The sequence below is a fragment of the Tasmannia lanceolata genome, unplaced genomic scaffold, assembly GCF_043159265.1.
Source record: "Tasmannia lanceolata isolate RefF3 unplaced genomic scaffold, GAP_Taslan_0.1 ptg000005l, whole genome shotgun sequence".
Classification (NCBI taxonomy): Eukaryota; Viridiplantae; Streptophyta; class Magnoliopsida; order Canellales; family Winteraceae; genus Tasmannia; species Tasmannia lanceolata.
In genome coordinates, this window is record NW_027518682.1 from 2,962,723 (window position 1) to 3,013,892 (window position 51,170).

General features: G+C 37.4%; 1 protein-coding gene across 50 annotated transcripts; it reads right to left on the reverse strand.

The window, feature by feature from the left end:
* Positions 1 to 402: 402 nt before the first annotated feature.
* Positions 403 to 40,583, reverse strand: LOC143877099 (F-box/kelch-repeat protein At1g57790-like). 50 transcript variants are annotated; one of them, XM_077378881.1, is made up of 12 exons: positions 40,334 to 40,583; positions 39,700 to 39,808; positions 38,397 to 38,695; positions 34,934 to 35,252; positions 30,914 to 30,960; positions 30,378 to 30,442; positions 29,449 to 29,612; positions 29,253 to 29,350; positions 29,072 to 29,147; positions 22,959 to 23,045; positions 16,399 to 17,323; positions 15,154 to 16,118 (listed from the first exon to the last, which is right to left on the reverse strand). In XM_077378881.1, exons 11-12 carry the CDS (start codon positions 16,771 to 16,773, stop codon positions 15,285 to 15,287), a joined length of 1,209 nt encoding a protein of 402 aa, XP_077234996.1. In that variant the 5' UTR covers positions 16,774 to 17,323; positions 22,959 to 23,045; positions 29,072 to 29,147; positions 29,253 to 29,350; positions 29,449 to 29,612; positions 30,378 to 30,442; positions 30,914 to 30,960; positions 34,934 to 35,252; positions 38,397 to 38,695; positions 39,700 to 39,808; positions 40,334 to 40,583; the 3' UTR covers positions 15,154 to 15,284. The 50 variants fall into 50 exon arrangements, 38 of the variants coding, with proteins under 38 accessions (XP_077235003.1, XP_077235002.1, XP_077235017.1 ...); XR_013250546.1 differs by lacking the exons at positions 15,154 to 16,118; positions 16,399 to 17,323; positions 22,959 to 23,045; positions 29,253 to 29,350 and adding exons at positions 403 to 876; positions 3,849 to 4,012; positions 10,203 to 10,408; XR_013250545.1 differs by lacking the exons at positions 15,154 to 16,118; positions 16,399 to 17,323; positions 22,959 to 23,045; positions 29,253 to 29,350 and adding exons at positions 403 to 876; positions 3,849 to 4,012; positions 10,203 to 10,417.
* Between the last annotated feature and the right edge of the window lie 10,587 nt (positions 40,584 to 51,170).

Genomic DNA, 51,170 nt, shown 5'->3' on the forward strand with positions numbered 1-51,170 from the left:
TTTGGCTTCATAAGACCAATCAAGGTGTTCTATTTTGGCCGGGAAATTATGGATGCAATTGGATCAACGGATCAGATCACGTAGCTGGGGCGCAGGTGGCGCTTAACATAAACGGTCTAAACTATTAAATTACCTTCGGGATTGATGTAGCATTTACAAATATTCTGTCAACGTAGTGTTTGCTTTGCAAGGAAAGAAGTTAACATGGGAAAAAATAAGTTAACTTACCAACTTCTCCAAAAGCGTTGTTGGAGAAAGGCGTTATTTATCTTTTATACTTTAACACTCCCACGCACATGTGGCCCACTTGGCAAACACGTGGCACATGTGGTCCCACTTTGGGCCGACCATCGCATGTGGAATTTTGCTATCCTGGAGGTTTGAACTCGAGACATTTGGCTCTGATACCAAGTTAACTTACCAACTTCTCCAAAAGCTTAAGCTGTTGGAGAAAGGCGTTATTTATCTTTTATACTTTAAAAAGAAGCAACACACTTACATTCACATATTTCATATTTACATACACGAGGCAAGTAGATTACGCTCTGGATACTAGAAAAAAACTCATCCCCATACCAGCGCAGTAGAAACTGAGGACACAATGCCAAGACCCTTTCTCTACGAAAGGGCTACCTCTATGGTCTTGGGCTTAGAACTGTCCTGTTGAGGCTTCTTCTTGTCAACGGTGACCGTCAAAACTCCGTCCTTGTAAATGGCCTTCACATCATCTGGATTGGCATCCTTCGGGAGCGTGAATTTTCTCCAATAACGAACCCTTCTCCGCTCCACTCGTATTGGCTTCTCTTCTATTTTCTCACCTTGTTCGCTCTTCTTCTTCTTCCCAGCTATGAATAGAACCCCATTATCTATCTTTACCTGTTTTCACAAACCCCATTGAAACATAGGCATCAGGTAACTGAATACAAGAATTGAGCTGCTTTTAATTTAGGGAAATGATATCAGCCCCCATTTTAGAATAGAGATCTGCACAAGATGCAAACATAATGTGTATTTTTGCGGGCGAACGTGGGTTTATCTTTTCCCAAGGCAAAATAATGGCACTGTCTTGCCGCTCAGAATATTTTTATAATATAGGAGGGCCACCTCGTAAGCACATTGTGCTACCTAAATTGAGCTGAATCATAAAAATCCCCATCCTTAGTATCTAAATCCCCTTTTTAAGTTGGTGGTGTTGATATTCCAAATGGTGGATGTGTCAAGGCGAGGTATTCAACCCTCTCATGGGCGAGGCATACAAATTTTCTGATTTTTAAACTAGAAAATTATAAAATGAAAAATAAGAAAAATGGCAAAAAAATAAAAAATTCTATAACTGTGCTTCACTATCTAAGCATAATCATCATTCATTTAAGAAATAAAACATTTAAACCTCAAATATCTATAAAGATAATATAATTTAGATGGTTTCATCTGTGATGTGTTTCAGTAAAGTGATATTTGAGATGATTCATACCTCTAATATAAACATATCCCCAAGGTTGATCTCTAACTGCTTGCCATGTATATTTTCATGCAAAATCCTTCCTTTTGCATTATCAGGAGCACAATTCATTCCAATCCAAGTATTAGAGGGGTAGTCTAATGTTCCATGGAGAAAGAAAGGGAAAATCCTTTGGAACCTTTGTCTTTTAGCAACAATTTGGGTTATGTGGAAAGAACGAAATGCTCGCATCTTCAAAGGAAACACAAAGAGAGTGGACTTCATCTTTAATAAGATCATTGCCTTGACAATCTCTTGGGTGATATCTATCCCTTGCTTCAGATTTGTATCCGCCTATGATTTTTGGTATGGGTGGCAGGGAATTTGTAGAGAATCATAAGAACCCAAGTTCTCGCAAAATTGGGTCTCCCCATCATATGGCTTTCTAAAATTGAACTTTGATGGGTCTAGCATGGGGAACCCTGGGCCGTCAGGAATTGGAGGTGTTCAAGGGATGAGCATGGGTTTGTGAGGTGGGCATTCAGGGGTCCCATTGGTATAGCAGGCTCCAATGAAGCCAAAATGCGTGCTATTCATCAAGGTATAAAGTTCCTCAAGGATGTTGATTTAAATAAGGTGGTGGTGGAGGGGGACTCACTCAATTTTTATTTATTTTTTATAAGTAACTCACTCAATGTTATCCGGTGGCTTAAGGGATCCCACTCCCACCCTTTAGATTTGTGCCTTTCTTTGATGAAATACAAGTCAGGTTGGTGATGCTACTATATCCTATCTTCATGTTAAGTGATCAGCCAATGGAGTCGCCAATAGGCTTGCCAGGGAGGGTATCTCGAGGGGGGTGTGGAAATGTTTGATCTCCTTCCCCCGTAACTCTTTCTTCTTCGCCCCGTATGGTGGCATCTCGTTTGTGTTTATGTTCTGTTCATGTTGTACTCTATTTGCTCGGACTGCCTTGGTCCTTGCTTCTTTCTAATAAAAGCTTTACCATTCAAAAAAAAAAACCATTCCAATCCAAAAAAAAAACCCTTAATCTTCTATTTTTCTCATATAAGGTTGTTTTGATTTATGGAAGAGCCTATATACCCCAAAACGCCTCATATGCATGTGTGCCTTAAGGCATACACCTTTTAAAGTGCTTCAGGATACATTATATTAAGTTGTTCTCTATCTTGAGTTCTGTGTAGGTATTGGCACAAACAGTATGAAATAGGCGTGAAAGATCATAACGCACCATTTATCTTTTCAAATCTCAAATTCTCAATAAACGGGTTGTTTTGAAGATCGGAGAGTCTGGATCCATATTTACCTGTTGTTTAATAGCATCTTTAAAATTGGAATGGGGATCAGTATTCCCATATTTCCTTGCCTAGTCCCAAGAAACAAGCATAAGTGCAACTCGAACTCCTAAAAATAGGGTTTTGGTCCCAAAACCCTTATAATTTCCCTTCAGAAGCCTCTAAACTTACAATAAGACGTATGATTTGAACGGGAACTGTATGATACATCTTGATTTTTGATTCGTAACGCATGGATCAAATCCATTCTATTCAATTTGAACTACGATTTTGATAACATTGTCTGTGTGCATCGGATCGTATTGTTTGATACATTTTGTCTCTGACAAGACAGACTGCTTTTTTGTATATACAGTGTTTTGTATTGACTCCCAGGTCTACAAATCTTGACTCATGGAGTCCTAAACAGTTGAAGATGATATACAGTGCTTTTAGGAATTCGAGTTGCATTTATTTTGTACTTAGGCCAGTAAGATTTTTTTTATTTGACTCCCAGGTCTACAAATCTTGACTCATGGAGTCCTGAACAGTTGAAGATGATGAGTTTTGGAGGAAATAACCGTGCACAAGTTTTCTTTAAGCAGCATGGATGGAGTGATGGAGGCAAGATTGAGGCAAAATATACATCAAGGGCTGCCGAGTTATACAGGCAACTACTTTCAAAGGAAGTTGCTAAAAGCTTGGCCGAAGAGACCATTTCTCCCTCATCGCCTGCTTCTTCCCAGTCAACACCTACAGCCAATGGAGTTTCTAATGTGAAGGTTATAGATGCACCGAAAGAAAATCCCTTTGAGAGGCCTATAACACCTGAAATTGCCCCTTCTCCTAAAGCTCCAACACATTCAGTTGTTACTAGTTCTGTTAAAAAGCCCATTGGTGCAAAGAAGATTGGAAGTAAGACAGGAGGGCTTGGTGTTCGCAAACTTACTACGAAGGTAGATCCGTCCTTTTGAATATCTAATAAGATTTCTGTAATAAGAGAATATTATAAACAGACAGGCCTTCACAGTCTTTAGTTTAAATTGGGATTTCATGGTTAGATTTGTTTTGCACACAAAAAAGGTGATGCATTTTCGTTAACAGAAGAATACCTTCTCTATGCAGCCGAGTGAAAGCCTCTATGATCAGAAGCCTGACGAACCAGCACCTGCCGTGACCTCCTCAACTAATGCCACCACAACATTGAGTGCATCGGGCACATCTTTTCCTTCTCGCTTTGAATATGTAGAGAATGTCCAATCTGCTGAGAATGGTTCTGGAAGTGCACAAACAATTAGTTATGTTTTACTGCCCAAGTCGTCATCCTTCTTTGCAGATTTTGGAATGGATGGTGGATTTCAGAAGAAAACAAGCTCTGGTACATCTAAAGTGCAGGTATATATATAAATGTTTATATATATATGTGTGTGTGTGTGTGTGTGTGTGTGTGTGTTTTTACTTGTACCATTGAAATCCTGCATATCAGTCTGATCAAGAAGTGCAAACTATCCAATATTTTTTATTTTCTGAACAGTAAAAACCTACTGCTCTAACTGTTCACCGTCTACTAAATTTCTGTGATGTAGAGAAGCAACTAAATCTAACTATTGAGAGAGAGAGAGAGAGAGAGGGAGAGATTTTAGGATGCTTTGAGAAAAAGTCTCCTTCCCACGCGTTTAGAGATAGATTAGATAGAAAGTCCGATTTTATGGGTAATTAGTAAGAGAATACGTGATATGAAAGTGACATTTGAAATTCCCAGTAGCGAGTGATTTCCGAAATTCCGGATGTATAAACTATAAATATAGGAGAAACGTTATGCATTGGAAATAAGAAGAGCCAATCGGTATTTATGGAACGTTAGAAATGGATTACAATTGTCGAATAGCCACAACAGTTTGGGTTTTTTGCGTTAAAAAAAAAGAGGGCTGAATGCGGTTTGCAGAGGGGTGCCACGTGGCACCCTCAGCGTACCACATCCAGCTTTATATAGATAGTATAGATACGTGGAGGGTAGCAAGATGATTCCCTATGTTTTACTTTTTGTTTCCAATTTTTTTTTTTAGTTTAGAGTCATTTTGAGTATGATCTTTTCCCCTATGATTTACTTTTTCTTTCCAAAATCTTTTTAGTTTAGAGTCAATTTGATCACGTTCTTTTTCCCAAGTGTATTGTTCATCGAGTGGATTTATGGCATCATTTAAGAAGCTACCTTGTAATTAAATTGGAGACAGAATTAAGTTCTGGATTACTCAATTCAAGGCTTATTTATACACTTATTATCAATGATGCAACTGTTCTATGCAGCGCATGGTGGTACCAGGTGAGTCGTTGCTGGTAATTGTACTATATCGTTCTGTGATTGGGATGTAGCGTGTATATATTAAGATCCCTTGATAGAATTACAAATACATCTGGGTACCGCTGCTATTCCACAACCTTGCTTGCTGAATTACACAGGTGTCATACCAATTCAAGTGCTAATACATGGCATATAATGGAACATCACCAAAATGAGCTAGAAAGAGATCACCATATATTCAAAAGGTGCAAATGGAACCAGTCACATATCAATCAGTTGTACCCAAAGGTTTTATTCTATTGTCAACTACTTTGGAAACTCGGTATTAGAAAACCATTTGAATGTAAACTGTATAGGAGGAAAATGAAGAAAACAAACCTTCGTACAAATGTGTTTACTCTTATTATCAAATGAAAACAAACCTTCGTACAAAGAGCCTCCTCGAAAAATGAAAAGAAAATCCTCCGGTTCACGAGCTCTCCTCTTGGTTTTATATTCAGTTTTTCTTTTCTTTTTTAATCTAATCCCCACCCTCCATTTGGTATCTTATTCTTCTTGATTACCCCTAGCCCTTGATCCTTGTCTTTGCCCTAATGCAATCTTAGAAACCCTAAAGATCTAGAGTCTTCTACTCTAATCCAGCCCTACACCTCACCCTTTTGATCCAACAGCCCATGTTCATTACTTGTAGGGGAAGGAATACTCCTTTTACTAAAATATCCTTAGGGTAAGGTGATTTTACAACCTCCTACCATGAGGCTCTACTTGCCTTTTCTTCCTATCAATAGGCACCCATACTTGATTGTTTCACTCCTCTCTCTATCTCCTTCTCCTCTCTGTATTTTTTCCCTCTTTTTTTTTCTGCAAAAATGGTCGAGCCTCCTTGAAAAATGAAAAGAAAATCCTCCGGTCCATGAGCTCTCCTCTTAGTTTTATATTCAGTTTTTCTTTTCTTTTTTAATCTAATCCCCACCCTCCATTTGGTATCCTATTCTTCTTGATTACCCCTAGCCCTTGATCCTTGTCTTTGCCCTAACGCAATCTTATAAACCCTAAAGATCTAGAGTCTTCTACTCTAATCCAGCCCTACACCTCACCCTTTTGATCCAACAGCCCATGTTCATTACTTGTAGGGGAAGGAATACTCCTTTTACTAAAATATCCTTAGGGTAAGGTGATTTTACAACCTCCTACCATGAGGCTCTACTTGCCTTTTCTTCCTATCAATGGGCACCCATACTTGATTGTTTCACTCCCCTCTTCTAAAAAGGGAAAATATATATGCCTCCCCTTTCTTCCTCGGACAGCCCTTCTTAGCATATTTTGTTTGCGCTACAGGGGGGTCTAAGCAAGGAAGGGCAAAGGGCGAAATATTTTCCCCTAGATATTTTTCCAGGGAAATGATATTGACACGCCCCTATTTTGATAATTACACTCTCCTGGCTTGCCTTTTCTCACTTGTGGAGTATTATTTTATTTTTATTTTTTATTTTTTAAATGTAAAGACCATTTGATATTCCTTTAAATCCCAAAACCAGCCGGGTTAGTGAAAATATAAAAATATGAGTGTGCCAATATACATCAGAGCCCGAGGGCCAAACAGGGGGGTGCCAACACCAAAATTCTGGGATATTTCGTAAATTTCATAAGTTTCAGAGAATTTGGGCGATTAAACGGGGCATCAGGAGTTCTGGGGATCATCCAGGCTTCTAAGGGTTCCAACAATGATTTGTAGAGACATATTTTTCGGGTTCTTTTGCATTGAAGGCTCGGTTCTTCTGAAATTTCGGGAAGATGCTTCAGGCACTTGAAACTTGACATTTGAGACTCGAAAATTTGGTTTCGGGACTCAGATTTTTGGGATTTATTCAATTTTTGGGAAATTTGGGTCAGGTCAAAATGGGGGTCTACAGTCCCTTAATTGGGCGATCGTGAATTGATTGTTAGAATTGATCCGATTAAAATTCTAACAATCAATTTTTGGGTCCCACAAGGGGACGTGTATTTGAGACTGTTGATCTTGTAAGCCAGCACGAGTCAACCCATATGGTTCTAGTCTCATGCTGAACGCACATATCATTTGCAAATCAAGGCTTAGGAAAATCAATGGTTTTAGCTTTTCTTGGCTGAAGGAAAAACTAGGCTTGATGGATCAAATGGCTAGGATCAACCAATCAAGATGGGGTCAATAGAAATCGGCCGGATTTGGGGTCTCCGGTCAGATCAACAGACTCGATCATGCCAATGTGGCACATGTGCGGCCAAGAAAAGTGGGGCTACCACTTTTTAAACGCGAAACCTTGCGAACTGATTTCCTGCTTTTATTTATTTTGTATTTATATTTTTTACTAATATGATGTTTCAGAGGAATGATAGTAATTGCCTCTATCATTCCTCAAATTTTCCATAATAATTTTGCCTCGAAAAAAATGAAAGTTTTTATAAAAATGACGGTAACAAGAGGTCTATTGACGTTTGCACTGTCACATTTGGTAATTGCCCTAATTCACCATGTCTTTTATTATTTAACACCTTGTCTTTTTAGAAATAATATAGTTAATGGCTTCCAAGGAGAGGTGTTATTATCCCATTTGTAAATAAGATTAACTTAAAAAGGAATGCTAACTGCAAACTCAATTATTTAGGTACTATTTGTTTTGGGTTTTGAGAACTGATTGTGATTGCAATATGGAATTTATTGTTTGATGAATATAGTTTGTATTTTGTTTAGTGATTTATTGTATCATGAATATAGTTTGTGCTTTGCTTTACTAATCATAGAATTTTATATTTAGTTTAATGCTTTTGAATGGAAAACAGATAATTACTCAGTTTATTCTTGTTTCTGACCTTTTTATATTTTCAGTAGCTTTTCTTGTCTTTATATATAAATATGAAAAAAAAATCTTATGATTTACAATTCGAACCCTGTTACTATATACGATTCGATTCCAATTTTCAGAACCTTGGAGACATGTATGCGTGTTTGAGGTGCATAAGCAGACCTTGCTTCTGTAGATAGACCTTTCTCTATAGCCAGCATTCTACAAACTTTAGATAATTTTATTTGCAAATAAGGTCTCGTTTTGGTGACATCCAAAGCAGCCCTAAAACTATTATCTACTATTCAATACAATAATATAGATATCCAGTTCATACTAGGGGGTATCAAGAGGAACGTTGCACTTTTTTTTCTCGTTGTCCAACCACCTTGGATTGGTCCCATGCAATGAGGCACTCCTGAAAGCTCTGATTGGTCCCATACAACAGCTCAGATTCACTACAACCATTACATTATAAAGTTGTCATTTTTAAGCTAGATTGTAGGTGATTGTTACTCTCTTTAGTTAGGAAAGTCGTCTTTTTCTTGCATTTTGCAGTCTCTTATTAATCAATATTTTTATTTCTTTGTTGCAAGAAAAATAGAAGAAGAGAGAAGGAGCGAGAAGAACAAGAGAGTGACTAACTGACTATCAAAGCCTCATGTTTATTCAACTATCTCATAACTGCAATGAGATCGATAGAGTGACTAACAAAGAACCTCTCTTAGATGGCTATTCAATTATCTCATAACTGCAATGAAATGCCCCACAAATCAAGTGCACAAGTCTACTAACACAAAACTTTGGATGTCAATCTCATGCTGTCCACATTTGAGTGATGGCAATTTAATAAGGGATCGGGAGGGAAACAGACCAACAATACCTCTCTTAAACAAGGTTATTAAACTGACCCAAAAAGATAAAAAAAAAGAGAAAGGGTTCAGTAAAGGACGTATATGATAACTTATTACTCACTATATGATAACTTATTACTCACTGGCAGGGACCTATCAATGGCCAGACGATTAATGTAAATCATATCGAGAAATGAGCAACAAAAAATAGACGTCCCAAAGTCAATAAAGACAAAAAATATCAATTGATCATGTACATCAGAGGATTGCATGGGAAACTCTTCATCTTTGGAGGGATGCTGTGATACAACTTGGAAGAGACCCGTGACTCGAAGCTCTGGTACCACTTTATATGGGCCTAGGAATCTTTCATACCAATCTCAATAATCAACATGGGACACAGTTCCAACATCAACAAGCCCAAATATGGAATATCAACTACTTGAAAATATGAAGGAGCCAAGAACCAATAATATGTGATAATAACCCAGCAATATGTAAACTCATCTCCAAATAATTGCCAATGATCAAATCCAATGCTATACACAATCAAACCAAGCATCCCAAAAAGAATATGATTTTAACCAACCCCCCCCCCCCCCCCCCCCCACACACACACACACACACACACACGCACTGTCAATCAAGATTTTGGTTTCTTAATTTCCCTCAAATATCAACATCCTTGCTCCACAATCAGTCAAGAAACCGAAAACAAGATGAAGATAATCCCGTATCGATGCAAGATATCTCAATAAAAGTATCAATAGCAAGGAACCCAATTGAATAATCAACAAGCTGTCTGCAATAATCTTTAAAGAATCATGAATGTAATTAAGAAAGATAGTATGTAATCAAGAAAGACGGAGATATTTTGGAGAGCTTTGATCAGCCTAGTTTGCCAATTCCATCGTTTGAGTATAAGTGAAGGAGTGGAGGTTTGAGGGGATGGATCAATTATATCCGAGCCAGTTTCTGCGGCAGCTCTGGGTTGGTTGTAAGCACTGTGAGGATTTGGAAGGACGCACACAACTCTATTGACAAATGGTTAGTTGTGTATCTTCTTAATAATTCGAGTGATCATACTCTCATCTGGTATTGTTAAAAATTTACAAAATTTAAGAGACTTCATAAATTTTTGCAAATTGTGACACCATTGTTAGAATTTCACAAAGGGAAGTGATATATCTGCCCCTTTTGATTACTAGGGACACCTAGCGCCAAGCACAACAAAGCTTAGATTAGATTAGACTGCTCTAGCACAATGTCTATTAAATATAAAATTATCACAAGATCTCAAACAGCAGTGAGATGAAGTTTTCTATAATTTTTTTTTTTTTAAATGGTGATAGATAAATTTAAAGAAAAGGCAAATCCCTAGACCAAGGCGGTCAAGAGATGAGTACAACGGAAAAGAGATAATGTAGGAGAAGAAAAGAGCAAATCAAGAAGAAAATAAGTGCTAAGTTTTCATAAGTGTTGACTTACATAAACAAAAGAGATGGGTGGTAGTAGCCAAAATTGGGTGTCACAAACATTGTCACCGACTTCGCCACACATATTGACCTAGAGACTTCCATCTTCCAAGTCGAATGCGTAAAAGGTGTTATCTTCAGCCGCGCATTTGTCATGTAAGAAACACAACCACTGCCAATACCTAAGAAGAAGATACAATCGGCACCTATGCTTTCCACCTGCACCCACTTCATTATACAAAAATCCATCTTGAAAACAAAAAAACTGTGGAATGTCTTGGTGTGATGATAGTTGTGCTTATAAACAAGAAAGAGTTCTCCACGAGATTCCAATAGATATTTACAAATAAAAGGTCCGTATGTCAATTCTTTGATCGTGGGCTCTACTTCGAGGAAGGTAAATTGAGAATGGGGAAAATTTTCAACAACTGCAAGTCTATATCTATGTGATGGGAATAAAACTTTCCTTTGAGGCTGACAACATGCTGAATAAGAGGCCCTCTATAGGTAGATTCCCCGCATTCAGTATCACCTTGACGAAAAAAGAGAAAGATTTGGCAATCTTGATGCATAAAAAAGATGACCTAATTGGGATCGGTTGGGGGCAATGGCAAAAACATTTGCAACGACTATCGTGCATATTCAATTCTGGTCGAGGTATCTTAATCATCTCCATGCACATAGGTTGCAGAAGCAGTAAAGAGCGTTGCTCATCCTCAATCACTAACCACCCCTGAGAGGAAACCCACACTTTATTCCAAGGGCGTATATTTCTCACATCACATTTCCCTTTGGATATGCTCGAGAATAGTTGGCTTTCTTTCAAAAGAAGACAAGCCAAGGAGCTGTTTCAATAGATGGGAAGCAGCCTTCAGATTTCACCAATTCCATATTTTCCTTCCCGCAAAAAAAAAAAAAAAAAACAGAGACAAGAAGTGAGAGTAAATTAAATAATCAATTTGGCAATAACAACAGAAAGCAATACAAAACCCTGGATAAGCATAGAAATCCACACTCTAAAACAAAACAAAAAACCCTGTAAAACCAACTATCACCGAGAAAAAAATAAAAAGTTGCTGAAAGAACCCATAATCGTCCTTAAAATGTTAAGATAATATCATTGAAATCGTTTTTTGCAGGAAGAGAGATTTAATAGCAATAAAAATAACAAAATCAATTTTTTTTTCAAATCGTGGGCGATTGGCAAAAGAAAATTCAAAACCTTAGATAAGCATAAATCCATACGATAAAAAAAAGAAAAAACTGTAAAAGTAACTAAAAAAAGGAAAAGAAATTCACCATAGAGCAAATTAAATAATCAATTTGGCAATAACAACAGAAAGTAATACCAAACCCTAGATAAGCATAGAAATCCAAAAAAAAAAAAAAACTATCACTGAGAAAAAAAATAAAAAGTAAAAAGTCACTGAAAGAACCCATAATAGTCATTAAAATGATCGTTTCTTTTGCAGGAAGATAGATTTAATAGCAATAAAAATAACAAAATCGTTTTTTTTTTTAAAAGTCGAGATTGGCAAAAGAAAATTCAAAACCATAGAAAAGCATAAATCCATACGATAAAAAAATGTAAAAGTAACTAAACAAGAAAAAGAAACTCACCACAGAGGATGATTCGTTTTCGTTTCCGTTTTCAGGAGGGAGAGAGAGGTGATGAGAATGACAAGGGTTGAGAATCATCTACAAAAATCTCGTTCTGAGGGGGCGGGAGATGAAAATAAAAACTGCCCACAATATTTCCCATTATAAGGTAGGGCAGTGATAATGATCCAAACCGTTCATTTGATTGGCTAAACAGGGCTTGGATGTAGTCAGGTGCATGTTAGAATGTACCTGTTACATGCGTAACATATAAGTCTGGCATTTTGGGTATTTCATTTAGTTTTTAAATAAAACATGTGATTATCACATGCAATGCAGATAGAGTCCATCTTTATCTTCCTAGTTTGTAGGGATTTATGCTACGTATGGTGAGTGGGTAGAGTCAAGGTGTTAGTGGATCTATTTTGTTGGCTAAAAATCTTGTATTGAACGTTGGGGAAGCTATGTATAAATAATGAAACTACCTGAGAGGTTAGCCATGGAAATAAATTCAAGCAAACACTTTGTGTTTCAGAGGCAAGGTTTCCTCCGATAAACCTATCTCAACTTTTCTGTTTTTTATCTGTTTGATTCACTATAGGTATGTCAAAAAAGCAGAGGAATCATCCTCAGTACCTAGGAAGCACGGGTACTCTCCCGGGGCTCCCGCACCCGTACCCGACACGTATGGTGTGCGGGTACATCTGGATACGCCCCGAGTACATCCTGGGTACATACCCCATTTTAAAAAGAAAAAAATAATAATTTTGGTTGTTGGGTGCGTGTCGGGTGCGCACCCACGGGTAACCGACACGTCCTGCTTCTTCCTGCTGCTTAAGATTTACATGTAAATAACGGAATACCCCCCATTTGGATTTATTAAAAATAGTTTCAAGACCCAAATCTAAAAGGAAAAAAAGTCAACTCCCCTGTTCTAGTACAAAATTCAAAGAAAAATGGTCGGGTCAAAATTTTAACTTTCTTAACTTCCAAACGGTGGGGTATTTTTCAAATTTTAAAAATTCATAAAATCTATCGTGTCCAAACGTTATTAAATCTCAAAAGTCCGGTAAAAAAATCTCATAATTTGGTCTCTAAAAATTATTCATCTTGTCAGGCATTGGTCAACACACTGGCGACAGACTTTTTTTCTAATGAATGATGTATTGATGCATCATGTTATGAAATATAGAACTTAATCACTTATGAAATGAAGAGTAATATTAGAATTTTCCATTTTGGTGATGTTATTGTTATTTGATTGCTCTACAATTATTTTTGAAAATATTTATAAATATATAATAAAAATTTAAAATATATAATTATATTCGGCGTACCCGAGCGTACCTGCACCCGTTTTTTTTGGCAAATCAAGTACCCACATACCAGTGTCGTGTCGTACCCGCACCCCGTACCCGTACCCGTGCTTCATAGCTCAGTACGTACCAGTACCCCTAATAACATCTGCAAGAATGGGGAAATTGTCCTTTTTGTTGGGCGTTTTGTATGTTTTGAATATCTCTCCTTCCTTTTCCCCTGTCCTGCCAAACAAGAAACGCCTCACCCTCCCAAGTACGTTTTTCCCACCTAGGTTTTTTTTGAAGTAGATCGGGTATAGAAACTTAAGAGCATGTTAACAAATTCTAGGCTACTATTTGTTAATCTCACCCCTTAAGCACAAATGGTTCCATAGTCAAATTACGTGGTCATTGGGGGCCTACAGCATAGTAGGCACCCGCCTGTCAATAATCTGAACCGTCCATCCACTTGATAGGCCTTGCTTTAGATGTTCCTATGGCCTAAAAATTACGTCAATTACTTAATTTGAACATCCAATAATCTGTGCATTTTTGTGGGCAAAAAAAAAAAAATACATACAGGCCACAGTTCACATTCAACAATGAAAAACAAATTATTTAATGAAATTGTTGCATGATTTGATATATAAAGCTAAGGCCACGTTTGGTTTGGATTTTAGTCCACAACTGATTATTGGACTCAAAACTACTCCTATTAATTAGCTTTTTCTAGAAATAAGTTATAAAGCATTCTTTTGGTTCAAGTAACCTAATCGTCTCCTAGTAATTATGTTCATGTGAAACATGCCCCTATTAATTAGGTTATTAATTTTGACACTAAACAAATCTTCCAAGAGAGAAAATCACCCTCAAGGTTTTTTTAGAGACACCACTATTAATTAGCTTTTGAAATTCCTATTAATTCAGTGAAAACTGCTCCTACTAATTAGTTTTTTCTAAAAATAAGCTATATATAGCCCATAACTTTTCCTCCCTTTCCGATGTGGGACTATCAGAATCCACCCCCCTTAAAGGGCCCAACGTCCTCGTTGGCACCCTCAAGTTTTTTTTAGAGACACCACTATTAATTAGCTTTTGAAATTCCCATTAATTCAGTGAAAACTGCTCCTACTAATTAGCTTTTTCTAAAAATAAGCTATATATAGCCCAGCAACTTTGCCTCCCTTTCCGATGTGGGACTATCAGAATCCACCCCCCTTAAAGGGCCCAACGTCCTCGTTGGCACCCTCAAGTTTTTTTTAGAGACACCACTATTAATTAGCTTTTGAAATTCCTATTAATTCAGTGAAAACTGCTCCTACTAATTAGCTTTTTCTAAAAACAAGCTATATATAGCCCAGCAACTTTTCCTCCCTTTCCGATGTGGGACTGCCAGAATCCACCCCCCTTAAAGGGCCCAACGTCCTCGTTGGCACATCGTACTAGATGGAAGGTCCTGCTTTGATACCAACTGTAACGATCCGAATTTTTACTGCACGGATCGCTACGGACAACAAAACATATTTATTCATGCAATTACACAGCGGAGGGTTAAGATACCAGTCACTTTCATTGAGAAATATCTGAATAAAACAACATATAATCATATCCCTATCACTTTCATTGAGAAAAGATACCAGTCGAGTCTAGTTATCACCAGCCTTATCAAACCTGAGAAGTGGGAATTTGAAGATGGTTGACCTTGAAGATGACAACGATCAGGGAGAAGTGATTCTCCTAGCCTTTTCTTCTCCCTCTCTTCCTCCCTTTTCTTTCTCTTTCTTCATTTTCTCTTCCTGGCTGCTCTAAACTGAGGGGAATAGTAACATGTGAATAGTTTTTATGCAGAATAACTGTTATTTTTACCGGATATTACACAAACCCACCACCAAAGGCTCTCAGATCTGATATTTGAGTCTTCTTCGTCACTGCATCTCTCTGACGTGTCCCTCACCAAAGTTGGACAAGCAGCCGTCAGTAAAATCACAGTGATACATGGGAAAATATATCATGTTCTCCATCCCTCTTTTCGTTGCAGCTGCAGAAAGGGATCTTCTTTGACTCACAAATAGTGTTTGATTGCTCAAGTCTTTCGCTTCCACCAAACGCTTCTCACAACGGTCTAACTGAAAAACACGAACCGAACCTTTGATATAATCTGTGAACGCTAATAGCAGCTCTCCATTGGACTCTACCATCTAGTTCTCAGCTGTAAACGCCTGAGACCTCTCGAAGTTGACCCCTTTCGGCTTGTCAAGAACTGTCCAAGCGGACTTGCTAGGATAAAAAAACCCCAACCTCCCGTCCAGAGCCAAACAATAGAAAAGCCCATCATGATTAACAGGATTGTTATGACCAACCTGGAAATCCAGATGGCTTTTGTATTCGTTTTTAGTCCATGTTTTGCCATTGTGACGATAGATGTAGATAAAGACAGAATAATCACAGGCGCAAATGTAGAAAACAATGAAGTCTGACAACATGGGCTGAGATGAGAATGAAAAACCATAAGGCATAAAATGTGTAAAATATTTTTTAGATGCCCAAAAAAAAGGGAGAGAGACCTTTTCGTTCGTAAAGGGATTAAACAAGAACAAGGAAAAATTGGGGTGGGGTGGTCGTCGAGCTAGGAGCAACCAGCCGTCCTTGCAGAAATGGAAAACAGTATCCTTTAGGTGGGAGATGGCAAAGTCATAAATCTTGTTATATGAGGGGTCAAAGAACTTGCACAGACCGTCTCCTTTGTGGGTGAACAAGAGCAGTGGTCTCCTAGATAAATGTCCAAGAGGGTTGATCAATCTCCAACTCTTGAAGACCGAACTGAAATGGATGTGATCTCTACTTAGAAATAAACATGACTTGGTCAACTCTACAATGTTATCTGGAACCTCTAACCAATTTCTCTCTTCCACATCCATCTTGTCAAACTCGGTTCTGGTGATGGTGATGGTGGTGGAGGGTCCTTGTTCAGTCTCCATACTCTTTGCATTTCCTTCCTTTGTGCTTTCTAGCTCACTGTCGCTTGATGGGACCTTCAAGCACAACAAAGCTTAGATTAGATTAGACTGCTCTAGCACAATGTCTATTAAATATAAAATCCTCACAAGATCTCACACAGTAGTGAGATGAAGTTTTCTATAATTTTAATTGTTTTTTAAAAACATGGTGACAGATATATTTAAAGAAAAGTCAAATCCCTAGACCAAGGCGGTCAAGAGATGAGTACAACGGAAGTGAGATAATGCAGGAGAAGAAAAGAGCAAATCAAGGAGGAAGAAAATAAGTGCAAAGTTTTAATAAGTGTTGACTTACATAACCAAAAGAGATGGGGCGTTGTGGCCGAAATTGGGCGTCACAAACATTGTCACCAACTTGGTCACACAAATTGACCGAGATACTTCCATCTTCTAAGTCGAATGCGTAAAAGGCGTTATCCTCGGAGTTAAAGAAGTAGATAACGTCACCCTTTAGCCGCGTATTCGTCGTGTAAGAAACACAACCACTGCCAATACCTAAGAAGAAGATACAATCGGCACGTATGCTTTCCACCTTCACCCACATCATTTTACAAAAATCCATCTTGAAAACAAAAAAACTGTGGAATGTCTTGGTGTCGTAATAGTTGTGCCTAAACAAGAAAGAGCTCTCCATGAGATTCCAATAGATATTTACAAGTAAAAGGTCCATATATCAGTTCTCCATATATCAGTTCTTCGATCACGGGCTCTACTTCGAGCAAGGTAACTTGAGGATGGGGGAAATTTTCAACAACTGCAAGTCTATCTCTATGTGTATGGGCATAAAACTTTCCTTTGAGGCTGACAACATGCTGAATAACGGGCGCTCTATAGCGATACCTCCCATTTAGTATCACCTTGCCGAAAAAGGACGAGTGGGCAATCTTGATGCATAAAAAAGGTGAGCCAATTGGGATTGGTTGGGGGCAATGGCAGAAAGCATTTGTAACGACTATCTTGCATATTCAATTCTGGTGGAGGTATCTTGATCATCTCCATGGACATACGTTGCAGAAGCAGTAAAAAGTGTTGCTTATCCTCAATCACTAACCACCCATGAGAGGAAACCCACACTTTATTCCAAGAGCGTATATTTCTCACATCACATTCCCATTGGATATGCTCAAGAACAGTTGGCTTTTTTTCAAAGGAAAGACAAGCCAAGGAGCTGTTTCAGGAGATGCGAAGCAGCCCTCAAATTTCACCAATTCCATATTTTCCTTCCCGCAAAAAAAAAAAAAACAGAGACAAGAATAAACAATCAATTTGGCAATAACAACAGAAAGCAATACCAAACCCTAGATAAGCATAGAAATCCACACTCAAAAAAAAAAAGCACTGTAAAACCAACTATCACCGAGAAAAAAAATAAAAAGTAAATAACAAAACCAACTATCACAGACAAAATACCATATAAAACCCAAAACATTTGGGTTAGGATCTACTAATAATAAATAACAAAACCATCTCTGTTACATCTTTTCTTTGAAAAAGTGGAAGGAAACAAAAGGCCAAATGCAATGGTACACGATAATATTCTATTGTTTCCACAAAGTTTGAACTCAAGACTTCTCAAAAAACACCTGCAATAAACTTAACAACAAAACTAATCACATTAGTTTAATACCAATTCAACTTTTCCACTAGGAAAATCAATCTCTTGGGTTGTAAATCCAAATGCTATCAACATATCTCTTGGACTTGTGGAAATTTAATGCAGTAGGCTCTGACTTCATAAAGTAAGACAAGCAGCTGTCAGTAAAATCACAGTGAGACATGGGAAAATATATCCTATTCTCCATCCCTCTTTTCGTTGCAGCTACAGAAAGGGAACTTCCTTGACTGACAAATAGTGTTTGATTGCTTAAGTCTTTTGCTTCCACCAACCACTTCTCACAACAGTCTAACTGAAAAACACGAACTGATCCTTTGATATGATCTGCGAACGCTAATAGCAGCTCTCCATTGGACTCTACCATATAGTTCTCAGCTGTAAACGCCTTAGACCTCTCGAAGTTGACCCCTTTCGACTTGTCAAGAACTGTCCAAGTGGACTTGCTAGGATAAAAAAAACCCCAACCTCCCGTCGAGAGCCAAACAATAGAAAAGCCCATCAAGATAAACAGGATTGTTATGACCAACCTCGAAATGCAGAAGGCTTTTGTATTCCTTTTGAGTCCATGTATTGCCATTTTGACGATAGATGTAGATATAGACCGAATAACCATTTGCCCAAATGTAGAAAACAATGAAGTCTGGCAACATGGGCTGAGATGAGAATGAAAAGCCATAGGGCTTAAAATGTGTAGAATGATTTTTAGATGGCCAAAAAAGAGGGAGAGAAACATTTTCGTTCGTAAAGGGATTAAACAAGAAAAAGGAAAAATTGGGGAGGGGTGATCGAGATAGGAGCAACCAGCCGTCCTTGGAGAAATGGAATACAGTATCCTTTAGGTGGGAGATGGCAAAGTCATAAATCTTGTTATATGAGGGGTCAAAGAACTTCCACAGACCGTCTCTTTTGTGGGTGAACAAGAGCAGTGGTCTCCTAGGTAAATGTAAAAGAGGGTTGATCAATCTCCAACTCTTGAAGACGGAACTGAAATGGATGTGATCTCTACTTAGAAATAAACGTGATCTGGTCAACTCTACAATGTCATCTGGAAGCTCTAACCAATTTCTCTCTTTCACATCCATCTTGTCAAACTCGCTTATGATGATGGTGATGGTGGTGGAGGGTCCTTGCTTAGTCTCCTTACTCTTTGCATTTCCTTCCTTTGTGCTTTCTAGCTCACTGTCGCTTGATGGGACCTTCAAGCACAACAAAGCTTAGATTAGACTGCTCTAGCACAATGTCTATTAAATATAAAATCATCACAAGATCTCAAACAGCAGTGAGATGAAGTTTTCTATAATTTTAATATTTTGTTTTAAATGGTGATAGATATATTTAAAGAAAAGGCAAATCTAGCCCAAGGCGGTCAAGAGATGAATACAATGTAAAAGAGATAATGCAGGAGAAGATAAGAGCATATCAAGGAGGAAGAAAATAAGTGCTAAGTTTACATAAGTGTTGACTTACATAACCAAAAGAGATGTGGGGTAGTAGCCAAAATTGGGTGTCACAAACATTGTCACTGACTTCGCCACACAAATTGACCGAGAGACTTCCATCTTCTAAGTCGAATGCGTAAAAGGCGTTATCCTCGGAGTTCAATAAGTAGATAACGTCGCCCTTTAGCCGCGTATTCGTCGTGGAAGAAACACAACCACTGCCAATACCTAAGAAGAAGATACAATTGGCACCTATGCTTTCCACCTTCACCCACTTCATTTTACAAAAATCCAATTTGAAAATAAAAAAACAGAGGAATGTCTTGGTGTAGACATAGTTGTGCTTATAAACAAGAAAGAGCTCTCCACGAGATTCCAATAGATATTTACAAGTAAAATATGTATCATATGTCAGTTCTTCGATCACGGACTCTACTTCGAGGAAGAGTCAGAGGGTTTCTGCCATTGCCCCCAACTGATCCCAATTAGATGATCCTTTTTATTACAGAAGAAGATGCTTCATTCTTTCTCTTTTTTCGGCGAGGTGATATTAAATGGAAGAGATATGCCTATAGATTCCATGACCCTAGTTTGTCCTATATTGAGCAGTTTGTGAGCTGCAAAGGAAAGTTGTATGGCCTTACACATGTAAATAGTTTGTAACTGTTGAAGTTTCTCCCCCCCCCCCCCCCCCCCCGTGCTAAAGTTACCTTGAAAGTAGAGGAGCCCATGATGAAAGGACTCACATTTGATCCTTTTGCTTGTAAATATTTATTGGAATCTCGTGGAGAGCTCTTTCTTGTTTATAAGCACAACCATTTCCTCTAAAAAGTAGGAGTGGTCTAAATGAAACTTAGAGATTTTTTTGTTTTAATCTCGCTTCACTTTATAGAAGTATAGTAATCGAGAATATATTAAGTCTAGTTTTAGCTCTTTCTCACACACAATGTATTGGTACAAATATTTGGTGGGAATTCAGAAGAAAATAGTTGTATTGATCGAGGTTTGAAGGGAAGTGACACTTTGGGGATGAAGGAACTCGAATGGAAGGTTGTTTACCCGTGGAAGAACCCTGATTTGGGTTCCTTTTCTTGGGCTGAGGGGACGCCACAGCCCCCATAGTCCCAAAGCAACCAAACTAGTTATTTTGCGTACGTGGAACCCCATGGTCTCCGAAGTTCCCCAAGAATTGCCCGGTTTTGATCATCCAATAGGCTCTGTTCACTTGCGTTCCCGGGAAAGCAAATCCCTGGAAAACAGCCTCTTTTTTCCTTGACAAGACCATGACAAGACAGAATTATGGTGTTCACTTGCTTTCCTGAGAAAGTAACAAGCCTAGGTGGAAAATGTCAAATAATGACATGGAAATTGCCAAAAATGATGTGGAAATGTCTCTTTTCTCACAAGTGTGGGAAACCAAATCCCACTATTTGGTCGGATTTGCTTTCCCGGGAAAACTAGTGAAAAAAGGTGGGCAGGCAGTTTCTTGGGAATCCTTTTCCTGCACAGTTCCTGCGCACGTGAGCAGGCGTGGGAAACCTTTTCCTACACAGTTTCCATGGATTTCTTTTCCTAATGCCATGTCAGATTCTCGGGAAACCTTTTCTTTTCCTTTCCCGGGAAAACAAGTGAACAGAGCCTATAGGGAATTTTGCTTTTGTGCAACCAAGCTCTAGTCAATGTGGGGTTAGTTATAGGCAAGGTTTTAAATTTCGACTGAAATCCGAAATTTTGGATTTTGGCCAATAGCGAAATCGAAAACGATTAACATCGAAACCATAAATTATTTCGATCGAAATTTCGGTCAGGGATTTTGCCAAAAAATCTGGAATTTAGTTGTTATTTAATATCTTCCCGAAATTTCAGCCAAAATTACCAAAATTTCAGGCGGTATAAAATAATACTTTTTTTTATTTCGTGAAATTTCGGCAAACAGAACCAAGACATTCCAAAGTTTATTTGTTTATAGGATAGATTTTTCTATGATGAACTGGGTGAAAGTGGAAAGTATAGGTGCTGGTCGGATCTTTTTCTTAGGTATTAGCAAGAGGTTGTGTTTCTTACACAACGAATACACGGCTAAAGGGAAAGGTTATCTACCTCTTCAATTCCAAGGATAAAACCTCTTATACATTCGACCTAGAAGACGGAAGTGTCTCAGTCACTTTGTGTGATGAAGTCGGCGACGATTTTTGTGACACCCAATTTTGGCTACTGCCGACCATCTCTTTTGGATATGTAAGTCATTACTTATACATCTTACTGCTGTTTGAGATCTTTTGCTAATTTTATAGTTAATAGAGATTGTGCCAACCTTGAGGAATTGATAAAGCAGTCCAATCTAATCTAAGCTTTGTTGTGCTTGAAGGTGAGCTAGAAAGAACAAAGGAAGGAAATGCAAATGGTAAAGAGACTAAGCGAGGAACCTCCACCACCATCGCCATCAGGCCTTCCAGATGACATTATAGAGCTGATCAGATCACATTTATTTCTAAGTAGAGATCATATCCATTTCAGTGAGGTCTCCTAGAGTTGGAGATTGATCAACCCTCTACTACATTTATCTGGGAGGCGACTGCTCTTGTTCGCCCACAAAGGAGACGGTCTGTGCAAGTTCTTTGACCCTTAGTATAACAGGATTTATGACTTTGCCATCTCCCAACTAACGGATACTATATTCCATTTCCCCAAGGATGGCTGGTTGCTCCTAGCTCGATGATCACCCCTCCCCAATTTTTCCCTTTTCTTGTTTAATCCCTTTACGAATGAAAAGGTCGATCTCCCAGTTTTCTGGACAACTGAACACCCTTTTACACTTTTGGACCCTTATGGCTTTTCATTCTCATCTCAGCCCATGTCGCCTGACTTCATTGTTTTCTACATTTACGTTACCTTCGATTATTCTCCTGTCTGTACCCGCATCTATCGTCACAGTGACAAAACATGGACTTGTAAAGGGTTTGGAAACCATCAACGTTTCCTGGTTGGTCATAGCAATTCTGTTTATAACGATGGGTTTTTCTATTGTTTGGCTTTGGACGGGAAGTTCAGGGTTTTTTATCCTAGCAAGTTCACTTGGAAAGTTCTTTACAAGCCGAAAGAGGTCAAATCCGAGAGCTGAGAACTATATGGTAGAGTCCAACGAAGAGCTGTTATTAGTGTTCACAGATCATATCAAAGGTTCAGTTCAAGCTTTTCAGTTAGACCGTTGTGAGATGCGTTTGGTGGCAACAAAAGACTTGAGCAATCAAATGCTCTTTGTCAGTCAAGGAAGATCCCTTTCTGCAGCTGCAACGAGAAGAGGGATGGAGAACATGATATATTTTCCAATGTATCACCGTGATTTACTGACGGTTGCTTGACCTACTTTATGAAGTCAGAGTCCGTTGCATTAAATTTCCACAAGTCCAAGAGATTTGTTGATAGCATCTGGATTTATAACCTGAGAGATTGATTTTCTTAGTGGAAAGTTGAACTGATATTAAACTAATGTGATTAGTTTTGTTGGTATGTTTATTGAGAAGTCCTGAGTTAAAACTGGGTGGAAACATTAGAATATGATCACTTACAAAATTTTATTTATTGTTATTTTTTCTTTTGAATAAAAAGTTCTCTTTCAATTTTTATAACTTTTGCATTTGGCCTTTTGTTTCCTTCCACTTTTCAAAGACAAGACATAACAGAGATGGTTTTGTTCTTTATTATTAGTGGATCCTAACCCAAATATTTGGGGTGGTGTTATATGGTAATTTGTTGGCTCACTTTTATTGTCAATGGTATAAGGCAAGTTTTGTGTCTTACAAGGAGACATATGGCATCATGTATCGAGATCGAGCATGTCGATTTTGTAGAATTTCATGAGGCAGCACATATGGTCTTGGTCTCATCCTGATGAAATAGAAGTCATAAAGTGGCAATGTGATTAATCATTAATCTACTCCAACACATAAAGGAAAGATAACACCATTTTTATGGCATTTTGTTTTGAAAGATGATATTTTTCATTGATATTGGAAAAGCATTGGGGACCAGGGGTCCCGTCCTGCGTTACAAACTACCAATGACACTGGACTGGGCATACCAAGAACCAGACAAGTGAATCCTAGAAAAAACCATTTCAAAAATAAAGACATTATACATTCCGTCCTTCTTTTTAAGCAGTAAAATTCCCTAACTGTATCATCCCTAACAACCTATTATCTACAATTCATTCTATTTCTCTTTCCTCTTTACTTCCTCTAGCATTCATGCGCCCAAACCCAAAAAAACACCGAAATCTCCATTAGGGAAACAACATGTCTGATCCTAAACTGAAGACTGTTATGTGCAATCATTTAGTTGCACCATTAGAACCCCAACGTCCAACTCGAGTTCCATATCCTCTAGCCAAAACTCCGAGGCGAATTCTGGGAAAGGAACCTCTTCCACTGGATTCTTCCGGATGGCTATAATCTCTGCTATCTTCTGAATACAAAGGGTTCGCTTTTCCTCCCATTCCAATCGCCTTAGATTATCAGTATATTCCAACCAGCGTCGGAAAAAGGGGGTTTGTACACCGATGTACAAGTCTCCTTTAGGTTGGGTGTACCTGTTAGGGGGAAGAACTCTTTAGAAATGAGTTTGTAGTCTTCCTGAAACTGTTTCCATTGACGCCTGATGATCCCTTTGATTTGTTCTGGGATAGTAGGGGCTTTCACTGAAGCTTTGGCACAATTGTACCGCAGACTACGGACCCAACGGCGATGTTGGAACCATTCCGTATACTCTGGAATCTCTTTCCGTAGTCTCTTATAGGTACGAGGACCAGAGGAAGAAGAAGAAGGTTTAGTCATTTTCTTCACCACAAAGCTTACCTAAGAAAGTGACCTATTCTCTCATTAACAAGTATATTAAATAAGACCCATATCCTCGTGGCCAAGGGCCCATATCCTCATCCCGATAGATATTATAATTTATGTTCCTTCCCGAGCAAGGCAAATCCATCATTGCCAAAAAAACGGCTACCGCCAGAAAAACACTTACCATACCAACTAGCCACATATAGGTCTTAACCCTTTTCGTGTTTCAACGAATAGCCACAATTCATAAAGGGGTCCTCAAGTAACAAGGATATTTTGATGCACGGCTGTCTTACCCGATGATGCCAAAGGGGGCTCAACAATTTTTTCTTTTATCTTGGGCAGAAGCCCCTTTCGAAGATTTGCGTCAGACATCTGAGATTTCTTCACGCAACCCTCAAAGCCATTTTCAGGAAAGGATGTGATGGTTTCTTTTCCTTCAAGATCTAAATATTTCCTGACATCTACAAAGCGTCCTTTCTTTGACCAATTTCGAAAGGGCCTGAAATATCTTGAGTGGGTCCTAGCCAGAGGTTTCTTAGGCTTTAATCCATTTTCTGTACTAGACAACGAAGGAGATTTCAAACTCAAATTCAAAAGGTGGGGCCTCGAGGGTCCAACAACTCCCCGGCCAAGATTTTCCGGTGGAGGGGCCGACGGGCATTCCATTGCGATCACAGAGTTAAAACCTGAAATGGGGGACCCTGGCAATGGGCCCCCATAACCCAAAGATTCAAGTCCAATCGGAAAAACTTGTCCAGAGACTTGGATTTGAATGGAGGGTGATAAGAAATTCCACCTCGGGGCAAGGATCTTAGTAGAAACAAAGGTCATACATTGATTGTGGTTCCCTTCCATTTTTACTTCTAGAACATGACCGAAAAGATTGCCCAGGTCTTGAACTGTTGATGCGGCCCATACACGGAGAGGAATACTATAGAATCTAACCCAAAATTCCTCCAGCCCGGGGAATAATCTTTGGTCCAAGAGAGGAGGGAGTGTAGTCTTCCTACTCACAATTCATTGCCTTTGTCCAGGATCACTGCAGCTTCTTATTCTGATTCAAAGATAAATAAGACTTCATCCTTGGATAAAAGACAAGGGCATGAGAGGCAAGGGAGATTCCAAACTTTTTTAGCCCACCCCCAGAGATCAAAAAGATTATCAATAGCCGAACTGGCTAAAGATCCCCACCTATTAATTTTTCCAATTAGACAGCATCTAAGAGACGAAAAACGTGATTCCACCTCTTTTCTGGAGATAGAAAGGATCGGAGAACCAATCTTTAGTGGTGTTCGGTTCAGGATCCAAGTTGTAGCATTTCTTTTCCAGAGGCGGAGACCCATCCTTTGGTGATAAGTAGCATTTCCGGCGGAGACAGGAAAAAAACTATTGGCCGATTCTCTTGCGGGATGGGCTTGAACTGCTGCGAGTACTATTAGCGAGATTCTGCGTGTCTAGGACAGATTCCCGTTCTTAAGGTATCCCATGCCATCTGGTGATTTATTATATGCCAATTTTAGTGTTTGATTGCTCTGGAAAAGAGTTTATATGGAAGATTCTTATAAACCTTTTTCAGTGCAACGATAACCACCAGTAGCTGTTCCTTGTCCTTGGTAGGGATCTAATCTTTTCTATATACGTGGAGTAGGCTTTCTTCATGTCTCACTAATGATGAGCACCAGTACTCAATTTTTTTAGAAGTTGGTTTCTTTTGGTTCGGACAGAGAGAGCATTCTGGTTTGGTGGAAGGAAATTGTTTCTTTTCAGAAGAAAAAAAATAGGAACTGGGATTGCAGTAGTGCCTTGGAAGTTTCTATAAATTAATACAAAAACTAAAATATCCATTTATATATACAAAAAAACTAAAATATGCATTTATATAAACAAAAAACTAAAATATGCATTTATATTTGGTAAAATACAGAAATAAACTAATTTATTGATTTTATCTAGCAACAGAGAAACGTTTGTATTGGAAAATACAGAAACTATTCTGGAGTTACCATGGGAGCACAATTTTGGGAGAAGGTTCCTGCTTCCAAGAGTCTCATTTTAATTCCCTTGTTTCTTCTTGGTGATCATTCTAGTGTGTGGGATGGAAGGTATGTGTTTTTCTGCTAGATTTGTAAAACTATTGCCAAGCATTATACTCTCTAGCAACTATATAGATATGTCTGTTTGGACTTATTGTTTAGTCATTAGTGCCTACATCTCTACTTGAATTGGAGGATTCAATAGTCTGGCTTGCTTTTTTGGTGGTGGGTTTTATGTTCTTAGACATGTAGAAGATCAGATGGTTTTCTTGACTCTTGACTGTGGAATCATTAGGAATGTTGCCTCCATAAGATCTTTCTGTGGTCTTCTTGAGTGCATTTTAGTAGTTGACAGTAATGGATCTACTTGTAATGGTGCATGTGCTTCATGTTTTGATCTCTCTGTTAGCAGGAATAGAATACTCATTAGTATGGCTCTTTGGTCTCTTTTACCCAATCTGAGTTTTATGTGGTCACATTCATCTCAAAACTATGCGGGGTAGCTGTACATTTTGGCTGTTGATCTAGTAGGGATAGTCATTCGAAGGGGCGGGCGTCTGCCGTGCTTCATTAGGATCACCATATCCCTTTCTATTTCTGATTCAGCATTATGTCTATCGTCCGTTCTACATTTCTGTTCTTTGAGCCCTTCGCAGTGACAAGTCGTGGTCCTAGACAGGCTGGTGGTCTTGACATTTCTAGGATTAGTTTATAATTGAGGATTCTCAGTTCCCTTCTTGTGTGCAAAAGACCATTAAGAGTGCATTTGTGAAAGCGGATCATGCATTTGCTGATGCCCGTTCTCCAGACAATTCTTCTGGCACCACAGCACTGACTGCCCATATTTTTGGAAGGTAAGAGCCAGAATTTCTTTACAAAATCCACACATCTATTGTTATTTTCTGACACACCCGAGTTGGAATTCATTGTTCGTCTTAAAGTCAATCTCACTATCATAATTGTTTTTTGTTTGTGATGTTTATTCTGGGTCGATTAAGTTTTCATTACTATATGTTGCATTTCTTTTTCAAGGCCATGGATGCATTGATATTCCCCATTGTTCTTGGCAGAATGGATTGCTAAAACCTAAATTGACTCTTTTACTACTATTTTAGCAACATTGTGCTTTAAGGCAACAGGGTCTTTCTGGTTATGTTTGAAAACTTAGCATTTACTTGGAAACAGATTAGTAATAGTCCTAGCTTTTCCAAACCAAAGCATAAAGATGAAAGCATTGGATGACCAGTTGTTTGTGATAAAGGCAGAAATATTCTTGTCTGCTTTATTGCCCACGATCTTCTGTGTCATGATTTTTGGGTAATTCCTCCTGATTTTCAGATTGCAGGTCATAGGTGCTCAAAGGAAGATGCACCTTGAGTTGCAATCATGGGTTTGACATACAATTGCACCCTGATATTAATTCAGGGATATTGCCCGTTTATGTCTTTCTATCTTCCACTAGCTATGATTCACTTGCTGCTTATGTTAATTTCTGATTTGTGATCTAATGCTTCCAAATTTGTTTATCTTATCCATGGACTAGAGTTATATGTTTCTAACACATTTTTATAATGCAGAACCATGCTTGTAGCCAATGCTGGTGATTGTTGAGCAGTTTTGGGGAAATGGGGTAGAGCAGTTGAACTATCCAAAGATGATATAAGACACGCTTGCTATTTATTTTTCTTTTGTTCATATTTTATTTGGAAAAGAAATGATTAAGATTTAGAGATAAGGTAGGAGTCCTGGAGACAGAGATAGAGTTTATCCTAATCTTAGAGAAAACCCTATATATATATATATGTGTGTGTGTGTGTGTGTGTGTGTGTGGTCATATGATATGAAAAGGGAGATCTTTCAATTGAATAATACAGTTTCAGTTTGCTTCTTTTCTTATATATATATATATATATATATATATATATATATATATATATATATATATATATATATATATATATATATATGTGGTCATATGATATGAAAAGGGAGATCTTTCAATTGAATAATACAGTTTCAGTTTGCTTCTTTTGTTTGTGGAATCAAGGATTGCTTATTTTCTTTATGGATTCGAAGAGTTTTATTGAAGAAGATGGTGCTTTACTTCTACCGGGATTGAAGACGGTGATCGTCACCTTTTCGACACGCTTGCGCCTATGCCAAAAGATCACAAACCAAACTGAACCAGCGAAAGACTAAGGATCGAGAAATTGGGTGGCATTGTCTATGACGCTCGTGGGAACTAGTAAGGGAGGCGCTCAAGCAAAACTTTTGTGATAATTTGACTGTCATTGTTGTGTGTTTCTCTTGGGACCCACCTCCCCGAACAGAGATAGCTCGATCCCGAGTGCGGAGAAGTATATCGGGGTGGGGCTGAATTTTCTCCAGGGGGTTTTGGACAATAATGTATGAGATGGGAAGGTCTGGTCTAGAGGGGGTTGGATTTTGGGGAAGATATGAGACTGTATAAAATGGTTTTGGGTTGGGGGAGGATTCACGAGCTTTGCTGGCCTTGGCCTTGGCTGACATTTAGCCTTTGTAAGGCATAAAATTTGTAGGAAATATAATTTTTTAGACTTCAAATTTACCATGTACATCTGATATTAAATTAACTGTATTGAATGGGAGTCATCCATTGTTTCTTTTGTAGTTCTATTTGGATTGTAGGAAAAACATTTCACGAAGAATTTTTTTTGTAGGAGGAAACGACATCCTTGTAGTAGCTTATTGAGTATCATAATATTGAAGGTCCTCTGGATAAAATGGTTCAAATTACCTATATATGTGTGGTCATATGATATGAAAAGGGAGATCTTTCAATTGAATAACCATAGAAAATGTGAATTTTACAATAATTGGAATTGGGTATAGTAAAGATGCTGTGGAAAATGGAAAGGGTTATTCGATTGGCTTTAGACCATGGCAAAAATGGAATTTTGCAGCATGAACACACAAAGTATCAAACAGCCTGATAGTTTTATATAGTATCAAACATAAGATGAAACAGTGACTTGGTTAACGAAAGGAAAATTTGTCTTACCAAAAATGATTGATTCAATTACCCGGGCATCGCGTCATAATCCCCCCATCTCACTTCAATCGTTTGAGCTTCCAGACTGCAACACAAATACCCAAATAAGATATTTAAACGTTTGCACGTTTTCTTAAACAATCTCCATGGCCCCAAAACCATATCACGCTTCCAATTTCTAATGGAGAACCTGCTTTTAAGAGAAACAGGTGAGACATGAAACAAAAATAATCTGAACACCAACATGGCATGCAAATCTTAGGCACATGTTCATGTAACCTTCCTAATCTGAGATGAAAAAAAAAACATATAAGCTTGACGACAAACATGAATAGAGAAAGGGTAAAGAATAACAGGGAAAAAAGAATAAGCTTGCAAGGATGCACTTGAGGAACTGCTACAGTGCAATCTCGATGATGCCCCTGAATCAATGCTCGGATGCGTGGTACTGCCGGAAAGTCCCGCAAGCCACCGGCTGGAACACAGTCGTCAACATTCGAACCAACTACAGCGGCAGAACATTTCTTGGAGGAGAAAGTCTCCACAGCAACTACAAATAATGTACAGGGACAGCATGAGATCAATAGAATTGGCCTAAAATAGCACCCAAACTCAAAAACCAGAAAGACCCCCACAAAAAAAAAACCGAAAGATATTAGCTTTTACGTTGAAAAATAAGGTGAAGAACGAAACGTCGTGATGTGTATTTATATTTTATTTTTTCAATGCTGTTTGGAACTTTGGAAGTAACCACGTTTCTTTCTGTTGCTATTTACTACCCCTTTTTCGAATAAGTTCAGAAAAGTTAAAAGGCGAAGAGTCTAAAAATTATGGGCTATATAAAGGGAATGCGTGTATCGCCGTTAACGTTAGAATATGAAACGTTAGAATAGAAACCTCTAACATATAGAGAGGGTTCCACGTGGTAGCACCAAAATTTAGAAAACCCAAAATTTAGGACACTGGATTTATTGAGATTTTATTACGTAATTTATGGAGAAAAGTCGAGAAAAGAAACCATGGGAAACGGCTGTAGAAACTTTTTGAAATTACTTTTCATGTAGAAAATCGGAATGCAGTGGGAGTGCCACGTGGCGACACCCCAGCTTACCACATTCTGCTTTACATATGTATACTAGTTGCAGACCCGTGCGTTGTACGGGAACGAAAAACAAATAGAAAGAAGAATACCGATAAGTATATTGAAAAAGATGGAGCATATGTAATAGATATATAAGGATATTGAAAAAGATGGAGCACATGTAATAAATATATGGATATTGAAAAAGATGGAGAAAACAATGAAGAAGAATACCCATGATAAAAGAAGAAGAAACTTAAGCAGTTCGTTATCTTCATTTCCAAGAAATTCCAAATCATCTGCAGACAATCCCAAGTCTATGTCATCATAAAATCATTAGAAGCATGAAAGAAACCCTAAAAAACAAAAACATTTATAAATATTATGAAGAATAAAACTGTAAATTTGACTCAAATTCATGTTTGATTGAGTCCAATGATCAGTTTCAACCCAAATTTAAAATGTAAATAGAAAAGACAAAAATAAGAAAATAAAGAAAACAAAGTTATTGATCAAATACCTGGTTTGGAAAAAAAAGCACAAACCATTTGTCTGAAAGCAAATGAAGCCAATATATTCTCACATGATGCCCAGACCAACTATATTTTAAAATAAACAATGCCGGCACAAAAAATTCTGGACATACAAATGTGAAGCAGGAAAAGTTACTATAGTGATATCAATCATAAAAAAATTTAGTTACTGAAACAGGCATGAAGTGCTCAAAGCTGCACAAAATAATAAAAAAGGTAAATCGGAAGGATATTTACTTGCTTAGAAGACTCAAGTGAACAAAATTCGCTTGTAACTCCTTCCCCTAATTCAAAGTGAAAAACACACAGCGATTAGTAACTTGTCAGAAGTGAAACAACATCATTATATCAACTAATCGCTTACTTCAGCCTTGTGACCCTCAAAATCTGGCATAAAGTAAAACCGCTATCTCCGTTATCATGCTTCACTTATATAATCATTCAATTTGTTATAGAATACAGAACAACCGCAAACCAAGACCGTTCGATTTCTTAGGGCTGAGATAATGAGATCTCATCAAATTTACGAAAATAAAAGGCGCAAAAAGAGAACACCATAACCAAAGCATTGCAAGATTCAATATACAATGGCAAGAATATAACATAATTAATGAAAAATAAAAAGAAAAATGGAAATAAACTACTAAGAAAACACAAACAGTTTCGCATCCAATCGCCGTCATGTTTGGAATGACAGAAATATAGATGGAAAATACAGAATAATAAGGAAAAATCAAGAACCTTGCAGAGAGTCGCAAATCGAGCTTCCAATCCACTGACATTGAGATGCGAATTGATAGAAGGAATCACAGGCTTCAAATCGATTAGAGAAAATCAAGGAGATTTTGTAGCTAACACCTCATCGTGAAAACCCTAATATGGGTTAATCTTACTTTGCTTGGTAATCATATATTTATTTTTGGTAGTTTTAGCAAATGACGCATGAGTTCAATGTATTTAATTTGAAATCTTGAACTCAAAAGAGAAGAGCATGAATATTTTTACTGATGTAAAATAAGTTTGGAAAAGAATTTTGTATCAATTTTTTCTTCTTTTTAATTTTGCCTTTATCCCCAATTATTTTTGTCTGATTTTTCCTTTCTGACATTAAAATAGAAAATCAAAAGTAAAGGAGTGAATTTCTCTTTTCTGACATTAAAATAGAAAATCAAAAGTAAACCTAACTGATATGACAACAATAGATGAAAGTTAAACTTAGCTAATGAAACAATCTCTTTTATATAAAAGCATTAGTAAAATTTCTTACATGAAGGCATAGAACAGTATGATGCAATGCATCTAGTCTTGGTCCCATCCCAAACAGCAACTCTAATCAAGTTGATTTTGGAAATCTTCACAATCAGTTGGCAAAGTATGTTGGAATCCCATCCATCAGGAAAGCCCCATTCATGTCCACAGAACATGAAGCAGAGAGAACCATTAAAAAAGTTACCTACGTAAACGACTGAGAAGCCAAAACAATTCAACAAAGAGCACAAAAAGGGAATTCCTAATTCTATTTAAGGAAACAAATAATAAAACAAAGAAATATTGGATCTGTAAAAAAGGATTGCCTGAATGGATGATCTGTGATTTCTTTCCTATGCGCGGTTGCGGAAACCCTTCTGTACAATTTTTATTTCTGTGGGATTGTGATGGTATATCAAATAGGAGCGGGAATTCAACAAGCCCGGATGGGAGCAGAAGTAGGAAAACCATAAATATAAATATAGATCTTCTTTTGGAATGTGAGAGGCCTCGGCAGCAGGCCCAAAAGAAACGCTGTCCAAAATCTTTGTAGAAGAAAAAATTTCGATATGGTCGTCTTCAGGAGTGCAACCTGGACGAAGACCAGACGCCCGTGGTCTTTTTTCTAATGGTAAATTCATGACTAGTGGTAGGATTGCCACTGTCCTCAACCTAGACTTCATCCCCATCTTTCTGGCGGATCGCCTGACATGTTCTGCAGTTGCTCCAGCAGCATACCGAGAAAGACGACACCCCCCTTTGATTTCCTCCAAACAACCTGCGGAGGTCCCAGTTTTTTTATTCCCCCTAGCATCCGTCACGGTAACAAAGGTATTATTGTGCGTGGGACTGAAGGAGAGATCCGATTCTTCTTGATACGATCTTCGATGTTGGATGATTTCCAGACGCTCCTTTCGATAGTTCGGTCTGAGAAAAAAGGGAGGACTTATCTTCGGTTTCGAGGGCATCGGTCAGTCTTCTTCCTGGATGCTAGTGACGTGAAGGAGTGCCATCTCCGAATGAACTGGATAAGAGCGAGAGTGCTTGTGAGAGAGTCAGAATAAGTTAGTCTTTCTCTTGTTCCTGTTGTTTTCGTGATCGAATGATAGAGAGACGCACTTTTATTTCAAGATAATGGTCTTAGTTAAAAGAGAAGAACTGGTAATTAAAAACCCCTAGGATCGGGTTGACACTCCCTCCGAAACGTAACGAATAGGCCTTTGACGATTTTGTATAATACCCCTAGGATCGGGAGAACTTAGCTAATGGTAACCTTTGACGATTTTGTATAATACATCCGAAAATAAAGCCATTTAAAATCGATTAATTGCAACTGGTTGGGAAGGTAAGACCAGTTGCTTAAAGTGAGGTGGCGTTTTGAGTAACGTAACGAATAGGCCAGAATTTATTGGGTATAGAAGAACGGGGTATAGAAGGGTGCCAGGTGGCGACACCCCAGCTTACCACATTCAGCTTTACATATAGATATATAAGATACAGATAGATATAGATAGATAGATTGGCTTGTGAGAGCTTCTTGGGAACTGTAATAACCTTTTCACAGCTCTATAAATACTAAAAAACAAGGTGCGCTGGTGAAAATATCAAATCACGGTTGTGCTGATATCATTTCCTACCCAAAAAGCTCTCAAAAAGTGATTTTTATAAAAATGACTTCGAATATAGTTGAAGCACGTTTTTTTTTTTAAGTTGTGGCATGAAGAAAAGTCATTCCTATAGGGCACGTTTGGCTGCCAGGAATTTGTTTTCATGATAAATCAGGCATCTTCAATTGTGATAACCCTGAAAATCAGGAAAGAAGATCATGGAAACAGCTGCTTCCATGATGAGAAATTGAAAAAACTCGGAAACAAAAGACTCTGCTCAAAACCAGATCAACATTTTCCGGTTTTGTAGCAACTTTTCATCACAGCCGTTTCCGGGATTTGGTTTCCTGATTTTTAGGGACTTCACACTTAGATACCCGATTTATCATGAAAACAAATTCCTCGCAGCCAAACGTGCCCATAAGCTTCGACGCAGCTCAATATAGGAAGGGCTGTTAGGAAAATCCGTTACAAACAATGTAGATGTAATAATTATGTTATACTTTCCTCTTAATTTGGGAGGAAACTCAAAAGGCTATAATTCGGAAATTCCTCCTCCCATGCAAGAAAAATAGAATAAACCGTGCATGGCAACTGAACGTCCCTGGAAAAGGAATTGACAATAAACCCAAGGACAAAAACCATTTAATCCAGCAATAGTCCTTTCTAATCTAAGCATCCAAGCTAATACCTCTAGTGATGGTCTTATGGCAAGTTAACAAAGCAAATCACAGACCGGGCATCAACTAGTACAAATGTCAATTCTAAGCAATTGACAATAAAAACTTTTACCGGTTCTCATGACCTCCACCATTTCCAGTGAATCTAAGAAACATTGAAATTAATATTTAATGCCGTAACAAATCCAAATCCAATAAGCATATTATATGGTCCACGTGACATGTTTACGATTCGATAGAACTTGTGGGGACTTATGCTGTTTAAAACATTTGAACTACATTTACAAAGAACATAAACTAATTTCTTCGGTGTTGGGGTGCCGATACACCTTTTTTTTAATGTTCGGAGGGCTTCTAAAATCCTTAAAAAGAGAAGAAAAGAAATAAAAATGCAGCATCTCATTCACGTGTTCATATCCTAGCATAAAAAAATGGTAACAAAGTCATCACCTAACATCACAAAAATAAGTCCAAAATTTTTAAAAAATGGATATTTACCATATGCATAGATGCCTCTCAAAAGGTTCTCTTGTAAACCCATTGAATCAAAACTATCATAGACCTCATTAGATTTAGTAAAAAAAAAATCATTTCCTTCAGATGCAAGCCTACTTTCACAAGACACCCATACCTCAAAAAATACAAGCTCAAATACTTTAAACCAGGGAATTAATAAAAGATGCACAAGAAAACAAGCTGACAATGAAAAAAAGGCATCTTACAATTCATTCAGCTTGTCATCATACTGACGAGCACCAAACTGTGAACCTTCAAGAGTGGATTCCCAACCTACACAACCGAAAGGAAAACGGAAAACCTAGGATCAACCCAGACTATCACATTTGATAAGAAAAGTGGAAAGCACATGAACTCAAATACAATCTTTCTCAATGCAGAGCAATCCTCCCCTCGTATAGGAACACCTAGATGAGTAATATTTGGTACACTCCCTTCAAGTGAGAAAATGGACGGAAAAATTACTTATCTTTAGTAAAGTATGCTGTCTCCATGAATTGCCTCTCTTGCAATTCATATCTTCACCTGCCAGGAGGTTCAAGAATCATAAAAATTAGAATGAATCAGTAGAACGCACAAAGCCAACAAGAAAAAAAAATTGATAGTACAAAGAACAACAAAGTACCACATGATAAACTTGAAATTCAAGCAACATGGAAGACTGGAGACGGAAATCAAGAACTAATTAGCCAACCCTCTTGTAAGTCGAGTATTGACTCCCAACCCTCTTGTAAGTCGTAACTAATTAGCCATGTTTCTCTCTCCAAAACAATAACTCCCACCGCACATTAAACCGCCAAACCCGCCTCTTCCCCTTACCCATCTACAAAAGCCTCTTACCATCCCTTTTATCACTCTATTAACCAAAACCCAGCATTCTTCTCTAAAAATCTTCAAGCCAAGAAGAAGACCAACCAGATAGGTGAGAATAATAACGTAAGAATTTGAAATTTCTCATCTTTAAACATAAAAACACGATAATTTTCTCCAAATCTTGCATTTTTAAAGGATTTTTTTTTTCTCAAAAGAGAACAAACAAAATAAGAAATAGATCAAAATCCATTGCGTAGGCTTTATAAGTCTTAACTTACCAACTTCTCCAAAAGCTTAAGCTCTTGGAGAAAGGCGTTATTTATCTTTTATACTTTAACACTACCCCGCACGTATGGCCCACTTGGCAAACACGTGGCACATGTGGTCACACTTTGGGCCGACCATCGCATGTGACTTTTTGCTATCCGGGAGGTTTGAACTCGAGAGCTTTGGCTCTGATACCATGTGAACTTACCAACTTCTCCAAAAGCTTAAGCTCTTGGAGAAAGGTGTTATTTATCTTTTAAACTTTAACAATAAGATTATTTCAAAGATATAGAACTTTGAAATCAAGAAACCACAAAACTAAATGAAGAACAAAGTTAATAAAAATCAGCAATATTTTGTCAATTAAAATTCAATGGGAAAAAAATAATAAAGTTAGCAATTTTCCTTCGTCATTTTGTGTGTGTGTTTAAATATTACGATATAAAGGGAAAGGGGAAACACCCCCAAATTCAACAATGGAAAATTTCAAAAAAAAAAAACAAAAAAAAAAAAACTGATGTTTTTATTCTGTATTCCACTAATATTTTTAACAAAAAGAAGTGAGAAAAGAGAAGTTCAAAACTAAAAAATAATAAAATAAGGATACAATGGAAAACATTCGATATTAAAAAGAAGAAATTATATATTGTTGGGTAGTTTCTAAGAATTATGCATATGTCTTGTGTACTCCAAAATAATCATTTCAGCTATACAGGTTCTATTATAAGTTGTGTATCATGCTTGCATTGCACACAATTTCATTCTTGTTGTTTGTTGGGCTTCGCAGAATTTTTTTTGATTTGTTTTCATGCATCGTGAGTGTCTTTGTACTAGTACCTTTTAAAGAAGTAGTTGGAAGAGCACACTTTTCCATCAAATCAAAAATTTCACCCTAAAGTATTGACAAAAGCTACCTCTTAGAATAAAGAAAACAAATACTGAAATACCTAAATACCTCTAGGCAATTTCCAACTCAAGACGAGATTGAGAGCTTGTTCACCAGTAATTTTGCCGATTCTGTCTGTGTCTACCTCCACAAACACCATACTTTTGATTTCTGAATAGAAGATGGAGTGATCCTTGGCCATGGAATCTGGCACTGGCTAGAAGCAGTACTAACAGCTCCAACTGAAATACCAAGTCCAGTTAATCCTGAAGTAAGGCATCAGGTTGATTCGGATTAACCAGTGATGAATGCCATTGAAGCTCATCAGTACCAGTCGACACTGTCAATTTGCTCCTTAGTAGTTACCAGGGCAGTGGCAGATGAGTTAGATACGTTATTTGCAGAAAATATTGATGTAGAAACATATTGCTTTGCTTGAGTTGCAGAGAAGACATCCCCTCCAAAAATTGAGTCAGAAGAAAACCATTTCCAGAAATCGCCAACGACTTAGAATCCTTAGTTGCGGGTACTTTGATAGTAAACTGTAAAAGTGACATAATACACACTTTGTCGTCAATTTATAATTTGAGCCGACAAAATACCATACAACACCACCCAAAATATTTGGGTTAGGATCTACTAATACTAAAAAACAAAACCATCTCCATTACATCTTTTCTTTGAAAAGTGGAAGGAAACAAAAGGCCAAATGCAATGGGACACGATAATATTCTAATGTGTCCACAGTTTGAATTCAAGACTTCTCAAAAAACACCTGCAATAAACTTAACAACAAAACTAATAACATTAGTTTAATATCAGTTCAATTTCCACTAGGAAAATCAATCTCTTGGGTTGTAAATCCAGATGCTATCAACATATCTCTTGGACTTGAGGAAATTTAATGCAGCGGACTCTGACTTCATAAAGTAGGACAAGCAGCTGTCAGTAAAATCACAGTGAGACATGGGAAAATATATCCTATTCTCCATCCCTCTTTTCGTTGCAGCTACAGAAAGTGATCTTCCTTGACCGACAAATAGTGTTTGATTGCTCAAGTCTTTTGCTTCCACCAACCGCTTCTCACAACGGTCTAACTGAAAAACACGAACTGAACCTTTGATATGATCTGTGAACACTAATAGCAGCTCTCCATTGGACTCTACCATATAGTTCTCAGCTGTAAACGCCTTAGACCTCTCGAAGTTGACCCCTTTCGGCTTGTCAAGAACTGTCCAAGAGGACTTGCTAGGATCAAAAAACCCCAACCTCCCGTCCAGAGCCAAACAATAGAAAAGCCCATCAAGATAAACAGGATAGTTATGACCAACCTGGAAATGCAGATGGCTTATGTATTCCTTTTGAGTCCATGTTTTGTCATTGTGACGATAGATGTAGATATAGACAGAATAACCATTTGCGCAAATGTAGAAAACAATGAAGTCTGGCAACATGGGCTGCGATGAGAATGAAAGACCATAAGGCTTAAAATGTGTAAAATATATTTTATATGGATAAAAAAAAGGGAGAGAACTTTTCGTTCGTAAAGGGATTAAACAAGAAAAAGGAAAAATTGGGGAGAGGTGATCGTCGAGATAGGAGCAACCAACCGTCCTTGGAGAAATGGAATACAATATCCTTTAGGTGGGAGATGGCAAAGTCATAAATCTTGTTATATGCGGGGTCAAAGAACTTGCACAAACCGTCTCCTTTGTGGGTGAACAAGAGCAGTGGTCTCCTAGGTAAATGTATAAGAGGGTTGATCAATCCCCAACTCTTGAAGACGAAACTGAAATGGATGTGATCTCTGCATAGAAACAAACGTGATCTGGTCAACTCTATAATGTTATCTGGAAGCTCTAACCAATTTCTCTCTTCCACATCCATCTTGTCAAACTCGCTTCTGGTGATGGTGATGGTGGTGGAGGGTCCTTTGCTTAATCTCCTTACTCTTTGCATTTCCTTCCTTTGTGCTTTCTAGCTCACTGTTGCTTGATGGGACCTTCAAGCACAACAAAGCTTAGATTAGATTAGACTGCTCTAGCACAATGTCTATTAACTATAAAATTATCACAAGATCTAGATGAAGTTTTCTATAATTTTAAATTTTTTGTTTTAAATGGTGAAAGATATATTTAAAGAAAAGGCAAATCCCTAGACCAAGGCGGTCAAGAGATGAGTACAACAGAAAAGAGATACTGCAGGAGAAGATGGGGGGTAGTAGCCAAAATTGGGTGTCCCAAACATTGTCCCCGACTTGGTCACACAGATTGATCGAGAGACTTCCATCTTCTAAGTCGAATGCGTAAAAGGCGTTATCCTCGGAGTTAAAGAAGTAGATAACATCGCCCTTTAGCCGCGTAATCGTCGTGTAATAAACACAACCACTGCCAATACCTAAGAAGAAGATACAATCGACACCTATGCTTTCTATCTTCACCCACTTCATTTTACAAAAATCCATCTTGAAAACAAAAAAACTGTGGAATGTCTTGGTGTAGTGATAGTTGTGCTTAAAAACAAGAAAGAGCTCTCCACGAGATGCCAATAGATATTTACAAATAAAAGATCCATATGTCAGTTCTTTGATCATGGGCTCTACTTTGAGGAGGGTAACTTGAAGATAGGGAAAAGCTTCAACAACTGCAAGTCTATCTCTAAGTGTATAGGCATAAAACTTTCCTTTGAGGCTGACAACATGCTGAATAACGGCCGCTCTAGAGCGATATACCTCCCATTTAGTATCACCTTGCCGAAAAAGGAGAATGAGATGGCAATCTTGATGCATAAAAAAGATGACCCAATTGGGATCGGTTGGGGGCAATGGCAGAAAGCATTTGTAACGACTATCTTGCATATTAAATTCTGGTCGAGGTATCTTGATCATCTCCATGGTTATAGGTTGCAGAAGCAGTAAAGAGCGTTGATCATCCTCAGTCACTAACCACCCATGAGAGGAAACCCACACTTTATTCCAAGGGCGTATATTTCTCTCATCACATTTACCTTTGGATATGCTCACGAATAGTTGGCTTTCTTCCGAAGGAAAGACAAGCCAAGGAGCTGTTTCAAGAGATGGGAAGCAGCCTTCAGATTTCACCAATTCCATATTTTCCTGATTTTAACAATAAGTGAGAGCAAATTAAATAATCAATTTGGCAATAACAACAGAAAGCAATAATCAATTTTTCCACACTCTCAGAAAAAAAACCTGTAAAACCAACTATCACCGAGAAAAAAAATAAAAAGTCATAGAAAGAACCCATAATCGTCCTTAAAATGATCGTTTTTTGCAGGAAGAGAGATTTAATAGCAATAAAAATAACAAAATTGTTTTTTTTTTTTAAATCGTGGGCGATTGGCAAAAGAAAATTCAAAACCAACATATACATGGAGAGAATTGAGCACCAACATATACCTGGAGAGAATTGACCCAACTTCAGAGAAGAAAAAAAAATAAGTAAAAATTACTATTTTTCTATGGGGTTAGCAGAAAGGTGAAGAAAAAAGGGAAATTTCAGGTTGTTTGGTAGCCTGATAAAATTGCAGAGATCAATGGAAGAAGGAGAGGGTGAGAGAAAGCAGATAAACGTAATTGTGGACTGTGGAGACTATTTCAAGAATACCAAACGTTACTTACAGCAGGATACAGAGGTTCGACGGAAATTTTTGTAATCAGCGGTGTGAGTAGGAAATAGCAGCTAGCTATAGAGGCCAAGCCATCCTTCCATTCGTCAGGGTTTGGTTTTACCTCGACGAAGGGGTGTGTATAAGGAGATATCGACAGATAAGGTTGGAGAGGATCTGATTTTAGAAAATAGAGGGTCGTGTAAAAACCTAAATATGGTACCGGAAGGGGCGTAGATCTAATTTTTAGGGGTTTCAACGACTTACATTTAGAAAATAAAGGGATTTGTATGGTAAAGTGGCGTTTGGAATGTTTGGCAATTAAAGAGAGCTTTCAAATTAGAGTGCCACGTAGGATACGATGCTGAGTTGGCAGAAGGGCAGGTGTCCACCTCAGCCTAAAACGGTTGAAAGTCTATCATCTTTAATAGAATAGAATAGAATAGATACTAGCAAAAAATCCCGTGCGATGCATAGGCCGACAATGAATGGTACATACCACATCATAGCTTGATCTAAACCGTCCATGTGATGGAACACAACATAAGCTGATCCTAGCCCTCCCATCTATAGAGGTTTCGATAATTGTTGTTCCTCTTAAGGTGCTTAGAATTCGTCAATATTTTAACAGGTGTCCTGCATTCGTAATATCAAACTTTCCGTAATTTGACCCGCACATAGTGAATAAGGAAAAGTAGTTCCCGATTTCCAAACCAACTGGGTTCAACAAGAACCAACCCGATTTGCAATTTCCTCAACCCGACCCAACCTGATTTCTAATTCGGGTTGACCCGATTTGATATGGTACCAATTGTTGACCACCTCAACTAAAGCCAGGTTGTTTTGGATTTTGAGAACCAATAATGAGTCACCAATAATCAGTTTTTAACTCACAATCGGTTCTCAAAATCCCAACCAAACAGAGCTAACAATTAACAAAGGGAAATGCTATCCGCACTACCATGTTTTGATGATCACACTCTTCACTTTATTAAAGTACAGTATGGCCCGCACCATAGGATTATCCAAACCGTCCATTGTGGACTGTGGAGACTATTTCAGTGTTGAAAAAGAAAAACACATATACATAACTTCTTCGGATGGAGCCCAAATTCGGGTTCTGGGTCTGGTCGGGTTGCCCGACAGCCCAACCCGATTTCCAATTCGGGTTGATTTTTCCCAACCCATTGTACATACCACATCATAGGTTGATCTAAACCGTCCATGTGATGGAACACAACATAAATAGGTTGTGCCCGTAAAATAATTTCGTAGGCTGATCCTAGCACTCCAATCTATAGAGGTTTTACAGGTGTCCTGCATTCGTAATATCAAACTTTCCGTAATTTGACCCGCACATAGTGAAAAAGGAAAAGTAATTTTTTTTTTCGTCATCGTTAGGAGTGCAACTTGGGTCTGAACCTGACCCAACCCTAGTAACCCATATTTTCCAACCCAACTTGATTTCTAACCCGACTGGGTTCAACCCAACCCAACCCGATTTCCAATTCGGGTCGGGTTGACCCGATTTGATATGGTACCAATTGTTGACCACCTCAACCCAAGCCGGGTTGTTTTGGAATTTGAGAACCAATAGTGAATCACCAATAATCAGTTTTTAGCTCACAATCGATTCTCAAAATCCACACCAAACAAGGACTAACAACTAACAAAGGGGAATGTTATCCGCACTACTATATTTTGATGATCACACTCCTCACTTTATTAAAGTACGGTATGGCTCGCACCATAGGATTATCCAAACCGTCCATTGTGGACTGTGGAGACTATGTCAATGTTGAAAAAGAAAAACACATATACAGAACTTCTTCATATGGAACCCAAATTCGGGTTTCGGGTTAGGTGGGGTTGCATGACAGCCCAACCTGACCCGACCCGACCCAAATTCGGGTTGAACCCGACCCGCGTGGGAACATCCAAGTCGCAATGATGGTTTCAAATTCTATATAGTGCTAATGTCCTCACTACCATATTTTATAATGGCACTACTCACCGTATTTTGATGATCATACTCCTCACTTTATTTAAATGTACGGTATGGCCCATACCATGGGATGATCCAAACTGTCCATTAGATGGGCCACTGCCTACATAGGTTGTGCCCCAAAAATAATTTTCATAGGTTGATCCGAACCCTCCGATCTATAGAGGGTTATAAGTTGATCCAAACCGCCCATGTGATGAAACACAACATCAATCGGTTCTGCCCGTAAAATCATTTCCATAGGTTGACCTAGCCTTCCAATTGATAGAGGTTTCCATAATTGTTGTTCCTCTTCAGGTGCCCGGAATCCGTCAATATTTTGCAAGTGTCCTGCATGAGTAATATAAAGTAGTTCTTTCGTCATTGTCATATGTCTTTACCTCTTCTTGGTAGTTTTCTTCCGTAATTGTCATAGACAGGTACCCTGTGTCGGTACGTTGTCGGTACTTTTCGTATGTAGATTACGATTTTACCCTCAAATAATTTCTCATAGTGATAGATGTTAGATATCAGCAAAGGGGTTAATGGTAAAAGAGTAATGCTGACATGTAAATCTCAGATAAAAAGAAAAGAAATTCCTCTCTCTCTCTCTCTCTCTCTCTCTCTCTCTCTCTCTCTCTCTCTCTATATATATATATATATATATATATATATATATATATATATATATATGTACCCGTAATACCCTGGATGGGGGTTTCACTGTTCACGCCCACGTGGACAATCCCCCCATCCGGCGTTTGATCCTATGTGGCATCCACCCTCCATCCCGCAATATAAAAAACCCAAAACGTTCAAACGATCAAAACCCCCAAACGTTGTGACTCTTCATTATCCGACGTTTCTAGCAATTTTAAACTCTTCATTATCCAAACTCTTCAATGCTAACGCGGCAGCGTGAGGATAAGGGGTGGATTTTTGGGATCTATAACTATGGTGCTGCCACGTGGCACATGTGCACTCCCCTCTATAACCGGATTTTTTAAGAAATTTTTTCTTTTTAGGAATTTGCTAGCCACCATCGCCGAGGCTACAACTCGCCTGTGCTTACTTCGAGGTGCAAAGATCGGCCGAAGTAGTACTATTTGTGCAAAGGTGGCTAGCAATACAGTTAGGAAAAAGTAATAATCATCAATTTGCTAGCCACCAACTCCGAGGCTACAACTTGTCTGTGCTTACTTCGAGGTGCAAAGATAGGCCCAAGTACTATTTATGCAATGGTTGCTAGCTATAAATCGAGCAAAAAAAAATCATTACAGCTATTTGAAAAAAGATGGGCTGAATACTAAGTTTAAAATGAAAATTAGGGACAAATGGAAGCAAAGTAGAAAAATTATGGACAAAATACCAAAACAATGTAATAAAATATGACATTTACGGAAAAAAAATTCAAATAAAATCTACACGCATGACGCATTCCAAGATATATCTCCTTTCACCGTCCTTATGTATGCAAAAGATGATATATCTCCTTTCAACATCAGCACCCTATTCATTTTCTCTTTCCAAGATATATCAACCCCCTATTCATTTTCTGACCACTTTTTCTGCTTTTTCTATTCACCACACACCCCAAAAAATCCATCCTCTTCCAATAAAACTACGCTTTCCCTGTTCTTCATCTCTTCTATAAATTTCACACCACAAAAGCTCAGAAACAGAGAACAAAAAACCCCGAGAGAAACAGAGGAACCCAACCCACCCCCAAAACCCTCTACCATTTTCCAAACTCATCTCTCACCAAACGCCAGAAAATCCTTCCTTTTTCCGTGGAAAATAAAAGAGTTTTGGACATCCCTAGCCTCTCTAATGGCTTATTCGCCTTTTGTCCGAGCCTCTTTCGTTCGCACCCCTTAAAATTAGTATCTACTCTTTATCGGACACCATTCCAATCGCCTCTTTTCCGTAATTTTTTCCCACACGCCCCTTCTCCGTATTTTATAATTTTTTTTTAAAAGCTTGTGTTCGTACCCCTAAAAATTAGGCTCTTTATAGATCCCTACAAATCACCCAAAAACACAGCCCTTCTAAATACTCCTTCGTATCTCTCTCCCTCTCATTCTATCTCTATCTCTCAAACATGGCGTCTTTTCAGAAATGCCTCTTCCCCTGCACCAAATTAAATACATTTCAGCAATGCATCATTCTATTCCAGCTTCAATATTCCAATCTAGAAACTTCAATATTCCAATCTATAGTCCTCCACACCATCTTCTCCTTGCCTCTGCCCTTCGTCAATCCCTAGAAAAATTTCTTTTTCAAACCAAATTCGTTTCCTCCATATGGAGGAGAAATTTTTGGTTTTGTGGATGTGCACCACTTTCCAACTTAAAAGAATTCAAAATTGTGATGACTAATGGGTAACGATCTGGCATATGGTCTACGTGGCATCTCAGTTTAAAACGCATAGAAACGATATCAATAAGGGAGGAAAATCTCTACGAATCCCAAATTTCTCTCTAAGAAAACCCTTTTTAGGTTATCTTTTTGCACAATTTCCAGGAAATTTGATACCTATAATAAATATCCATTAATTACTTAAAGTATGCAATAAAGCTGGGGAAATGATATTTACGTCCCTTTTGATCACTAGGGACACCCATTGCCAGTGTACTTTACAATCAAAGCCACTGGATTTTTCTAACATCAAGTACATTAGCCTCCTTTTTTGTCATTGATACACTGACTCTGGGTGTCCCTGATTTTTCTAACATCAAGTACATTAGCCTCCTTTTTTGTCATTTATACCACCTTATGTGATTCCGAGGACACCCGGTCCCGTCATACTTATCATAATCTGGGACCTTGAAGTTATGTGGTAAAACCACTGCAGAGGACATCATCAACTCAGAGACGTCAAATTTTTTCGGGCCCTGGACCTTTCTTGTGTTCCATCTCTTGAGCCAACTTCCCAAACTTCTTAGACATATACAATACTCTTCGGCATATTGTTCATCATCCATGTCAACTTCTAATGGCGAAATAGTAGGTCTATTTAACTCTGGAGATGCAACACGAGGAGGTTGATGAAATGTTGGTCCTCCTCTAGAAGCAGAAGCCTTATCGCTAATTTGGGTCTTCATGTGAGTCATTTCTTCCTTCATACTCGCCATGTCACGAGTAAGGCCTTTTAGCGTCTCCTGGATAACTATCATAGGATCAGTGCGATCTGCCATTGAGACTGGAGTGGATTGAATAGGTGAAAGTGTTTCTCGTGCAATTCTAAAAATACTGACTAAAACAGATTCAAACTCTATCGCAGACTTTATTATTCATTTCGCCAAGAACTTGGAAGCATTTAATAAAGCATTTAAAAATGCAATTAAATTCCAACTTGACAAAATCAATAATGTCATTTCAAAGACGAGTGATAATCTTGATAAAGTTTTAGAAAACTTTGATTATCTTAAAAATCTTGTTATTGAAAATATTGACACTTCTAAGAAATTAGCAAAGTCTAATCAAGAACTTGCTAAAGTTCTTAAGAACATAGATCTTAAATCAATTAATTTTGATTTAAAAACTTTGTTAGATTCTAAGATATCTGATATACCTCAAAAATCAGATTTCCAAAACATGAATTTAAAATTTTTAGATCTCCCAAACAGATCTGAAATTAAAATCATGTTAGAATCTATAAAACCAGATAAGATTCCTGAATTTCCTTCGAAATCAAAAATCAAAAATCTGTTCGAATCTATTCAGGCTCAGCCGAAATTGGTAGAAGAGGAAGCTTTACGATTCCTTAAAATCCAAGCCGATAAATTCGAAGTTGATATCAAAGGTATCAACGAGAAACTTGAGAAACTCAAAGAATACGTTCTAGGATGATGCAAAATCAAGAATGGGATTCTAGTATTGAGACACTCAAAGAAGATAAGGACGCCAAAAACTTACTCTATGAAAAATATTTCGATCTTGACAAAGGTCTAAGAGTCGAAAATGCTGGTTCTTCTACTGATAAATATTTATTCAATTTTATGAATTTATTATTCATATATCTTGATAAATTTTTGTCTATGATGAAAATCATAGGACATTATGTAAATTTGATTTATATAATGAAAACCTAATCATCAGTGCAGGAACTATTAAGCATACTCTGCTTGATACCGAAGATTTTGAAATTCACATCGCTGAATTATTAAAACTCGGTTTAATCAGAAAGAGTGATTCTCCTCATAGATCTCCTGCCTTTATTGTACGCAATAGAGCAGAAACTATTCGAGGAAAATCTAGGATGGTCATTAACTATAAAAGGTTAAATGACAATACTATCAGAGATGGATACAACCTTCCTGATAAAGAACAATTACTTAATCGAATTCAAGGAGCTCAGTTCTTCTCTAAATTCGACTGTAATTCTGGTTTCTTTCAGGTAGCCATGCATCCTGATAGTCTACAGTGGACTGCATTCACTTGTCCGATTGGACATTTTGAATGGCTCTGTACGCCTTTTAGCATAAAGAACGGTCCTCCCATTTTTCAAAGAAAAATGGACAATGTTTTCAAGGACTGTAGAGATTTTACTCTTGTTTACATTGATGATGTTCTTGTTTGGATTGCAAATAGAGGTAATCTCTCTATGCCTTGTTTCAAATGTAACAACTGGCCAGATATGACCAAAAGAGCACAATGCTCTCTTTGTTATAAGGAAACTTGTTCTAACTGTACGGATTTTCAACCCATTCCCCACAGCTGGAATCCTATGGAAAAACGTATCAGTATTCTTGAAAGTCTATTAATTTCACTTCTATGATCCCAAGTAGTGAAAACAAGTCCTGCTTCAAGATTATAAACCTGATCCATAAAGTTATAATCAAGAATCAGAAGGTGTAAGCATCTTTGATGATACTTTATATGGTTGTTATCATCTTGAATTTTTCTTTCAAGATAGCCTTGAGACCACATGGTTTCAAGAAGTTCTTGATCATTATCTAAAAGATAACTTTCATTTTCTATTATATGCCATAAATGTTGTTTACATTCTTTAAGCAGTTCTTCAGTTATTTTTAATAATTCTAAAATTCTACGATTACAAGTCCTATGTTCTTTACATAAGAAAATCATAATAAAGTCCTTGTGTGTGTTCTGTGAATAAATCAGATAAACAAACCCCTACTTGGTTTAACATTTAATGTTCTAAAAAATGTTTAACCAAGTTTGAAGAGAGTCGGTTCTGTTTTAGAATTGGAAATTAGGGATATGCTGCAAAAGGCATTTTCATATTCAAAGAGATAAGAATATAATATGTGAAAGTCTTTGAAAGAACACTGTTTTGTTCTTTACAAAACTTCCATACTTCTAACAACCCAACAAATGTTTTCCGAGGAAACATGATTTTAAAATTCAATTTTTTGAAACCGGAAGACTCATGCGTACAGGTACTCGTCAGTCACGGGTACTTCTTCCCCTCATGGTACTCTTTTCCCCTATAAGACTTTCCCAAGGCCCTTTTGTCTTATAATTGTTCAAAAAAAGGAAAACATCCTCAGAAAAACAAAGTGTGTTCAGAAAAGGAAGAAGTGTAAACTACAAACCAGTATTAATTTCAAAAAGTTCTCATGAATTTTTCTTTACTCCATGAACATCCAAGTCTTACCCTATCTCATGCAATTCTAAAAATACTGACTAAAACAGATTCAAACGTTACTCTATCGTAGACTTTATTATTCATTTTGCCAAGAACTTGGAAGCATTTAAAAATGCAATTAAATTCCAACTTGACAAAATCAATAATGTCATTTCAAAGACAAGTGATAATCTCGAAAAAGTTTTAGAAAACTTTGGTTATCTTAAAAATCTTGTTATTGAAAATATTGACACTTCTAAGAAATTAGCAAAGTCGTTTCAAATGTAACAACTGGCCAGATATGACCAAAAGATCACAATGCTCTCTTTGTTATAAGGAAACTTGTTCTAACTGTACGGATTTTCAACCCATTTCCCACAGCTGGAATCCTATGGAAAAACGTATCAGTATTCTTGAAAGTCTATTAATTTCACTTCTATGATCCCAAGTAGTGAAAACAAGTCCTGCTTCAAGATTATAAACCTGATCCATAAAGTTATAATCAAGAATCAGAAGGTGTAAGCATCTTTGATGATACTTTATATGGTTGTTATCATCTTGAATTTTTCTTTCAAGATAGCCTTGAGACCACATGGTTTCAAGAAGTTCTTGATCATTATCTAAAAGATAACTTTCATTTTCTATTATATGCCATAAATGTTGTTTACATTCTTTAAGCAGTTCTTCAGTTATTTTTAATAATTCTAAAATTCTACGATTACAAGTCCTATGTTCTTTACATAAGAAAATCATAATAAAGTCCTTGTGTGTGTTCTGTGAATAAATCAGATAAACAAACCCCTACTTGGTTTAACATTTAATGTTCTAAAAAATGTTTAACCAAGTTTGAAGAGAGTCGGTTCTGTTTTAGAATTGGAAATTAGGGATAAGCTGCAAAAGGCATTTTCATATTCAAAGAGATAAGAATATAATATGTGAAAGTCTTTGAAAAAACACTGTTTTGTTCTTTACAAAACTTCCATACTTCTAACAACCCAACAAATGTTTTCCGAGGAAACATGATTTTAAAATTCAATTTTTTGAAACCGGAAGACTCATGCGTACAGGTACTCGTCAGTCACGGGTACTTCTTCCCCTCATGGTACTCTTTTCCCCTATAAGACTTTCCCAAGGCACTTTTGTCTTATAATTGTTCAAAAAAAGGAAAACATCCTCAGAAAAACAAAGTGTGTTCAGAAAAGGAAGAAGTGTAAACTACAAACCAGTATTAATTTCAAAAAGTTCTCATGAATTTTTCTTTACTCCATGAACATCCAAGTCTTACCCTATCTCATGCAATTCTAAAAATACTAACTAAAACGGATTCAAACGTTACTCTATCGTAGACTTTATTATTCATTTTGCCAAGAACTTGGAAGCATTTAAAAATGCAATTAAATTCCAACTTGACAAAATCAATAATGTCAAAGTTTTAGAAAACTTTGGTTATCTTAAAAATCTTGTTATTGAAAATATTGACACTTCTAAGAAATTAGCAAAGTCGTTTCAAATGTAACAACTGGCCAGATATGACCAAAAGAGCACAATGCTCTCTTTGTTATAAGGAAACTTGTTCTAACTGTACGGATTTTCAACCCATTCCCCACAACTGGAATCCTATGGAAAAACGTATCAGTATTCTTGAAAGTCTATTAATTTCACTTCTATGATCCCAAGTAGTGAAAACAAGTCCTGCTTCAAGATTATAAACCAGATCCATAAAGTTATAATCAAGAATGTCCTTTAACCTTTGCTCAGAAGGTGTAAGCATCTTTGATGATACTTTATATGGTTGTTATCATCTTGAATTTTTCTTTCAATATAGCCTTGAGACCACATGGTTTCAAGAAGTTCTTGATCATTATCTAAAAGATAACTTTCATTTTCTATTATATGCCATAAATGTTGTTTACATTCTTTAAGCAGTTCTTCAGTTATTTTTAATAATTCTAAAATTCTACGATTACAAGTCCTATGTTCTTTACATAAGAAAATCATAATAAAGTCCTTGTGTGTGTTCTGTGAATAAATCAGATAAACAAACCCCTACTTGGTTTAACATTTAATGTTCTAAAAAATGTTAAACCAAGTTTGAAGAGAGTCGGTTCTGTTTTACAATTGGAAATTAGGGATAAGCTGCAAAAGGCATTTTCATATTCAAAGAGATAAGAATATAATATGTGAAACTCTTTGAAAGAACCATGTTTTGTTCTTTACAAAACTTCCATACTTCTAACAACCCAACAAATGTTTTCCGAGGAAACATGATTTTAAAATTCAATTTTTTGAAACCGGAAGACTCATGCGTACAGGTACTCGTCAGTCACGGGTACTTCTTCCCCTCATGGTACTCTTTTCCCCTATAAGACTTTCCCAAGGCCCTTTTGTCTTATAATTGTTCAAAAAAAGGAAAACATCCTCAGAAAAACAAAGTGTGTTCAGAAAAGGAAGAAGTGTAAACTACAAACCAGTATTAATTTCAAAAAGTTTTCATGAATTTTTCTTTACTCCATGAACATCCAAGTCTTACCCTATCTCATGCAATTCTAAAAATACTGACTAAAACAGATTCAAACGTTACTCTATCGTAGACTTTATTATTCATTTTGCCAAGAACTTGGAAGCATTTAAAAATGCAATTAAATTCCAACTTGACAAAATCAATAATGTCAAAGTTTTAGAAAACTTTGGTTATCTTAAAAATCTTGTTATTGAAAATATTGACACTTCTAAGAAATTAGCAAAGTCGTTTCAAATGTAACAACTGGCCAGATATGACCAAAAGAGCACAATGCTCTCTTTGTTATAAGGAAACTTGTTCTAACTGTACGGATTTTCAACCCATTCCCCACAGCTGGAATCCTATGGAAAAACGTATCAGTATTCTTGAAAGTCTATTAATTTCACTTCTATGATCCCAAGTAGTGAAAACAAGTCCTGCTTCAAGATTATAAACCAGATCCATAAAGTTATAATCAAGAATGTCCTTTAACCTTTGCTCAGAAGGTGTAAGCATCTTTGATGATACTTTATATGGTTGTTATCATCTTGAATTTTTCTTTCAAGATAGCCTTGAGACCACATGGTTTCAAGAAGTTCTTGATCATTATCTAAAAGATAACTTTCATTTTCTATTATATGCCATAAATGTTGTTTACATTCTTTAAGCAGTTCTTCAGTTATTTTTAATAATTCTAAAATTCTACGATTACAAGTCCTATGTTCTTTACATAAGAAAATCATAATAAAGTCCTTGTGTGTGTTCTGTGAATA

What these genes read in the sequence shown, in the direction of transcription:
- LOC143877099 (XM_077378866.1), bottom strand. Translation starts at nt 16,773, where the DNA reads ATGGACCTTTTACTTGTAAATATCTATTGGAATCTCATGGAGAGCTCT. An exon ending in GCCCCATCTCTTTTGGTTAT is followed by an intron (nt 16,119 to 16,398) that starts GTAAGTCAACAC and finishes TTGTGCTTGAAG; the next exon opens with GTCCCATCAAGCGACAGTGA.